Here is a 72,089-nt window from a genome sequence, read left to right on the forward strand (position 1 = left end):
ACCGCACACTGCCAATCCTCATCATCCAACTCAATCCCATCACGCACCCACTGATCTCTCACATTCAACAACAAATCAGTTCGAACATTTATCAATTTTTTATAGGTCAGGGAAATGGCACTGTCAGGCATATGGCCGTCCAGCACCCTATCTTCCAGCGGGGACGACTCGGGGACCTTCTCACCAACAGGCAGGGCAGACGTAAGGGCATGTCTCAATTGTGCGTATCTAAAGTACTCTGCGGCACCCAGTTGGAATTCAGTCTGCAGAGCCTCAAAAGACTTAATTTCCCCCCTGGCCGTCACATCAGCCACCTTGGAAATGCCAATGAGGTCCCACCGGTCAAACCCCTTCGAGTGCCACAACCTACCCAGCAAGTCGGAGTAATATAGGGGAGTGGCCATAGTAAGTCTACCCTTCCACCCCAATGCTTTCGTAATGGCCCTCCATATATGCACAGCGGTCTTAGTGGGACCAGTCATTTTTCCATCCAGAGATCTAGAGTACAGCGCTCTGTAGTACATCCCATGATTCAGGAGCCAACGGTCCATGGCGTATCCCGGACTCTCCGTCGGTCCATAAAAGCCGTGATTAAGAGCAGCCAATTGGGAGGCCCAATAGTACCGGCAGATGTCAGGCAAAGCAATACCGCCGTCGTACCATGGAATAGTCAGTTTAACTACAGCGATACGCGGTCTACCCTCCCACAAGAGGGTCCGCTGCAGACCTTCAATTTCCTTGAAGTATTTGGAAGGGACGGGGTCCTGCGTGTTCTGGAGCGCGTATAAGAATCTCGGCAAGGACATCATCTTGAACAATGCCGCTCGGCCCAACAGGGACAGCTGCAGCCTTTTCCATCCCTCCACATCGCGCCTGAGGCGCGCAAGAGGGGGAAGCAAGTTGTTGGTGTATCGTGCCCGGGCATCCGTTGATATATAGATACCCAGGTACCTAAATCCCTGCTGCGAGACCTGTATTGCGCAGCCCCTAGGAAGACGTGGGGTGTCTCCGCTAAGCACATAGAGATAGGACTTCGACCAGTTAATGACTAGGCCCGAATACCCACCAAAAGTGCTCAACACGTCAAACGCCACAATCAAGGACCGACAGGGGGAGGTAAGATAAAGCAGGATATCGTCCGCATACAACGAGACTCGATCCTCAAAGCCCGGTGACCACTTGATCCCACAAATGTCAGGGTGGGTGCGTATCCAGGCAGCGAGCGGCTCGAGCGCCAGAGCAAAAAGGAGCGGCGACAGCGGACAACCCTGTCTAGTACCCCTGCACAAGGCAAAGGAAGCCGACATCCGGCCGTTGACCGTTACATTGGCCAACGGGGAGGCATAGAGAAGCCTGACCCAACTAATGAAGTCGGGGCCAAACCCAAACTTAGACAACACCGCCCAAAGATAATTCCATTCGAGGAAATCAAACGCCATCGTCGCGTCCAGTGAAGCCAGGACAGTTGGCTCGCAGAGTTTGTGCACCCGCGCCATGACAGCGTAAAGCCTCCGAAGATTAAGAGCAGTGTTGCGGTGAGGTATAAAGCCCGACTGGTCCGGATGGACCAAGCCGGCGATCACACCCACCAGCCGGTTAGCCAGTAACTTAGCCAAAATCTTGGGTTCGGCATTCAGCAGGGAAATCGGGCGGTACGATCTGCAAAGGTCCCTGGGCTTCCCCTCCTTATGAATGACCACAATGGTGGCCAAAGGCTGGTGCAGCGGGAGTTCACCGGCCTCCCGGGCCTCCAAAAACATGCGCCGCAGGGGCACTGCGACGGTGTTGGCCTTAATCTTATAGAGTTCCACCGGAAGACCATTGGGACCGGGAGCCTTGCCAGATCGCAGGGATCGTATCGCGAGCGCCACCTCATCAGCCGTTATGCCCCTGTCCATGTCGTCACGCTCAGTGTCCGACAGGCAAGGGAGCTCAACTCCCTCCAGAAAAGAGGCTGAGTCCGACTCAGTCAAGGTGGAGACCGAGGTATAAACCGTCTCAAAGTAGTCGGCAAAAGCCGAGGCAATAGCACTGGGGTCAGTAACAACCACCCCGTCCTCTCCCAGAACTTCAGGCACCACACGGGAAGCCATCTCCCTCCTATCCAACCAGGCAAGGAGCTTGCCCGCCTTGTCACCCGCATCATAGATCCTCCCTTGCTGTTCCCTGCCCATCGCTTTGGCCGCGTCAGTGGCAGTGGCTCGATACTCCGACTGCTTTAGGGAGAGAGCGTGCAGCAATTCGGGTGTCGGGTCTATTTCCAATTGAGAGTCCAGGCCCTCAATTTCCGACTCCAACCGCACCATTTCCTCATCCCTGCGGCCTGCGCGCCTCGGCTATCAAGGAGAAGGCTTCTCCTCTCAGGACAGTTTTGAAGGCCTCCCAGAGGGACAAGGCCGATGATACCGAGCCCGTATTCTCAGTGAAGTACAGGTCGATAGCTTTAGCTAGAAGGTCCCGAGTTTTGGGGTTACGAAAGTACCAGGGGTTGACCGGTGCCACTCTGGACGTCGCCGCAATACCAAAGTCAAACGACACCCAGACCGGAGAGTGGTCCGATATACCCCTGGCCATTAGGCGGGCTCTAGAAACGGTCGATGCCTGGACCGCCGAAGTCAAAATGTAATCAATCCTGGAGAGGCTTCCGTGCGCGCCCGAGTGAAAGGAATACTGCCGCTGAGCAGGGTGTAAAAGTCGCCAACAATCAATAAGACCCATAGTGCTCAAGAAATTTGGGAGCCATGATTGCGCACTGCGAAGATCTCTGGATGGAAAACGGTCAAGGGTTCCCGACACCACCGCATTGAAATCCCCACCAAGAATTAGCAATCCCTCCGGGAGGCCCAAAATGGCGCCCCCGAGATCCTGGAAGGTAGTCGTCTGCAAACCTGGGGGGACATAAACTGAAACCAAAACCAGGGTACGCCCCTCCCATCTACCCACAACGGCAACATATCGGCCCCTGTCATCAATCACCTTAGTCTCCACCTCCAGTGGGAGAGACATGCGCACCATGATCCCAACCCCTCGGGACCCCGAAGAGAACCCGGAGTGAGCCACCATCTTAAACCCTTTCCTATAGAGTGCATGACACATATTGCCAATGAGATGCGTCTCCTGCAATAGAATAACATCGGGTACACAACGTTTAAACATCTGCAGTACAACCCCACGTTTAATGCGATCCCCCAGCCCGTTCACATTCCAACTCAACACATTTAATGTCTTATCCCCCATCATCAAAGGTGCACAGTCCCGACCACCACCCCATAAAACAGCTACCGCAACATAGTAAACAGAAGAATATTAACCTTGCCGTGAGAAAGGGGAAAAAGGAAAAGCAGAAGGAGAACACTCAAACCAACCACCCCCCACCCTGCTCCCCTGCATTAGACTAATAAACCCCCCCAACTAGCAGTGTGCCTGTCGCCCCCAAAAAACTAACCTACGGAAAGCCCCCAGAGGAGAAAGGAGACATCCTATCACCCCCCGTTATCCTCCAAAGTTGAAAAGCTGCATTAGAAAGAAAAGAAAACATAAGTCAGTGACTGATTGCACTTGCAGGGCCCTCCACCGAAAGAAGTCCGAAGAAACATTGTTCATTCCTGAAGGTCAGGACCACCTGACGCCCCTTCCGACTGATCCTCAGGGGCAGTCCGACGTTGAGGCAGGGTGTCCAGCCAGTCCCCAGCTGCCTCCGGCAAGTCAAAAAACACCGCTCGAGCACCATGTTCTATACGAAGCTTCGCCGGGAAAAGCATAGAGTACTTCAACCCCATCTCCCTCAGCCTACGCTTGACACCCATAAAGCTTTGTCGGCGTTTCTGTACCGCTTGAGTGAAATCAGGGAAGAAGTTCACGTCTGCATTCTGGAATTTTAACAGACCACCTCTCCTCGATGCCTGCAGGATCGCATCCCGGTCCCTGTAGTTGAAAAGTCTGGCAATGATGGGGCGTGGAGACGCTCCCAGTTTCGGATGGCCGCAGGGCAGTCTGTGCGCTCGCTCCACCGAAAAGAACTTGCTCAGTCCACCGGGAGCCAGGTGCTTCACCTCCAATTCCTCAACAAAGAGATCGGCAGTGTCCTCCTCCGCGCCCTCCGGAACACCTATAATGCGGACGTTCTGGCGCCATGCCCGTCCTTCAAAATCATCGAGCCTGCGGGCAAGCAGCGAGTTGGCGGCTTTCAGGTCCCAAACCTCCGATTGCACGTCGGACATGTCGGTGGTCAGGCTCGACGTCTTAATGTCGAGCGACTTGACTCTGTCGTTCGTCTTTCCGAGGTCGGCCCTGATAAGGTTGACCTCAATCGTCAACGTGTCGACCTTGTGCGACAACACTTCGTGCTGCTTGTGCATTTTGGCCTTAATGCCCGAAATGACTCCCATAACGTCCCGGAGGGTGGGTTCAACATCGTCCGGAGATACATCTCGCTGCGGATCCTTAGTGCGGCCTGAAGCACCAGGCGAACCCTTAGGAAGGGAGAAGCGTTCAGAAATGGTGGTCTGCGAGAGGGAAGGTTTCCTGCTGACTCTCGGGGGCTTCCCCTTGTCCAGGTCTCCTCTGCCCGCCATGATGGGCGACGGGGATAGCACGACCCAAAGCGAGGTCGAACCAAAACTACCACTTCCAGACGGCCGAAGTCAATAATCACCTCCACCGTCCCAGCAGAGCGTCAGGCCTCTGGAAAATCTGATCTGGCCACCAGCACAGAGCGGGGCAGCCCCAACCCTCTCGGATTGCCACCGTGTGGAAGCACCACCGTCCCCCTCGTAGTGCCAGACTATTATGGCGTCGTCGTCACCAATCTGCACGACGGTGTAACTCAGCTCAGGAAGCCCGGATCTTCAATCGGAGAACGGGCCCCGCCTCAGCAACAGCACCGCAACAGATTCCCACTGTTGTGGGACAGGATGGGTAGCAGGATCAATACGGAGGATCGGAGGGTCTTCGGAGCTCCGAGCTCACGCGGCCATCTTGGTTGCCCGCGAAGCTCCTCCCCCTCATATTACAATGTTAATTACAAATAACTAAAAGATACAAATATTATATATAATAAATTAATGAATACATTTATAAACAATATTTATTTAAGAGAAGCAATTATTAACAAACAAATTATTTAAAACATAAATGTATTTATTTTATTTCCTACCCTATAACACTACACCAATAAAAAAAAGACTTCACATTTTTTTTTGCAAGTAGCCATTTGCAGAGAGCATATACATAAAACCGAAGACCTAAGAAAAAAACAACAAACAGGAGAGTATACAGTATAATATAATTTGATCATTCTGAAGTAACAAACATATAGAGTACCACACCAGACAACTTAAACCATAAACACAGCACTTAAATAATACATTCCAAAAAGCGAATAGGAGGGGGATAACAGGAATAAGATTAATTTCAGATATTAACCTCTCGAGGATTGATTAATTTTCATATGTTGCAGGTGTTATATATTCTCTAAGAGCCCTCCAGATTTTAATGCCCAGTCTCCATTTCTGTAAACCTTTGAGGGCATAAAGGTTAGTTTCTAGTTTGCATATAGCGAATAGCCTTTCTTTCCACATTTCAAAAGTAAGGAGTTCTTTCTGACGCCACAATGATGCTATACATAATCTAGCCACATGGACAGCAATATATATCAAATACCTAAATGTGTACATTCCCTGTGCTAGCATAACATCTTCTAGGACCCCCAACATCATAGCTGCTGGGGTTATCACAATCTGCATCCCTGTAACTTCAGTCAGAAAGGTCTGCATCATATTGATTAGTTGTTTCAATTCTGGGCATGTTGCAAACATATGAACGATATCTGCTTAATCCATCCCACATTGCGTACACTCCCCCCCAGCGAGCAATTTTTGCTGGTGTATAATACAAATTAAACATGGTTTTATACTGTTGTGTTTCAAGATTGGAGGAGATTAAGAGTTTATCAGCTAATATGATAGACTCTTGCAGAATATTTCCTCCAAGAGACAGCCTGATATTCCATTTGGCATTTTGTGCCTCTACGTCATCCTTTTGTATTTCAATAAGTGTTTGGTATATGTTACCAATCTTTCCCAGTCCCTTCACCGCTTCTAGTAGGTTATTTTTCTGTGCTAAGCGTGAGGCATCACCTCTTTTCATCAAATAGTCTCAAAACTGTACATATTTAAAGAAGTCTGCTTTGGGGAGATCATATTTGGCCATTAAAGCATATGTCCTAACACCATTGCCATCTACTAGGTTTCCTAAAGTCTGAATTCCTTTACTTCTCCATCTATTCATGATGCCATTCGGAAAAAAAGCAGGAAGTAGACCTGGGGCGTCCGTTGGGGTATAATAATTAATCCTACCTATCTGCAGTTGTCGCCTAATTTAAAGCCAGGCCTTTTGAGCGGCATGGAGCACCTTAAAATGAGTTTTTTTGTAGTAGCTGGGCTCAAGGATCTTGCAAAAAGTTCTTTCTGAAAAATATTGGGTGAATCATCTATGCATTCCTCATTTGCTCCGACTAATAAAATTCCGATATATTGTTAAACATGCCCAGTAATGAAACTGGAAGTTGGGGACCGCCCAGCTCCCACGTTCTCGAGGAAGGGTCATGAATTCATAACTCGGCGGGATTTCCCCTGTGCCCAAAGGAAGCTGCTACATATAGATTGTAATTTCTGAAATCTGTTTCCTTGTAATTTCTAGTGGGACCGCCCTAATAAAATAAAGAACCTTTGGTAAAATGCTCATTTTTAGGACACTACATCTTTCCAGCATTGACAGATGTAGACCTTCCATCCTGCCTAATTCCTTTTTAACCCATTGCATGCTTATGACGGAACCATGCCGTCATGAGTCACGAGTGGAGTGTGTTCATGACTGTGTGGTTCCGTCATGCGGATACCGCCCGCCCACGCGGCATTAATTCCCCATCTGTGGGGGTGAGTTAATGAGCGGGCGGGCCGTGAAGGAACTGCGGCGTCATGTGCACACGCCACCCATGACTCATGACGGCGTGGTTCCGTCACGAGCACCGCAGCACCGCGCTCACCCTCTAGCCCCCCGCGCCGCTGTAAAATTTGCGCAGTGGCGTAGGGGTTAATCTTGCATAGCATAGGGTCCCAGTTAGACATAACCATTGTATTGAGACACGCATTCAACCGCACCCCCAAATATGTTGGCTCCTTCATGGCTCTAGGATCATTGAGATGTACTCGATCAGTACATATAAGCTGTGTCTTAGCTAGATTTAGTTTATAGCCTGAACTCCTCCCGTATAATAAAGCTAGTTGTTCCGTCTCTAACAATGTAATAGCGGAATCTGGCGAGACTATTGATATATCGTCTGCGTATGCTAATATTTTAACCCATTCCTGCACGGGACCTAATGGTTGTATGTTTAGCCTTTGTTCCAGTAGGTTTAGGAGCACGTTATTATATAGCACAAGTAGCAGGGGAGAGCAGGGGCAGCCCTGTCGGGTACCCCTTGATATGGAGGGGTTCAATTCTAGCCCCAGCGCGCAGACTCAAGCATTAGGTGATCTGTACATAGCTTTAATTGCCTGAATAAAACCGGTTCCAAAACCTTGCCACCTCATAGCAGCCCATAAAAATATCCAGGAGACACGGTCAAATGCTTTTTCAGCGTCCAATAGTTTCACCCCACATGGCAGTGTACATGTATTCGCGATATCCAGCAATGTTGTAACTCTGCTTATGTAGTTGACCATGACTCTCCCTGGTATAAATCCATGTTAATGGACCAAAACTAAAGGTGTAATCACTCGGGAAAGTCCCAATGCTAATATTTTTGCGTACATTTTCCCGTCACAGTTTATGAGCGAAATCGATCTGAACGACCCTGGAAGTGTGAGTGGCTTGTCTTTTTTAAGAAATATGGTAATACTACCTGCCTCCCATGATGCAGGGGCATTGCCCTTTTATGCCTCCCAGAATACAGTTAGCATATCTGATTGTATTTCTGGTAGGGGAAGTTTATAAAATTCTAGCGGGAGTCTATCAGGGCGAGCAGCTCTCCTTGTACTAGTGATCCCACAGCTTCTACAAGCTCTTCCATTGTAATTGGTTCCTCTACTGCTCTCTGGTCTTCTTCATTCAAAATTTTCCTATAAGGATCTTTATACGGATCGTCCCTTCCGCCCTGAGTGAAACTGTCCTCTGAATACAACCCCTCATAGAAAGCCCTGAAGACCTCTAATATCCCCTCTGGTGTTTCTACTATGTTCCCCATCGAGTCTTTAATTGCCGTAATAGTATTTTTAGCCTCCTTACATCTGATCTTCTTGGCCAAGCATCTACCTGTTGCCTCACCAAAATCATAACACTCTCTCCTAAAAAAGATGGTATTTCTTTGCAATATCTTTGGCCCATTCCTCGTTTATCCTGGTTTTACAACAAGCAACCTCAGTTTGTGCCTGTGCAGTGTCTAGCTTTCTCCGAACCGCCTCTACTAAAGTGCATTCAGCATGGCGCAGGTTCTCATATAGCGCCAGTTGATGCTGCCTAAGTTGTTTTTGCACATAAAGCCCAAAGCTCAGTATCTCTCCCCTTAGTCCTGCTTTCATAGCATCCCAAACGATGTCACATTTAGTGGAGCTTCGATTTATAGCCATGAATTGAGTTACCCATTTTCGTATATGCTGAATAAATTCTTCATTTAATAATAGCTTCCTATAGAAAGAAAATGCACTTCTGGGACGTGCCAAGCTGCGCATTACAAGTTTCAGCAAGACTGGGTTATGGTCCGAAGATATTCAGGGAAGATCTGTATATATATGCATCTGTTAAGTGGGTTTTAGTTACAAAGAAATAGTCTCACCTGGCTAGCTTTTGGTGAGGACGGGAATAGTGTGTGTATCCTGGTTCTGGATGTTTTAACCTAGGCCATACATCGACTAAGCCATGTTCATAAAGAAGTTGCTGTAGAGCTTTATACACCTTAGGTTTCTTGCAAAAGTATTTATCTCCCCCCAACCCATGAATCATTTCTCCCAATTCAATGTTAAAATCCCCCATAAATATCAGAGGGGTTGCCCAGGTGGCTAAATCTATATTTAAATATTTAATAACCTGAGTTTCATCATAATTAGAGCCATATACAGAGCATATTGTACATTTCACATTAGCTCCAATACACTCAATCATAGCCCAGCGACCATACTTGTCTGCTAAGCTTCTCGTTACTTTTAATAGATTCTTCTTGGCAAGGATAGGAACACCTCTATTGGTACTACCTTGAGAGGTACACACTAAAAGCTCATACCCTAGCTCCTTTAGTGCGTTGCGTTTACTCAGTGGAACATGCGTCTCTTGGAGACAGACCACATCAGGGGACATATTCCCGATTTCTCGAGCCACTCTTAGCCATTTACCCCTATCATTTAGACCTCGCACATCAAATGTACAGACAACTAATGATCCAATTTTTAACCAGGTTTAGTACAACAGACATCACTCCCTCTCTCTCTTAAAATCATCTCTCTCCCTTTTATAAGTCCTGCATTAGCTTCTGGATTTTTTATCGTTTTTATCCTGGACCCACCACCCTTGGTAGCCAACCCCCTCCCCACACCGACAGCCCCCCTATTCCCTTCTATTTCCTCCTCTACAAATGAAGCACCCCTCCTACCCTTCCCAACATGGAGGCTGGTAGACCCAACAGTCTACAGTGATGGAGAGCCTCGCACACACCCCTAACCCCTGTGTCCCCCCGATTTCCCAATACTCCTTAATCGTGTTTATAAAACAGAAAATACCACAAGAAGAATAGTTAACTGTAGGGGAGTGCCCTTGAGGAGAGCTCTAAACTACGAATCAGCATAGATCTAAAAGTGACGAGCATTGACCAGAATTTCCAACATTATATACTATCCTTCCTAGGGCTTTATCTTTTGTCAAAATTCTTTTGCTTTTAGCTCGGATGTGAAAAATCTCGTTTTTTCTTTATATATTATTTTCAGTTTAGCTGAAATTCTTGTACGTCCTAATCCTGAATAGAATTAATTAATTGCTGCAACTGCCATCGTTTCTCCATAGTAACTCTACTGCTGCCGCTCTTCTCTGTCTGTCTGGCCTAGTCAGATCATACAGAGCCTGCCTAGATAAATAGTTAGATAGACACATCAATATGGCTCGAGGCCTCGTATTAGATTGGTTCAGTCCCGCTTGATTCTTCACTCGGAAAGGAAAGCGGTGGGCTTGCAGAATTTCTGTGTCCCATGTCCACTTTACCAATTCCGGGAAAGATTCTGTGAAGAGTTTCACCACAAACCTCCGGGGGTCCGAGCCTTTGACTTCTTTTGGCATACCAAGAATTCGTAGGTTATTACGCCAAAGTCGATTTTCAATGTCCTCAAACTTCCAAGAGATATCATTCCTCTGTGTCATCACCGCATCGGTGGCTGTTTTCTGCACTGTCATCTCATCTTCAAGAATAGAGATTCGATTCTTAGCCTCGGATATCCTTTCAGCGATCTCTGAGCAGCATTTGGCAATCCGCCAGATTGAATTCTGTAATTTCCTGTAAGCGCCTTGAGTTTTTTGGCTCTCCGCCCGACTTTCTTCTCTGTGTGCCATCATTGTTTCATATATAACTGCCAGAGAAATATCACCTGAGCGTTCTGGTAAATTATCTTGGGCTTGTCTCAGACTGCCTCTATTGCCTATCATCTCCCCTGTGGATTGTCCCAGAACAGCAGATATGACAGCCTGCTGTGATGCAAGTGGCATGGCAGATGTTGTTTTTTTACATACAGTCCAAGAGCTAGACACCCTGTTATCCTTTTCAGGGGTCTCGCCTTCCTGGCATACGCTACAGGTTTCACTCCACCGCCTGCTTATTGAGCCAAGAGGGTCATCGGATGTCTGCAATGATTCATCACCTGACGAATTAGACTAATCCGACAGTGAGAAAAAAGGACCCTCAATGTCCGTCTCCATCGGGTTTACAACATTATTTAAACCATCCATACCATTTGTCAATAATAACCTAGCACCCTGTGAGTTCGAGACCTCTGCTTCTTTCCCTATGTCTACTGTAGCCAAGGCTGATAACACTGGTACCGCTACGACTGATAGAGCCTCATTCCTAGTATCAGGCTTTGAGTTCTGCTTTTCCAATAGGGGCTCCCTTGAGGCTCTAAGTCAGCCTCTCTCCCTGGCTCCATATTTGCAAAAACAAGTTCCAGAGCCCCTGTGTCTCCCATGCTCACCTCATTATTGTCCTTTCCATAATTCATCTTCTTGCCCTTTCTGGCTGCCATGAAGAGTACAGTAGTCACTCTCTTCCCGCTATCAGTGTTGTTTGCCGGGCTGTTACTGCGGCCGCACTCAGCCGCTCCACATCGTTGTTTGGTTTGGATGTTTTCCGGGGGCTTGCTCAGCGCCGCATTGCCTTCTACGCTGCAGGTCTTTCCGCTCCTAGCGTTCTTCGGCGGTATCCCGGCTCGCACAACAATCCAGTCCAGTCCCGCAGACACCCGCCACAGGGCTCCTCGAGCCGGACGCCAGCCCAGACAGCAGTAAAGATGAACAAAGTGAGGGCAGCCCACCGTAAAACACTGCAATGAAAGTAAGACCCACAGCATTTCGGGGCTCACTATTTTAATTTCGCCTGTTCTTCATGCCGATCCACAGTCTCTCATCGGCGGGTACAGGGAGGTCAGGTTACGAGCGCTCACTCGGCTGAGTGATCAGCCGCCATCTTGCCTCCGTCCAACATTTTTATTTAAATGAATTTCCATGAATTGAATACAAATTCTTTAACACTACAATATCCACAATAAACACCTAAAATGAATTACACAATTACCATAAATAATTATTTTATGTATTTATTTTATTTTTTTAAATTTGTAAGGCGCTACAGCTACCCAAAAAGGGTTTCCCGGCGCCGAGACACAGCATAAGGATGTCAGGAGAATTTACTGGCTATTCTTGTTATTGTTCGAATAGCCAGGTCTTGATGTGCCTTCTGAGCCTGACATGGTTTTCCTCCTTTCGAATGAAGGGAGGGAGTGCGTTCCAGAGGGATGGTCCAAGGTGGGCGAAAGATCTGCCTCCCATTCTTGCCAATTTAAATCTTGGTACACAGAAGTTGGCAGCTGATTGCAAGCGAAGATTACAGTATAGGAGTATAGGAGTATAGGGATGAGCCAGAGCTAGAAGGTATTTGGGTGCTGTACCTGCTTTGATTCTGAACATGTAGTTCAGGGCTTTAAAATGGATTCTGCTTTCTACCCTGAGCCAGTGGAGTTCCCAACGGTAGCTCGAGACTCCGGAATTTTTAGGGATTCTGCACAGTAGTCGGACTGCAGCGTTCTGGACAAGTTGTAGTCGACTGACTACCGCTTTCTTTGAGCCAAGGTACAGAATGTTGCCGTAGTCAAGCCGTGATGTTATGAGGGCATTAACTACGGTCTTTTGACTGGAAGAGGGCAGCATCCAAATGATTTTCCTTAGCCATTTGATGATGGTAAGGCATAGGCCGACAACTTTGTTGGCCTGTTGGCTCATGAAGAGGGAGCTATCGAAGATGACTCCCAAATTACGAACTTGAGTCACTGGGGTAGGAAAATTACCCATCTGGATTGGCCAGTGTGAAGGATTCCAAAGATCTTGACGTTTTCCTAAGAGAAGAATCTCATTCTTGTCTCCATTGAGCTTTAATTGGTTTCTTGTCATCCAATTTAGGATGTTTTGAAGCCCTGATTTGAGGAGAGATGGGGATGTCGGACAGTATTCAGATAGAGAGAATATAATTTGGGAATCGTCGGCGTAGGTCATGAGGGTAAGTCCAGATTTTTCGGCTAAGTCAGCTAGGGGTCTGAGGTAAAAATAAAAAAACAGGGGACTCAATATAGATCCCTGTGGCACGCCGTGAGGGGCATTGAAGGAGTGGGAAACGGCCAGTGAGGATGTTATTTGGAAGGTCCGTTCCGCCAAGAAAGATCGAATCCAGTTAAGCACTTTTCCACTGACACCATTTCTGTATAATGCCTTGATGAGAGTTTCGTGGGATATGGTGTCAAAGGCCGCGCTCACATCTAAAAGCACGAGCGCGACCGTCTGACCTTTATCGAGGAGATTCCGGATGTGTTCCGTAACTCCTAGAAGGGTGGTTTCTGGTGAGAAACCAGCCCGAAAACCCGATTGTGAGGGGTGCAAAAGCGAATTCTCTTCGGCAAAGGTGGATAGGGCCGAGTGGACGTGTCTCTCCAAACATTCGGAGAAGGCAGGGAGAAGGGATATGGGTCTGTAGTTGGCTGGACTATCCGGATTAGCATTGGGCTTTTTTAGCAATGGCGTTATCATGGCGTGTTTCCAGAGGGTCGGAACTGTAGAAAGTTCAAACGAGGAGTTAAGCGTATCTACGATGATTTCCAGGGAGCGATCGTCCAGTTGTTTAATTATTTTAATCGGGATCGGATCCCTGGGGGAGCCGGACTTGATGTTCTTAAAAATGGTTTTCAGTATCTCTACCGAGATGGGAGGCCAGGCTTCCAGGGTATTTTCACAGGAGGGAGCATGTTCCGAGTCAGAAAAAGGGGGTGGTTCATTATTGTTGGTATTAATGTCCCTGATGATTTTCTCGATTTTTTCAGTAAAGAAACATGCCAGATCTTGGCATTGTTGAGTGTTCAGTGGGGGAGCCGAGACTGTGGTTTGTGCGCCTGCTAGTTCTTTGACTACATTGAATAAAGTTCTCGGCTTATTTGTTGCTTCCATGATAGTATTAGAAACGAATGAGGCTCGTGCTTTTGCGCAGGCAGTATGATATAAATTCCTGGCTTCATGATAGGTCTTTTTTGTGTCAGGGGCGTAGTCTTTTCGCCATTGGCGCTCAAGTGCCTTGCATTTCGATTTTTCAGTTTTTAAAAAGTCATTGAACCATGGGGCAGGGTGGCGGTGTCTATTTCCTTTGATATGACCAGTGGGTAAACAGTGATCAGCGGCGTAGCTGAGCCATTTGTGAGTATCTACCGCTAGGCTGTCCATGTTATGACCGTTTCTAGGAGGGTTTTCATGGAGTGCTGAATTTAGTTTTGCCATGTCCAGTAGCTTCCAGTTTTTCCTGGACGTAGCTGGAAAGTCAGATTGCATATTGGAGGTAGGTGGGAGATTTATGCTGAATTTTATTAAATGATGGCCAGGCCAACAAATGGGAGTGGTGTACATTAATTACAAAATAATTAATGTAAACTAATTAACAACTAATTAATAATAAAAAATAAATTACTTCCGACCCTTCCAACCATTTACACCTATAAATACCAGAACACACACCTAACATTTATTACACAATTACCATAATTATTACGAACTAATTTAAATTAATTAACATCTAATTAATAAATAATTAATAATAAATGAATTAACACATTTAACACTATAACATCACACTTAAACAAATAGTAATAAATAAAAATTATTCAATAAATGTTATATAAACAAATTACTTCCCACCCTATTTCCCTATAAAACTATAAACCCCCAACCCGCTACGGAACTAAAAACGCAAATTTCAAATAAAAAAAAAATTAATAACTACTAAAATGTTAACACATATAATAGAAATACAAACAATTCTTATACAAAAAAACACATCACATACATATATATTATATTCTAAAATACATAACGTTAATAAAAAATCGATATTTATAATAATAATATTCTTGCAAACAATATTAATTAAACACTTCGAAATTTTAAACATCGATTTTACTTACCTAAAATTGATATTCTTGACCACGTTATTTTGTCTGTCGATATTTCTAACCCACGATATTTTTACCTTGATATTTGTGCAAGTCGATATTTTTGCATCGATATTCTGTCCCTGCACCGTTTCCTCCATTCTTAATTCTCACATTGTAATGGAGAATGCTGATGTTTCTTCCATTTCTAATGCTCCCCTTGTAATGGAGGAAAAGGGTAGGGTTGCAGCGATGAAGGGTGGCAGGTAGCTCTGGGAAAAGGGAAATGCGGAAGAGCCAGAGGGTCCCACTGATCCTGACTGAAAGTCTTAGCGTAGGTGACAAGTAACCTCACCAAGAAAGTCTTCATCTTAGCCCGAAACAAAATACTTGCAAACATGTCATTAAATGTACTATAATCGCAATCGCTCTTCCTTCTCTCAGCCTTCCTAGTGACCAGCTGAGAGTATGTGGAAAGATATCATCACAGTGCTATGATATGCTAGCAAGCTGGGTCTGGTGGCTCCGCAGAGTGATGCATCCAAATGGACAGAGGTTCAGAACCGGTGTAGTCTTTCATCCTTCTGAGGTAGATAAACTCGATACCATTGAGTTGAATAACAATACAACATTTGTTATTCAGTGCCAACAGGCACCATGTAGTGAACATACACCTCACAAATGTATACATTATTCTACCTTATTATACTGCCAGCACATCACAAGCAGACTCCCTATAGTAGATGTATGTCCGTGAATCTTATGCAACTATTGCATCTCTGTTGAAATGCTGTACAACAAAGAAACTTTGTCCCCCAGTCGCCAAAGTTTTTTTTTTCTAATAGTATAGTGATAAGTATAGCACAACCTTTCTAGCCGATCTGCTCAATATAACCCCACCATCTCGGCCAGGAATTAATTGTGCTGGGAGACATCGGCATTTGAATTAAAAATAAAGCTTATAGCAGCCTTTCCTTTGGGTAGGGTGGGTCTATCCCTCTTCTTAGGGGAGCTGTTCTGCCTCTTTCTCATGTCACCTCCACCATCTGTGGCACTTCTGCTGTCTCAGGTGGGGTGCTAATAAAGACCAGGGCAACTCAACATGCCTTAAAAGAACCTGGGCTAATGAGTATATTGAAAATTGCGGTTCATTAGGGACTCATTCTCTAGTATATAAAAAGAAATAACATATAGTTGAAAACATAATGAAAATTACATAAACAGCGTAACTATAAATACATAAAATGCTCATTTACTGCTAATAATTACAAAACATCATTCTTTATAGATCATTTTGTGGGAAAAACCTTCAAGGTCCTTTTGCTCACTACACTCGTGCAGCCTCAGCCCGTGCGGTGGGCCGGGTGGGGGGGATTTCGAGAGACGACAACGAGGGGAAATTATTTATTTATTTATTTAATTGTCCCTCACGGTCGTCTGTCGAATCCCCCCCACCCGGCCCCACCGCCCCATCGTTCTTACCTGCACGGGCTGTGGCTAAACTTGTTAACTGATAATACTGACAAAATCCTCCTACTTTTTAGGTCTTGTGGAATGAACCCTCAAGGTCCTTTTGTTCCTCACACTCACTCCTGTATCCACAAAATCTTGGAATACCACAAACCCTTTGCGAGCTTCTTTCTATGCTCTCTTCTCTTTCTCATTTCACACAATCACCTTCCACATGAACCGTTTTATCCCATCATCAAGTACTACACCGTGAGTTTTCACTTGCCTTTTTTTTTCCTTTGGATCTGACATTAGTTTCCCCTTTCTTGTGCAAGACTTCACTTGAACCATGTCACTCGCCTTGTATTGTCTCTCCTTCCTCTTGAACTTAATGTGTGTCTTGCAGGAGATACGATTTCAGGGTTCAAAGTTATGAAACCACTGTCCAGTCTTGAGGCAACCTAGTCTGTTTGCCAAAGTGCTGACGACATTTTGACCTCTTGGTATATAGTTATAAGGTCATCATCAAGAAAGAAAACTGTTGGAGGGCACCAGAATGATTCTGAAAGAAAAGGTTTTAAAAAGAAACTTGGTGATTTATTAGAATGTTATTAGGAACTGTAGATAGAGAGACAAGCTAAAAGCATTCTCATTGTTCCTGTCCCAGGGAGCCAATCACCAGAAAAATAATTTGCATCGGATAATTAAAAATAGTGCATACAGTGAGCGGCAGATAAGGGTGCAGAGCGTTTTTACTTAGTGGTACAGTCAGATTTTCACCTGGCTGAACGCCCTTCAGTGAAAATAAAATCAGAGGCAAAAGTGTGAATTGTATGTCCTCAGTTAGAAGGAAGTAAACACTTTAGAATCTTCTGAAGGTATGCAAGACAAGGCTCACTCAGTTCTAAGAAAAGTATTCCAACCAAGCCTTTTCACCAGGACTGGCAGAGGCAGGGGCCAATCTTCCAGCTGTTTCTCCAACCAGGCTCAATACAAAACACCTGGAATAATAATGAAATAAACACCACTTTCTTACCATGTTTTCCTTTAGTTTCAGAGCAAACGTCATAGCCAGGAGAGACTAATTTCTCTTGATCCTCATGATTTTTATGTACAGCTCATTGTTTATTGACCCTCAAACTTCGGACTCTCGGGTCTTGTAGTTTTTTCTGTATTTACTGGTATTTTTTTTTAACGGATACATTGTGTTAGGTTTATGCCCTAATACATGACTGCCGAGAATAAAAGGTGAAGAGAACACTGCACAATCTGGGCCTCTGTGTTCTTAATAGAATTGGAAATTCTTTTTCACGTATGTTATAAAACCTTCAATACTCACTGTTGAATAATGACTGCCACCAAGTTTCTGATTCCCAGTTTTCAAAGTTCGAGTGGGTGGCATATCTCCTACATTTGGAGATTAGGAACCTTAAAGGGCTCCCAAAGATGGCTTTATGAACTATTAGTAATATGAACATGACTCTTTTCTTCACTGAAATCCAGTGGAATGTTTGCAGTGTCATGGAGATTGTGTCATGTTTCCAAAGAACTCCTCCTAGCTTTGCAGCTGCATTCTGAACCAGCTGCATCAGAGACCTAGGTCCAAACATACTAACACTTTGCGCCGGGTTTGCAGAAACCGGGTGCAAAGCGTATTGATGATATATAATTTCCAAAGTAACTCAGGGTTTGCATTAGAAAGTAGGCTGAGGTCATGTAATTCGCTACTAATTCTACTTTACGCCAAGCGACGTTTCATGGGTGAAGCATGGGCATTTCAATGCAACCACCCGTGGGCTTTGATGCAGATTCCTATCCACTACCAGTGGTAGACAAGGATATATGCCACAACCTCACAGCTCCTCAAGGCAGATGTGACAGAGGGGAAATGTTTGAATTTCTACATACTTTTCCGACTTTGCAAGTGTGCTGCATTGTACAGCACTCATAGAAAGTGTTAAAGCAGAGTTTTTGGACTGGAAGGCTCCCCATACAGTGCAAAACCTATGCAAGACAGAACCCAGACAATCAATCAATCAATCAAATAGGGGTTTGTAAAGCACGGCTAGTCACCCGTGAGGGTCTCAAGCGCTGGGGAGAGGGGGAGCAGGGCTGGACTGGCAACCAAAACCGGCCTGGCAAAGTGCTTGGCTCTGGCAAAGTGCTCCCCACTCAGGGGGAAGGAGGTGCCGCTGAGCGCTTTGCTAGGGCCGGTTTTCGGCCGATTTTGTTGCAGGGCCGATTTTGCAGCTATGCTGCAAAATCGGCCCTGTAACAAAATCGGCTCCCAGGGGCTCAAAACCGGCCCCCACCCTAGCGGCGCACCGGGGGATTGCCCGGTGCCCGCTATGGCCAGTCCGGGCCTGAGGGGGAGGCTGCTGATACGCCTGGGTGTGGAGGTTCAGTCGAAGAGCCAGGTCTTGAGGTCCTTCCTGAACTGGGTCAGTGACGCGGATTGCCTGAGGTGCAATGGTGTGAGTGATGGCAAATGGCAACCTAAGGTGCACAAGTGCTGCGGGAGAGAAAAAGAGCCCTCTGAGTGCATATAGCTCTGTTTTTACTTTCCCTTTGACACAATGCAGCGCAGCAACTTTGGTTACTGTGCTGGTTTACATCACATTTTGGTGAATATCTGCCAAAGACTTTTCCAGTGCCAATAGATAAATATATTTTCCATATTCAAGTAGGGATAGTGTTTAGACATTTAAAGTCATTATATGGAGATGTGGATCTACATGCAACTATATCCTTCTCAGCATTTTAAAGTGGTAAAAACACTCACTTGAAACATTGGCCACCAGCTTGTCTAGGAACAGTGTTTGTTTAGTGGTAAGGAGCCAAAAGGCTATGGAAGCCATACTTGAATTAATCTCAGCTACTGGCAATCACTTGGGGCCATGAATCAGTCCAGGTGTGTCCGGGCCGACCTATGTCATCTTCCCACTCCACTCGAAGGCAATTTCTGAGGTGATTCCAATGCTGGAGATGCTCTCAATATAGCCAGCCGACTAAGGGGTCGATTATAATGGCAGTGAATCCGCATCCTCCGGGCCGGTGGAAGCCACCGCCGGACCGGAGGATGCGGATTCACCGCCGCGGTGACTGGAAACACCGACCGCCAGATTAGGATGGCGTTGGGATGGCTTTGGGAACAGGGGCGGATGACAGGTCTGTCCGCCGCTGATCCACGGGATGATGAGCGCTATTTGGTGGCGGTGTCTGCAAGACACCGTCAGCCAAATTAGGATGTGTGGTGAGACATGCTTTTCCGCTGTGACCTTTCTGCCGTGGAAAAGCATGTGGAGCTTTGCTTCTGGGGCCCCTTGCGGGCCCCCAGGGTGAAGGGTGGGGTGGGGGTGCACATGGACAAAGCAGCAGGCACCGCGCGGTCCCTGCCGCGTTGTGCATGTAAATGCAAATCATGCATTTTTAACCTTGCGGCGGGTGCTGCTTCAAGCAGCACCCGCCGCAAGGTTAAATATACGGGATGTGACCGCCAGGGTGGCGGTCAGATCCTAATTGCAACGGAGGGACCGCCGCTGCCCCTGCGGACGGTCCCTCCACCTCGGGGATGGCGGACGGACGCTGCTCCGTCCACCATCCTAATAGGCCCCTAAATGTGTACTGTCCTGGGGAATGTCAAGGGCTTGAATAACAGTGTTGACATAGGGTTCCGTGTCTCAGACCAGGAATGCTGTCCTCTGCGAGTGTTTAATTTGAGCATATGTGTAGAAGCGCCCGGAGGAAATCGTATAGTGTGTTCTAAGTTCAAACACTAGTAATTTACTGTCTGAAAAGAGATTGGCGAAAGTAACAATTTCCTGTTCAGCTCAAGGTTCTAAATGAGGTTGGGGGATACTGTTGTTGAGGGCAACAAAGCAAGCAGGTGTAATCTCTGGGGCTTATAGGGATCTATGTATATGGAGTGCTCTTGAGCCCCGGAGACAATATTACACCGTGGAGAGGAATGAGGAACACTACGGAGGGGGGTTTTCAATGAAAGGATTATGGAGTACATCAGACCTAGACTTTGTTGCTGAGCAGGAAGGCCCGTCTCTGTGAGGAAATGGCCTGCTAGCCAGCGATTCGACCACTGAAGTTGGGCTGCAAGATAATATTGTTTAAAATCTGGGAGTCCCAAGCCACCCACCTCAGTTGGGAGTTTAGGTTGGCCAACGCTACTGGCCTACAGCCCCTGTGCCAAATAAACTTGACGAGTGTAACATTCAATTCTTGAAAAATTGAAAAAGGGCGTGATAAGGGAAAATTTACCAAAAAGTAATATAGAGTGCGAAGCACTATCATTGCACTCACAGCTATCTGACACATGACAGATAAGGGCAGTGTTGCCCAAAAGGTGAATTACACCTTTAACGATTGGAGGGCTCCACTGAGGATCACCACCCATATGTTCTCCATTGTATATCTGGGTTGGTTAATAATACCTCAATCTTTGTTGGACTGACATCCACCAACTTATCAGCGAGCAATGACTGCGAACTCACACTCACTTCCAGTGATAGTATCTAAAGATCTAAAACCTGAAAACAAGTGGGGAAGATTAGAGTGAGATATTTACAGTACTTCACAAATGTTGAAACTTCAAAGTGGTTAAATACTGGAAGTGCTAAATACCCCCAACTGGAAATTTCCTCTGAAAAATAAGGAATTTGGAGCTTTCAATATCAAATTCTGCATACCTCTGAATTCAACACGTTTTCCTTAATAAAAATGACAGCACGTATAACAGGCAAGATTGTGTGGAGTGTAGTACTGAATGCAACTCTCGGATTGTATTGCAGTTTAAATTTTAAAACAACTTAGAATTGGTGCCTTATTTGTCAGCATAAACAAGAGCTTTGTGTTGTCTGCATAGATGTAAAATCTGGCCCCTACTTTATGAAGCAGTTTGCCCAGAGACCTCATATAAATTTACCATTACAAAGTACTCTGAGAAGTTCTAGAGAAAAGCGTGGTGCAACATAAAAATGACTCAAAAAAGTATTGAATGCAAAAACAGCCATTGATGGACAGAATGCAGAACAATGTCATACATTCACCCCAGTACAGCGATCTGGGCCTAAATCCATCGTTATTCTGCTCACCATGCCATTCCAGCTTGAAAAAAGGTATCATCAAGGTCATTAAGTGTCGAGTTCAGAAACCTGGATGAGGAACGAGCACTGAACAAGAAGCCAAGCAGTCATTCAAACATACCCATATGAGCTCAGGAAGCAGAGTACAAAGAAAAGAAAATGTAATGATTAACAAGTACATGGAATAATAGGAGCAGAGAAATGTAACTGTAGACAATAAAGATGGACCTCGATGTGTGCGCGTGCAGGTGGGCTCAAAGCGCGTCAGAAGAACACGAGAGCAGTATTTGTGACGCGAACAATGATCAGTCACATAATAGAGACAGAGGATTCAGTAAATATTTATCATTGGGAATTCAAATGCAATGGTTTAGCAAGAGAGCTGAATGAGAACATATGTAATGTTCCCTTTCAACAGAGACAAGAGAAGATGATTCATGTTTCAAAGAACTTCCACTCAATTCAATTCTGTTATTGGTGTGAGATCTACAACACAAATAAGTCAGATAGTACAATAATGTATAGGTAACATCACAACCAATGATTAGGAGATCATGTTTTTATTAAAGACACACTTAATATTATGTAGGTATTTATAATGCTACTCAAAACTCACTATCATCTACATAATTAACAACTCTTGACATCACAGAGATAAATATGCTATTGAGGAAATAATAATAAATAAATCTTAATTTGGGACAGCAGACATCTGTGTTATCAAGCTTAAAGCCGAGAAGTTAACACCCTTCAGACACATCCACAACATTTGAAACAATCAGAACTCCTTGGCTGAGCCAGTTGTGAATGGCAAAGGGGGCAAAGCAAGAAGGGTCCATCCTTTAAAGTGCACGGCTAGCGGAAGTGACATCAGGTGGTTTATGACAACACAGAATATCCCCACCAATAGCCTAACATCCTCTAATCTGTTTCTGATGAGGTGGTGGAATAACAAGGGGGCATATTATCATGGGGGTTTATCTCAGCTTTTTTGGCTTTAAAAGCCAAGAAAGCGGAGATAAAATTATCTCCCTATTACCTAGCTGTCGCTAACACCAGTTAGCGACAGCTAGTAGGAGATAGCGACCATCTTGGTCCCCACTTTGCATGTCAGTGATATTTATCACTAATGACATGCAAAGTGGGCGTGCCAAGATGTTAGCGACTGAAAACAGTCTCTAACATCGCTATCTCCTATTACCAACTTTTGGAGATATTCGCGCTAAGCGCGAATATCTCCAAAAGCTAACACCTGCCCTGAGCAGTTCTTAGCCATGTTATCCAATGAGAGGTGGATAACATGAGCATTAGCTCAGTAATGCATGAATATCGCTGACTTTTCAGCGATATTCATGCATTGCGGCGATTTTTATCGCATTTGCGATAAACCTTGGTAATACCAATATTTATTTGCGGTAAAATTCGCCGCGCTCAGCGGTAAATTTTTCCCGCTAACCAAGCAATAGTGATAATTATCGCTATTGCTTGGTAATATGCCCCTAGGAATGTTAACTACATGAATTAAATGTCTCTTGTGGTCCTGTTTACTTTCCGCTCCATAGCATTAATAAAATCACAAGTTCCTGTTCAAGTTGGGACATTTACATTTTTAGGCAAGCCAAGAAAATGTAAGTAGTGCAGGTTCCAAACCCCCAAACTGTTTTTTAATCTCAACTTTCGACTTGATGGAGGGAAAGGCATAGTCTGACAGTCTGAGAATGTTCTGCAGACTACTGGCTACGCAGAACTCCTTAAAAGCAGGAGCCACCTGAATGGAGCTAGATATACAAAAAGGGATGGCTGGAATATTTGAATGAGTCTCAGTCGCTGGTAATTACTTATGGCTGCTTTCCAGTCCATCATTTATTCTGCCCATGATACCACTCTACACAGAGCCACACCATAGGCTTGGTCCAATTGGAACAACCCAACCAAAACTGCCACGTCAAGTTCCCTCCAGATGGGCAAGCAAGCAAAATCAGACTAATTGCAACCAACCTAGACCTCATCAGTGAGATATAGCTTGCTTTTTATGGCACGGTGAGCACGTGACCCATATCTGGGCAAACGCTTTGGGTTTCATACTGAGGAAACAAAAATGTGATGGGTGGAATGCTTGGATTAATCACAACCAGTGGTAAAGGAGTGGGAGTCAAAAAGGTTTGTGTTAATGCACACTTATTTGGTGATAATGGCTACTCAACCAGTCATGGTGGGAGTCGAGAATGCTCCAAAAGGCATTTGAAACAAGACCGAGAACTGGGAGGAGGACCCAACAGAGGGTGTGCATTGGTTTCGGCAGTGTGGAGACAAGTGACCACACAAAGCACAGGATGATCTGCGAGGGCATCATTTGAAAAGATTGACTAGGAGAGGGTCTCAGTACACCCTTGCAAGGAGAATCCTAAGGGTGTGCTATCCAGGCCCTTAGCACACAAGAGTTTTCTGTAAAAATGTAGAAACAGCAGCATGATCATTTTGAATAAATTCCTCTTCTAATGCAATAATTCCTTTTGAGACCAACTTGTCAAAACGGAAAGAGCAGGAGTGTCAGCGATGTGGCAGGCCTCTGGAGTCAGATGCTTTTTAAGTAAACAATATATCAGGAGTATCTTCCACATCAAGACCTTCAATGGATAAAGACCTTCGTTAAATATAATTAAAATAACATGTTTTTAATATAGTACTTCATACCTCAATGTTACCATCACCACCCATATGTTCTCCATTGTATATCTGGGTTGGTTAATAATACCTCAATCTTTGTTGGACTGACATCCACCAACTTATCAGCGAGCAATGACTGCGAACTCACACTCACTTCCAGTGATAGTATCTAAAGATCTAAAACCTGAAAACAAGTGGGGAAGATTAGAGTGAGATATTTACAGTACTTCACAAATGTTGAAACTTCAAAGTGGTTAAATACTGGAAGTGCTAAATACCCCCAACTGGAAATTTCCTCTGAAAAATAAGGAATTTGGAGCTTTCAATATCAAATTCTGCATACCTCTGAATTCAACACGTTTTCCTTAATAAAAATGACAGCACGTATAACAGGCAAGATTGTGTGGAGTGTAGTACTGAATGCAACTCTCGGATTGTATTGCAGTTTAAATTTTAAAACAACTTAGAATTGGTGCCTTATTTGTCAGCATAAACAAGAGCTTTGTGTTGTCTGCATAGATGTAAAATCTGGCCCCTACTTTATGAAGCAGTTTGCCCAGAGACCTCATATAAATTTACCATTACAAAGTACTCTGAGAAGTTCTAGAGAAAAGCGTGGTGCAACATAAAAATGACTCAAAAAAGTATTGAATGCAAAAACAGCCATTGATGGACAGAATGCAGAACAATGTCATACATTCACCCCAGTACAGCGATCTGGGCCTAAATCCATCGTTATTCTGCTCACCATGCCATTCCAGCTTGAAAAAAGGTATCATCAAGGTCATTAAGTGTCGAGTTCAGAAACCTGGATGAGGAACGAGCACTGAACAAGAAGCCAAGCAGTCATTCAAACATACCCATATGAGCTCAGGAAGCAGAGTACAAAGAAAAGAAAATGTAATGATTAACAAGTACATGGAATAATAGGAGCAGAGAAATGTAACTGTAGACAATAAAGATGGACCTCGATGTGTGCGCGTGCAGGTGGGCTCAAAGCGCGTCAGAAGAACACGAGAGCAGTATTTGTGACGCGAACAATGATCAGTCACATAATAGAGACAGAGGATTCAGTAAATATTTATCATTGGGAATTCAAATGCAATGGTTTAGCAAGAGAGCTGAATGAGAACATATGTAATGTTCCCTTTCAACAGAGACAAGAGAAGATGATTCATGTTTCAAAGAACTTCCACTCAATTCAATTCTGTTATTGGTGTGAGATCTACAACACAAATAAGTCAGATAGTACAATAATGTATAGGTAACATCACAACCAATGATTAGGAGATCATGTTTTTATTAAAGACACACTTAATATTATGTAGGTATTTATAATGCTACTCAAAACTCACTATCATCTACATAATTAACAACTCTTGACATCACAGAGATAAATATGCTATTGAGGAAATAATAATAAATAAATCTTAATTTGGGACAGCAGACATCTGTGTTATCAAGCTTAAAGCCGAGAAGTTAACACCCTTCAGACACATCCACAACATTTGAAACAATCAGAACTCCTTGGCTGAGCCAGTTGTGAATGGCAAAGGGGGCAAAGCAAGAAGGGTCCATCCTTTAAAGTGCACGGCTAGCGGAAGTGACATCAGGTGGTTTATGACAACACAGAATATCCCCACCAATAGCCTAACATCCTCTAATCTGTTTCTGATGAGGTGGTGGAATAACAAGGGGGCATATTATCATGGGGGTTTATCTCAGCTTTTTTGGCTTTAAAAGCCAAGAAAGCGGAGATAAAATTATCTCCCTATTACCTAGCTGTCGCTAACACCAGTTAGCGACAGCTAGTAGGAGATAGCGACCATCTTGGTCCCCACTTTGCATGTCAGTGATATTTATCACTAATGACATGCAAAGTGGGCGTGCCAAGATGTTAGCGACTGAAAACAGTCTCTAACATCGCTATCTCCTATTACCAACTTTTGGAGATATTCGCGCTAAGCGCGAATATCTCCAAAAGCTAACACCTGCCCTGAGCAGTTCTTAGCCATGTTATCCAATGAGAGGTGGATAACATGAGCATTAGCTCAGTAATGCATGAATATCGCTGACTTTTCAGCGATATTCATGCATTGCGGCGATTTTTATCGCATTTGCGATAAACCTTGGTAATACCAATATTTATTTGCGGTAAAATTCGCCGCGCTCAGCGGTAAATTTTTCCCGCTAACCAAGCAATAGTGATAATTATCGCTATTGCTTGGTAATATGCCCCTAGGAATGTTAACTACATGAATTAAATGTCTCTTGTGGTCCTGTTTACTTTCCGCTCCATAGCATTAATAAAATCACAAGTTCCTGTTCAAGTTGGGACATTTACATTTTTAGGCAAGCCAAGAAAATGTAAGTAGTGCAGGTTCCAAACCCCCAAACTGTTTTTTAATCTCAACTTTCGACTTGATGGAGGGAAAGGCATAGTCTGACAGTCTGAGAATGTTCTGCAGACTACTGGCTACGCAGAACTCCTTAAAAGCAGGAGCCACCTGAATGGAGCTAGATATACAAAAAGGGATGGCTGGAATATTTGAATGAGTCTCAGTCGCTGGTAATTACTTATGGCTGCTTTCCAGTCCATCATTTATTCTGCCCATGATACCACTCTACACAGAGCCACACCATAGGCTTGGTCCAATTGGAACAACCCAACCAAAACTGCCACGTCAAGTTCCCTCCAGATGGGCAAGCAAGCAAAATCAGACTAATTGCAACCAACCTAGACCTCATCAGTGAGATATAGCTTGCTTTTTATGGCACGGTGAGCACGTGACCCATATCTGGGCAAACGCTTTGGGTTTCATACTGAGGAAACAAAAATGTGATGGGTGGAATGCTTGGATTAATCACAACCAGTGGTAAAGGAGTGGGAGTCAAAAAGGTTTGTGTTAATGCACACTTATTTGGTGATAATGGCTACTCAACCAGTCATGGTGGGAGTCGAGAATGCTCCAAAAGGCATTTGAAACAAGACCGAGAACTGGGAGGAGGACCCAACAGAGGGTGTGCATTGGTTTCGGCAGTGTGGAGACAAGTGACCACACAAAGCACAGGATGATCTGCGAGGGCATCATTTGAAAAGATTGACTAGGAGAGGGTCTCAGTACACCCTTGCAAGGAGAATCCTAAGGGTGTGCTATCCAGGCCCTTAGCACACAAGAGTTTTCTGTAAAAATGTAGAAACAGCAGCATGATCATTTTGAATAAATTCCTCTTCTAATGCAATAATTCCTTTTGAGACCAACTTGTCAAAACGGAAAGAGCAGGAGTGTCAGCGATGTGGCAGGCCTCTGGAGTCAGATGCTTTTTAAGTAAACAATATATCAGGAGTATCTTCCACATCAAGACCTTCAATGGATAAAGACCTTCGTTAAATATAATTAAAATAACATGTTTTTAATATAGTACTTCATACCTCAATGTTACCATCTCTAAGCACTGCAAACCACAGGGACCAGTTTTAATAATACTCATCCTCGAAGACTGGAGCCGTTCACCAAACTGAGTTAGCCTTGGGAACAGGCTTGTTCCAAGGGCCATAGAATTAAATATTTTCCTGTGCAGCATCCAATTGCTTTCTCTCATCCACTAGAAAACATGAGTGCTGAGCAACCTCATCAATCATTTTTCCCTCAAAATACAACTCGAGGCAGAATATCTCTCTGTTTATGCAAGTGTCAGAAGTCCTAGATAATGTCTGCAAGTACCTTGGAATGCTCTCCCTCATGCCCACAGTTGGGATGGGTCATGCAAGATATGGCTGAGTCATTGTCCATCTACAGAACAATGCAACAGTGGGACCTTCACAGTTACAAGTTCTTTTTAGCTAATTATCCTGCAAGCAGCTCTATGGAGTTAATATGGATTATCATGTGGGTGTGTTATACCCAAAGTTTCTTACACGCCCTAGAGGGACTTCAATAGCATGGCCACCAGTGGTAGATTGGGATTTGGTCAAACCTCAATTTCATGAGGCAATGAGTCTCAAGATAATATCCAAATTTAAAAAAACTGTTATTTAAGAAAGAACTGACTCAATAACTGACTTCTACAGCGGAATGAGAAATTAGAAAATATTTATTACAAAAATTCATAGGATGCAATATGGGATAATTAAAATGCAGATGAATAGAATTATTGCCATGAAGGCTCTCAGCAAATAGACAATACAGAATAATTGGCAAAATTAAAAATATTCTAAGTTCCAAATAAGCAGCAAAATCAGTATGAAATCGTACAACATCCCTAGTAGCATAGGATAATAACCTGACGCACATCCAAATTCGAGGGTTTATATTGGAAATCTTCTCAAAGACAATCATACAAAGTGCAGCTTCATCATGGTGCAAGCAAGGAAATACAAAGTCAGCACATCAGAACATTGGATTAATAAGTGCCATACAGCCTTACCACCTAAGCACTAAACCATTACATGAATATTGGTGGAGAAGTGTGGCTCAATGGTTAGAGCGGCAGACCCTGATGCAGAAGTCTAGCCCGGGACCAGGGCTCAATTCCCCGCCTCGGCTGGTCTTGGGCTCAAAATTCCACGGACCTGATAATTCTCGCCTCGGCGCCTATTCTAATCATTGAGTCCCACTCTGCAACTCTGGGCAATAGCTTGCTTAATCTCCACAACAGCCCCAACAACGCCAAGGATGCCTGGCCTCCACCATGAGGGTGCCCAGGAGTGGACGCCTCACAGGGAAAGCCAGGATGGGTTCCACAGCGGTATTCGTACAAGCGCCTTGAGACCCTTGCGGGTGAGTACTGCGCTATACAAGTATCAATTTACATTTTTATATTGATTCAGCCCCCTCTGAGTTAATGTCATCCAGAGATGTCAGAACAAACTAGTTACAAAAACAACAGTGAACTATTATGAATAAATGTCATACAACATCAAGCAGAAGGACCTTGAAGAAAGTTACAATACCGAGCCCATGCTAAGGAGTCTTCCCAGAGAACAGTGTTAATACCACATAAAAAAATATGACTTGCATGACTATATGCAGCAGAAATAATAAACAGAGGATGAACATGATGGGGCATCCATTTTGAACAACACGGCGTTAAAGCATAGCTGAAGCATAGTTAGCATAAGGCAGGCCTGTACACTTTAATACGTTGTGTCAAAATTGTTACAGCGGCATCGGCATGATGTCAGTGTAAACATGTGAATTTGAGTGTGAATCACCATTCTCACATTGTTAATAATGCACAATTCTAATAATCTCTCTGTTATGCAATAGTGTCAGACGTCCTGGGTAATGTATGTTAGTACCTTAGAATGCTAGCCCTCCTGCCCAGTTGGACGGTTCATGTAAGATACAGCTGAAGCATTGTGTATCTACAGAAGAATGCAGCAGTGGGACCTTCAGAGTTGCAAGTTCTTCTTAGTGAAGGATCCTGCTAGAAACTCTATTGAGTTAATATGGATGCTCATCTCCTTCACTGTCCACTACCCCCATAGGCCATTTCACTACTGCCCAATCCTTCTGGCAGCATCCACCTCTAGAGTTAAATTCAAAAATGTTTTCCTTTGCCTTACAGCTTACGAGAAGTGGCTGTTGTCCAAGCATTCCGACCGTAAGTTGATCTCTTAACTATATATTATGCTGCACCACCCACTGTCCCAGGAACACTCAGCTGGTCAGCGCCGCTGGGAAGCAGAACTAGGCCGAAGCCTCTCCCTGAAGGAATGGCAGCAAATCTACTATAGGGCTTACCTTACTGCGAGGAATGTAGGGAGTAGGGAAGCGGCAGTTAAAGTAGCCATTTACTGGTACCTGACCCCGGCTCGACTTCACAAAGTCCACCCAGACCTCAGTTCCAATTGCTGGAGAGGTTGTGGAGAAGTAGGCACATTGACGCACATACTCTGGGACTGTGGGGAGGTGACAGGGTTCTGGTCGGAAGTACTTAACGACGTAGACACCTACTTTGAAACTGAAATGCTCCTCTTTCCTGCATACGCCCTCTTGGGTCTGCCGAATGCCTTCACCTTCCCACTCAAATCTATACGAAGGGAGACAAATGGGGCTAGCGTTGGGGGCAGCAGTACGCCACATTCTATTGCTATAGGGCACAAAGACCCGCCCCACACATACAGGGTGACTTCACAGGCTGTGGTATATAATTGGCATGGAGAGAACACAAGCTAATCTCACGAATTTGGAGGCCTCTTTCCACACTATTTGGCGCCCCATCCTCTCGTTGTTGGCGCACGAATTCAATGAAGTCACCTGCCCCAAATACCTCCGCCTGCTCAGACTCACTGATACTCCGCTTCCTGCTGACTAGTCCTAGAGGGCACGACAACAATATTCTCACATAGCGCAGAGGCATACTGGTTCCGGGGTGGGTGGGAGGGGGAGTTGGGGTTGGGGGGAAGGGATGGGAGGGGGTGGTTGCGGCCGGATATAGCTGAGGATCAGATTTATACATTGCTCATCATCATATGTCATGGACTCATGGCCTTTGGCTGGATTTCTATTTTTCTCATGCAGACGTTGGTAGTGGCTTCGATCGGGCTAGCTCAGTTCCGGCGTTTATAGCAATGACTGCGCAAGCTGGGATTTGTCTAGGCAATTGTGTATTTCCTTCACTGTCATTATGCCTGTTTTAAAATCAATAAAATAAAGTTATTAAAAAAAATCCTTTGTCAGGCATCCATGTGAGAGAGTTACCAAAGAAGTTTGTTTGTTTACTTCCTCTGAGAGGGACATAAGGTTGCTTTCAGAGAGACATGATAAAGGAGAGACACCTTCAGATGCTGAAAGGCATCATAATGTTGAAGACTCAGGAAAACTACCTGGATTAAGGAAAAAAGAAGATGAAAAGTCCAGGCTATTTTCCCAACAAGTAATTGATCATGCTTTGAGAGCCAAAGTTAACACCCTTTGCGGCTTTATTAGCTTCCCTGGTAGGAGCCTGAGAAAACAAGACATACGTCTTACAAGAAAACCCATAAATAGTACCACATTGGAGGGAGTCATTGCTGATTTCTTAAATAGAATGACAAAATGACAAAATTGGTAAATGCTGTGGCTGCAATCATATTACAACGTAATAAAATGTTCTTCTAAACAGATTTCAAAATGAGCACTCAACATATGTAATCAATCTACAGTATAAGACATGATTATGGTAAAACATTGTAAATTACAGAAAAGTTTAAGGGAATACAAGTGACTTGTTATTTCTTAAATATTCAGAGGAAGGAGCGTCGTGTTTGTCACAAATTCTTATGTTCAAATGTTGATTTCCAAAGTTTTATTGTTCGCAAAGTTCATCCAATATCAGCGACAGCAATTCTGTTTCATCAATACAAATAGTTCTGAATCAATCCAAAGTAATGAAATATAAAGAACTCAATACAGCCAACGCGTTTCGTCCGGAATCGACATCATCAGGGCTGTAAAATAAATATTTAGAAAAAACGATATCAGTAGAGTGTTATAACATTAAAATTCAAACGGTATACAACAACTTTGCAAATCAATGATAATAATATCACAACCACTCACACCTGCCTATTTGCCATTCTAATTGTCGGGCGAATAACAAGCTCCAGGCAGAAACCAGCTTCCTCAGAAGTGTAGACAGTGTCCCTCTCTGTTTCAAACGACACCACACACCCAGCGAGTATATACACACACAGGTCTGAGTGGTTGCCAAAAAAGAGAGAGACCAAAACCCATAGGTCTCCTGAATAGAAGATAGGGCAATCAGGAGTGACAAGCGATTAGGACGCAGTATCCTGCAGAGGAGAAAAGAAAACAAAACACACAACAGGGACTTTAGTAGACTCAAAAAGGTAACAACAAGGAGCTTAACTATATTTCTGTACCGAGTGTGCTGCAATGCTCTTACCTGCCCAAAGATTGTAGCAAACCCAAAAGGTATCCAAGGAATAAAAGGAATATACGAACCAAAAGAAGGGTGTATACTTTGGTCTCTCCAAAACAAAGAGAAATAGTTCCACGTGAGAGTTGTATAGTCTTGAATCACCTCCCAATACGAAGAATCCAACAAATAGTATTGTAGGTAAATGATGATCCGCTCTGCGCAGGCAAAACAAAAACAAAGTTCGCCAACGAAAGTTTGTTCACAGACGTAGGCGTTTTTTCACCAAGGATAAGTAAACCGGCTATCTTCACCCGGCGTACCTTAGAACAAAAATAAATACTTGAAGAAAAGAAATATGTCGGCACTTGTCTTCAATCAAACAAAATGCAGCGAGTTAGCTGCAGACTTCCACAGCGTTCAAGTTCGAGGGAGCTGCAGGCTTCCACAGCGTTCAGGTTCGAGGGAGCAGGGGAGCCGAGGAGAGACTCACAGGACAAGGCAACGCTTCCAAGCGCCACACCTGTGAGCAGTTTAGAAGGCGGAGGAAATCCAGTCTCAATTCCGGTGATTGCAGAGGCAAGAGATTCGGACCAAAACACCGTAGAGAGAAAGTTCTTGGATTTGACCGCGTGAGCCCACGCGGTCTCGAGTAGCGCTAGCTCGGGGAGAAGGAGGAACACGAACACAGTTCACGGGAGCACAGGATAGTATCGAGGATACTCGGGTCGGGACCCAGGCAGGATTCCAAACGAGAAAACCAAGCACCGCCAGGAAGAGGGAGGAGGCATATGAACCTCCCAGTCTGCATTTGATTGGTGCAGAAAGGAGCATGGTTTCCTTAGAACGCCTCAAAGCATCCTGGGACTTGTAGTCCATGTTAGGCGGAAAAACACATTACAACACACTCTGAACAGACCCTAAAGACCTAGGCTTCCCCTAAGAGCTCCGGGTTCTAACACTAATGAATACAAAGAATATTTACAGTATAACAACATCATTGTTGAAACTAATAAAAAAGTCGACACAACATTATTTGAAAAGAGAGCTTACAATCCGCAGAAAAGTATATAAATGAATCGCCGCAGTGGCCTACCTCAAAAAAACTCTGTATATGGGCAAATAAAATGGTGACCTGTACTCTATGTTAAAATTCAGTCTATTGCGACCTCCCCGTTTAAATGTGAAATCTGAGACACAGATAGAAAAAGAAAAAAGTGTAAGATATCAAGTTAATTTCCATGATTATGTAGTAAACATATTACTATCTACATCTCTATTAATCGAATCACTGTCACAAAATGTGTGCAATGTCAGAAAAATTAAAAAAATTAAAAACCTGCCATTTCTTGTGTGCCTACCTCAAAAGGATTATATATGATCAAGCAATATGGAGGCCCGTACTCCGTTTCAAAATTCAAAGTGTTCAATCCTTACCACTAGGGTGTATATTTTGAGAAAAATAACACAAAGTGGGACAGTGAAATATAAGACTTGATACCAAACACAGAACTTTTTTATAACATAAGTTTACGCCTATCACCATATCTGTATTAGACAAATCCAACTCAAAAAAGTATACATGAGTTTTCGCAGTGAGAAAATATATAAGTATTGATAGATTCAATATCCACAATACCCCTAAGACAACATGCTCGTGTAGACCGCTGCAAATATAAATAATCATAGAGAGTCCAGGTCTCACCTCAAAGTAATAACACAAATGCCTATTTAGGCCTGGATATAACCACGAGTATATTCTTCCCAGTTTTAATCTGTAAACAATGAGATTGTCACTAACCATTTGAACTCATGCGTCTAGCTGTGGCCTCAAAACCACCCCTCAACAACCAATCCGTCTAGAAAATCAGGCTTACCTTCAAATTCAAAGTATGTAACATAGTACCCCATAAAGTTTTCAAGCAAAATTATTAGCGTTCATCTGTAAGTTAAAAAAGTCAATCAATACACCAGAGTCCCAAAACCCCCACACGGCTGTAACCTTAACTATCCCTCTCTTGTATTTACCTCGGTTAGAGCAAGCAATCCTCCATGCATGATCCAGTCCGGCGACATTGGGTATGTGAACATCCACTGCGCACCGGTCTGTATCTCACAGGTTCCTTATAAACAACACACTAACCAATCAGCGGTTACATCAAAACAGAACCAAGGCTTTTATATTCAATACGAATCAGAGATACGTCATCAAAGAATTTATCAATTATAAAAGCGTAGGAGTGGTATCTGTAGTGATTTGTGACTGCAACAAGGTTTATATAGGCAGCACCAAACGTATGTTGAAATTGTGAATTCAAGAACACAACAGATCAATCATCAATCATGATGAACGATCACCTTTGTAATGTATTAGCACATTAAGGAACATCATAATTTGCAAACTAGGATCAAATTTCATGGCATCCAGAAAGTCAAACCACAGAAAAGGGGTGGTAACTGGGAATTGGGGGGCATATTACCAAGGGCCTTATCGCCGCTTTAGCGGGAATTTTTCCCGCTAAAGCGGCGATAATTTAATCGCCCTATTACCTAGCTGTCGCTAACACCAGTAAGCGACAGCTAATAGGCGATAGTGGGCATTTAGGGGCCCACTTTTCATGTCAGCGATAATTATCGCTAATGACATGCAAAGTGGGTGTGCCAAGATGTTAGCGACTGGAAACAGTCGCTAACATTGCTATCCCCTATTACCAACTTTTGGAAATAATCGCGCTTCACAGCCACCAGATCCCTCCGCTCCAACGCAGAAAATCTTATCAACACCCCAAGATTTAGGAAAGTCCGTTCAGGAGGAAGACGTTTCTCGGTACAAGCGGCCCGTCTCTGGAACTCTCTTCCTCGTGACCTACGTCTTGAACCTCAATATCTGCGTTTCAGGAAGTTGTTAAAGGCACATCTTTTTCCCTAGTTCCTATGCCCTCCCCATGAACTCAGCCTCGGTCCTCAGATTTTCTGTTTTAGGGTTCTCTAGCGCTGGGATACTTCCGGGTGACTATGCGCTTTATAAAAATAAATAATAATATTAATAATAATAATAATAATTAAGTGCCTCACGGGAGGGTGTACCTTAGCGCGTACATACCAACGGAGTGCCATTTAGTTGTGGTCCTGACGAATGCTGTGCGATCCCGCTTTTTGACAGCAGAAACATGTTGACCAGATATTGTAATTAAGGACACAGGTCTCCTAATATAGAACCTTTGGTTGTCCAGCTTTCACGTTTTTAACCCTAATACAGGTTGGCCCGCATTAAATATTTTGTTTGGGTTCCAACCGAGAATTTTTTAACCTTGCACTCACATTTTGCACATCCTTTTGAGTTTAATCACTATTACACTCACCATCAACCCGCTCCGCTGTAACTCAGGCGTTGTAGCACGCTGGGGGGGCATTCGGCCACCCCAGCGGGGACCCGATGATGAAGCATGTCACCAACTAGTGGTGAGTGAGGGTCCTTCTAAACAAGAGGTTACTTGTCTTTCCCTGTTGGATGCAGTCATTCCGGTCCACTGGGTTTTTGCCTCCAGGTTATTAGGATTGGACATGCCAAATCCTAGATTTGCATTATCCAGGTAGGGGTCTTTGAATAACCTGTCACTTTTATTTTGTTTTTCACGTATGTTACGTTTCACAGAGTCACTCCTTAGTTGTTTCTGACTTCCTTTGCAACCCCTGGCCTCAGAGAGGGCAAGCTAGACGTCACAGCTGCGACCCTTGACTACCTCCGAATGATATCCATGAGGTTGATCTAATTTTGATTTGTGAAATGGGGCTTGTATGTGTCCTATGGTTAAGTATTCTGTTTAACATCTAGTAGCTAATAGTTTCCAGTAATGATCCATATTGCCCTCTTGATGTTGGTCATAATCAGGGTCGCTAGAAATATGCAATTCTGCGGCTGCAGCTTTTTTTTGTGCAAATTTATGGATTAACTGCATTTGCCACATAATCCATCATCTGCTGCGTAATCTGCAGATTTGAACAAAAAACTAATTCTGTTGCTAGCTCAAGCAGATCAAAAGTTACTAAAAATGTGGTGGTGTGGGTATGCACGCAGTGAAAGGCCCTTTGCAACAGTTAACTAGTCATCCTTTATTTGCTTTTTTCTCTATTTAGTTATTAAACCGGTGCTAATGAGGTGAAATCCTTGCCCAGACAGTATTACCATGTGTAATAATTGCAAATACAATGAAGAAATATTGTCACAGAAAGTGCTGCATAATTTGCCTCTTCTTGCCGCATAATGTAGTCAAGCTTGCTGCATTATTTAGTGCTCCTCTGTCACATAGTTATAGTGGCCCTGGTAGTAGTAGTAGAAGTAGTTGCAAACTTTATTCAATAGAGAGGCCCTGGTCATAAGTTCAAAATTGTCAATATGATGGTTCACAAGCATTTTTGCTTTTATACCTCACCACTCTATGAATGTTCCAGATACGGCCATCTTGGATTACTATCCTGGAATGGCTAACCTTTACATTTTTTATGGGTTTTTTAAAATTGGAACTGCCCTTAGTTAACATCTGGCTTACAGCATTTAACCCATTCCCCAATAATAAACTTGGGGATCCAAATATTCTTTTTTTACTGGTAACTTCCTTAAGAGCCAGAGATTCTCCCATGACTTGGGTGGAGCAGGTGTGTTTGCTTGCATCCAGCCATGGATTTTGGAGCATTCCTAGATTTACTACAGCTAGTGAACCTGGGAGTGCATCAAAATTCTTTTTCTTCCCCAGTGAGGTGTAACAATGAGAAATATGTTTATTTCTGCAGCACACATACAAAGAGGAAAATGTGTATAAGGTTTGTTTTTGTGCAGGTGGGTGTCCCTTCTTGCTCAAAAATAATCCTAGCCATAACATAAGAACCTTTGCACTAAGGGTGCCTGCGTTGGCACTAGGTTGCTCACAGCGCGCCAGCACAAGAATAGAGGAGCAATGCTCCATATCTTTGTAAATATGGAGCACTGCGGCTCTCTCCCATTCATGCAACAAGCACAGCAACATTACTTGCTACCCTGCGTTTTGTGAAAGATGAGTAAATATGCAACTCTGAATTTTTCACACTCCTTATTTTCAGCCACCAGGGCAGCATACTACGGACACACGTTTTCTGCCTCTCAGAAGTTTAATAGTACATTCTTCAATAGTAGAGTGAGGTGTACTTCTTCAGTACCACAATTTGTGACATAAACAAATCCTTTCAGCATATCCCTTCAGCAAAAACACCATGAATAATTTTCTTAAGAACTCCATTGAATCCCTCTGCTTGATCATTACATTCAGGGTCATAAAGAGCAGACGTCATGTGTTTGAAACCATGTTCTAATAAACATTTGAATTACATTGCCAATGACTAATGTTTCTGGGAGACATTCTCAACAGTATACATCTTTAGGTTTTTGAAAAATTAAACGACCTCTTCTATAGTTCTCTTACACGCCTAACTTCAGAGCACTAAGAAGGACAGTTTACTATCCCTAAATCATAGTGGTAATATTGTGGCAAGATTGAAAATTTACCTGAAGTATGAAAAACACACCATTGTCCATGTACATTTAGATCACCTGTAAGAAGACACTGGCTTCAACATTCTACCATTGTCACCACATCCATTGCAATCTCTGGCCCATCGGACAGTCTGGATGCCATATCATGCCGCAAAAACAGTTTTTTTTCTAAGGTTGACTACCCCATATTTCTCTGATGGGCATTGTTGATAGTTTTTCAAAGAATCCCCTTCTGTTGGAGAACACTTCCCAACCCTATGAAATCACCTTCGTATGTCCTTGGCAACCTGTGGAAGCTCTTCAGGCAGCACTTTATGTATGGCCACCAATGTATCACTCAATCCACAACTAATCTGAGATTCTGATGCACATTCCTCTACTTCCATCCACATTTTTCTTTTACCTTTCCAAACTTCCTCCTCAAAACATCAGTTAGAAGGGCCACAGTATCTATCATTTTCATCAGTGTCTGAAAGCCCATTGTAATCAATAGCAAAATATAGTCGCCTGGATAAACAATCTACAATGAACTTTTTCCTGCTAATATAAAACTAACTTTGAAGTTTTTTTCGTGTAGTCTTGAGCAGAGCCTTGCAATAACTGTAGTGGTGTTTATCTTCCTCCTAAGGAAAGAAAGCTCACGAGAGGTTGACAATTCTACCACTGCACCCCACCCATAGTGCTGGAAACGCTCTATCCCTGACACTGATGCAAGGATTTATTTGCCCTTTATCGCTTATTTTATTTCCATAGTTAAAATGTGGGACAAGCAAGAGAGGTTCATTTCTATATTTCCAGTATCTGAGATAACACAGCGCCCACCCCATACGTGTTGGCATCAACTGTCACAATGCATTGCTTGCCAACGTAAAAATATGTTAAAATCAGAGCATTTATGTTATCAGTTTTGATTCTGTTTAATACAGTTATTGTTCTCCTCCCAAAAAATGATTATCTTCCATAGAAATTTGCGCTTAAGGACCATCAGCTCAGTAAAGTTCTTTATGGGTTTGGTGTAGTATTCTAGCACTGTAGCCAATGAAAGCAGCTCTTCTTTTGGATCCAGTGGGGATGCAACTTATACCAACCTGGAAACAACACAATCTTTCAGCAGAGCGCCCCTCAAACAACCTAGCTGTTTTTTTCATGTCACTCCCATATCACTAACGAAATGGTGCATGGCTTGTTGGAAAATGGATGCCACTGAGGCCAGCCTGTTCTCTGTCTCTTTGTAAGGGTATAAGCCATATGGTACAATTAAGACGATGATTGACCTTGATTCAGTCAATAGACCAATTGTTGATCCAACGATCTCAAGTTCAAAGTGGGGAATATTGATGTTCCCTCTAGGGAGGACCCCAACTAGTGGAGGTTTGGTATGTGCTGAGAATCCACTACAAGATTTGCATTCAATAAAGAAATAAATGCATAAGTATAAATTGTGGGTGACACTCACTTAGAAGATTCAACTTACTCTTGTATATCTTATTTTCCTAAATAATTCAATACATCACACAAATCATTCTGTATATTGATGGGTACACCCTTTAATTTTTGCTTATTAGGAACAGAACCCCCTTAAATTTAATTTGAGAGCATAATCATTGAAGTTTCCTAAAGTATCAGAAGGCAAACTAGACAACACGTGGACAATGTGTTTAGCCTCATCAGTGTTAGAAATGAAATAGGTAACACTTGATAAAACATGGGTCTAATAAAATGTTCAACATTCTTTGTGCTTTGCAGACTAAGATGCAAATTCCTCTGACTGCTACTTCGGTTTCCCTCATATTAAAGATTAAACAGGCTCTAAAGAAATTTATGAGGTCTATTGTGTGCCTTCAATTGCTTCCAGAGTGATATCTGGTTCCTCTAAGTCCCCAACAATAATATGTGAGGTATGCGGTTGGATGGAGATCAAAGAGATCCTCGTCACCACTTTTATGAGGACATTAGCTTCAACTCAGAAGGTAAGAACATTACTTTAATATATGTCTAATAAAAGTAGGTGCAGTTTAACAACTCAATTCCAGTGGTCACCGATAAAATTGAGTGACCACAGCACTCTTGTGGCAAGATTTTAAATGGTAAGCGTGGAGGAGTTCATCTAAATAAAGAGAACATATTGCAACAATATGTACCAAGCGTGGTTCGGGGGTTACTCGGTCCCACAACATCCCAGTGAGACTTAGCAGCTCCTTTGGAGTAGACAGAAAAGGTTTAGCCACAGGAAAATAGATCTTTCAGTCATGTGGAAGTCTAAGTCTAAGAAGCAGTAACAAAGCCGGTATAAAGGAGGAGGAGGCTTGCGTAGGAGAAATGCAAGCTAATGCAAGCTGTTACACCATGTGAATCTGTGCAGAATAATATGGCTAAGAGGAAAGAAATCACCCAAGAACAACAAGGCGAGTAAGTTAGCTTTATCCAGATGAAATAAGTAAAGGATAACATACACTGACATATAAATGTTGCATAAAATGTGTAAGAATATCAGACATAATAGCAAATAGGTACCTAACATGTCAGCTAAACAACAAAAGTATGTTGGTCTACCTCAAGCTGGATATATACTGTGTTCCTTTTAGGACATCTTTGTTCCTGTCATGTTAGAAATTATGTATTAAGTATAGTATGTGCTGCTGAGTGTAGCATCGTATTAATACACCAGTATTATAATAACGATGTTGTAAATAGAAGTCCAGAGCCGGATGTATTATTATGGTTTCTTTATTAAACATAGTTGCAGGTCAAGTCTTCAAGATGCTAATAATAAAAGACCCACCAGTAGTGACCTCCTTGTCACTCAGCCTGCCTGGTGCCAACTGTCAGTAGAGACCAGGCAAGCCCCCAACACTCCATGATGTCACCAAAGGTTCTAGTGGTGACATCATGTGGGTGGCAATGAAAACCCACAGACAGAAAAGAGACAGGCTAAATATAACAAACCTCTCTGCCTAAGAAGGAGTTTGCAGCTATATTTCTTTTGCTAAATCACTGACTTACTACCTTCCATTTTTAAAGATTCTTGGTGTACTTCTATACATGGGATTGGCTCTCTCCATAGTAAGGACACCAAAGTCAGTTCTTCAAATGAAGAATTTCAGTTACCTGGTCCCTCCCTGCATGGATAGGGATTCACTCTTTGAAAATGCATGAGTTTGGGGATTTGTTGAAAGCTGACATGCTAATTGTTTCCTTCCAATGGGTAGGGGTATTCCAGAGCTGTGGGCCTTGACATTTGAAGATTCTTCCTGTCTGTATCTTGATTGAATGTGACCTGGAGTTTCAGGTTTGAATTTACTGACCTTGGGGTAGGATCGTCAATTCAGAGTAGTGCTGTTTTACGTGCTGATTTCCTTTGAAGAACTTTTAGACCATATTCAGTATATTGTTTTCCTTGAGATTCACTGAAGATTTTTCAAGACATGGTAATGTGGCCAGATTTTGGTTCTCACAGATCCTCTGTGCTTTTGGACTTCATTCTTTGTTGCTCCAGCGTAGATTTTGCTACCGGGGCTCAGCTAAGGCTAGCGATTTCAATACATTGGCTCATTTGGAGAGATGGAGTGCCCTTTTTAGCACCATCAGTTGTAAACTGATGCTACTTGAGTTAGCTGTGATTCTCATGTTGAATGGAAGTTCATCCTCAAGTAGACCTCAATATATTAGCTTTCCTCTTTTAGAGTTGTGTCTGACTAGGCAGCACCTGAAAATATTAGTTCTTCTGTTTTAGGCATGGGCCAGTTTCTATGGCCATGAGAAGGAGAGGCCATGAATTACAATCATCTGGGTTTTAGTGACCTTCGCTGTGAGCAGCTTTCCTTTACTTTTGTTATCCAGTAGTAAATGTCACTCAAGTACCTTGTGATCTTGTTGTGTTGTCTCATTCAGTGTTGTGTGATTACCAGTGTTAGAGGTTGATCTTTCCCCTTCTTACAATATGATCAATCACAAAAACACAAAATACTTCTGCAGCTATTGGGAAACAGGGCAGGAATCAAAGCGGCAGCTCTAACATGGCATTCATAGATTCTTATTCATTTGCTTCAGATTGTTATTGCTTCCTGGTGTACTTAATGGATTTTTAACATATTTTAATTGTATTTGTTAAAGCTCCCCAGCGAGAGTCTCATTACAATTAAAATTATAGTCATCAACATTTCTGGTCACCAATAACATTAATTTGTCATTATTGTCTATAAGTAAGTTTACCATTTTTCTCTACAGTAACACTAAACATCCTATATATTGTTTATGAAACTTGGAGAGTCTTCTTAGGGATTTGGGGTCATCTATGGAAACCAGCATTTAATTTCCATAGGTGACCCCAAATTTCGCTACCCAGCATAATTTGCTATCTGTTCTACTAGGGGGAATCTCCCAATTCCACTCTGGCTAAGTAGGCCATTATTTCTTCCCAGGCTCTAGCAAAGACTATTTTTCTCTTTCCTTTTTTCGCCTTTCTGTAGCGTAGGGTCCCCTCCTCGCAGCCCATTTTATCAGTTCTCCATGCCAATGATGCTTCACTGGGTCAAGTGCAGAGGCGGCTCCTCACTAAAGCGGATGAGCAACGCCCCACTGCTCTTGGAGCAGGAAAAATAAAATAACAGTAATGTTTTTATTATCATTTTATTTTTTGTAGGTTTGGGGCAGGGCTAGGGCGGGGTGGGGCTGGTGGCACAAGGGGTGGAGTGGTTTGCACACTCCAAGTGTGCATGACTTTTGGTCGGCCGTCTTGGGCCAGCCAAGTAGTCATGCGCACTTTGCATGTTCCCCACCAAGCTGTAATGCGCAGCCTGGTGGGAAACATGCACAGGCTCTATGTCCCCGTCTGAGCACAGAACCATATCACTCAGACCAATGCAGCGTTGTGATTGGCTTAGGGAAGCCTGTGTGCTTCCTGCTTCTGGGACTCACTGTAGAAGAAGACACAACGTTGGAGAGATGGTCACGACGTCCGTGAGGCGGTAAGTGTTTTTTTTGTATATCCCGCCTCGCCACCCCTGTTTCCTACCAGCCGCTACTTGTCAAGTGTGGCTATTTTCCTATATTTCTCATTCATAGGTTTATGCACTGCATGTTTCCACTGCCTAATATTCTGTCTGCCTCAAGTCTGAGGTTAAATACCTGTTTGCAGTTAGTACAAACGTAGTTTAATGAGTCATATTTTCAGTTTTTTCTTTGAAGCATATACTAATGTGAAATGCAAATGAGAGCTAATCTATTTACACATATGTATGACATATGTGTGACCTATGTGTGTGGAATATTAAGAACATAATTTTTTGTGAATACCAAAAAGTCGTAATGCAACATGTGTCTTAGACGTTCTTCTACTCACATAGGAGTATGATTAGACTTTTCTCTTTGTGAATCGTCCAGATCCCTCCGTTTGATTAAAAGATTGTGCTAGATGTTGCCTGTACAAATCATTGTTATCAAAAATATTGGTTAATTGATGCAAATGAAGGCTCCAGGCTTCCAAAATGCACAGATTTGTTAAACTTATTGTTTTAGCCTTGGTCATTTCCCGCCTTGACCATGGCAACGTTTTGTACACTGGTGTCCCTGCCTATGATCTCCGGCGACTGCAGCTGTTTCAAAAGCAGGCCGCCCGACATGTTTATAATCTCCCTAAGTCTCATCACGTCACCCCTTTACTTAAAACCTTGCACTGGCTTCCTATCCGGGAACGCGCCCTCTTCAAGATGGGTTGCATAACGTTCCAGGCCCGGGCAGGGACGGCCTCTGCCTTCATTAATTCTGAAATTAATGCCTACATTCCCTGCAGAGAGCTGCGCTCCTCCTCCCAATCTCTTCTTTCTGTTCCTCGTTTTAGGAAGAAGAAATCGGGAAGTATGAAATACTCCACCTTGGCCCCTGCCTTTTGGAACACTCTTCCCCTTTCCCTCAGGTCCTCCCCCCACTACTTAGAGTTCCGAAAAGCTCTCAAGACATTTCTCTTCTCTCAAGCTTTTCCACATTAGCGGCCTGCTTCCCGCCCGGCCCACGGGACTGCATCCCTAGCGCCAAGAAACCGCTTGGTAGTCGTGCGCTTTATAAATATTTCAAATTCAATTCATGAAAGTCTAGGATCATAACCATGGTCCCCTGCATACCTGGCCAGGTTGCATTTAACATACTAACTTTGTTTTGAAAATGGGTAAACAAGTATGTGACTCAGTAGGAGCAGGCTGTTTTATGTGTCCCACAGGGCTCTTGTCTGAACCCATTTTTCTTTAATACCTACCAGCAACTGCTACATCATGCTGTCTGACATGGGGGTCATCTTTCAGAACTATGTTGATGACACCCAAGTGTAAATCCGTATTTGTAAAGAGCAAACTACTCACCCTTACCAGTATCAAGGCGCTGGGGCCTTCGGGGAAATTAAGTGAGCTATTGCCCATAGTCACATTGTGCTGAGCTGAGCTGCAGCCGGGAATCGAACCGTGAACCTTGTGCTCCGAAGTCAGCTGCCCTGGCCGCTGCACCACATCTCTCCAAGTGGTATTTAGCTTACCCAAAGATCCTCTTGCAGACAGTGAGAAGGCTCTGGAGATATATGGACTGGATGAAGAAAAACATGCTGAGACTAGGGCCCATATGTAGCAAGCCAAGTTGCATTCGCAAACTCCGAAATTCGCAGAATTTCAGCGTTTGCGAATGCAATTTGGCCAAATGGTATGTATTAAGCAAATCTGCGTGCAAAATAAGGAATCGCAAAATTTGCGATTCCTTATTTTGCGATCGCATTTAAGGAATCGCAAATTTTGCGATTCCTTAAATGCAATGTAAGAAGCATTAAAAAAATGCAAATTGGCCTTAAGGAATCGCAAATTGCCACCAACTTCAAGTTGGTGGTAATTTGCGAATTCCTTGAAAAATGCACTTTTTTGCATTTTTCAAAGTGCACTGTGAAGCACATACATGCCCTTAGGGCATGCATGTGCACCACATGTGCACCCATGCTAATTTCAGGGGTGCAACAGGGTGTCCTTTGGACACCCCTGCACCCTTGAAATTATTCTCAATTTGCGATTCTCAAATTGCGAATCGCAAATTGAGAATAACTTTCCATTCATTCCCATGGGCCTCCTGGCCCATAGAAATTAATGGAAAAGTATACCATAATCGCAATTTGCAATTTGCTAATCGCAATTATGGAATTTTAAGTAATCGCAAAAAAATGCAATTTTCTACATACATACCAATTTGCAAATCTAAAATAGCGATTTCTTAAAAATCGCTATTTGAGATTCACAAATGGGTACCTTCATACATATGGCCCTAAATGATATCAAGTCTGCATTTTTATAAGTCGTCACTGATCATTGGTTGAGAAATAGCATGTCAATTTCCAGGCTGGCCTAGATGAAGTGGAGGTTAACGATAAGGTTTAGTCCTATCCGCGGATTGTCAAACTGAAAAGATGCTGTTGTAGTCAGCAATGCACATCATTAGCCTTATGGCTAGAGCGGTCTACCTTGAAGCTGGGGAACCGGGTTCGAGTCTCGGCAATGACACACAACATCCTGTGATTCTGGGCAAATCACTTGATCTTCCCATGCCTAAGAAAAATGAACTTGTCCATCTGCAACGAAACTGGTGCTCATGTTAAGCGCTCTGATTCCTATCTTCTGGTCTTTATAAAACTCTAAATGAACCGCCTGCACGGGTGGAAACCACACTTCTTCACTACAATAACCATTATGTGAAAGTTTCCTCCATCAGAAAAAGCATAGAAAGAGATCAATTCAAAACCAATTGATGTCATTAATCAATACAATTACATTTATCGACGCCCCTACAACCAATACAGAGCATCGCTGAACTGAAAAGAGAATTGAGCAACATTAAGGAAGATAAAAATAGGAACTAGAATAATATACTATCCTCTTGCACATAACCCAAACTGATGGTCATACTGGGCCCGATTCACAGAACTAACTTAAGACAAAATCCTAAACTTACTACGTTTGGTATTCACAGAAGTTAGGATTTGGTCTTGAGTTTGTCTTAAGACAAACTTACGACAGACTTAAGACAATCTTAAGGCAAAATCCTAACTTCTGTGAATACCAAAAGTAGTAAGTTAGTTCTGTGAATAGGGCTCACTTTCCTTTCGAATGCTGTTTTCATGCCTGTCTTCATATTAACGCTGTCTGCAAAACTTATTATTAGCAATTCTTTAACTATACGTATAGATGGGTTAAGGTCCCCAAAGGAATATAAAACTTTCTCACCTAATGCTATTGCCTGATTGGTGTATCCCTCCACCTCCTAAGGGATGGTTACATTGCAACGGATGAGGAACTATTTTACATCTGAAAACCAGACAGCTAAGACACCTAACCTACCCTGCACTGAAGCGGAAAGCTCCACTCTAGCGGACAAACAGCGTATCACCCTCCCAGCCCACCTCTCGCCGCACCCGCTCCGCGGGTGCCGCTTCGTCGGTGGGTGTTGGTAGAGGCAGCATCCAGAGGACCAGAGGCGAGGAATCCAGGACAAAGGCAGCAAGGCGGTAAGGGGCGCGAGGGACCAGCGGGGCTGCGAGCGTGCGGGGACTTCATTTCCCAGAAGTCCCTGCAAGACCACGGAAGAGCTTCCGGTCCGCTCTCCCTGCTGGCCCCGCCCCCCGCCCATCTGAACCTGCTAAAAGCGTCCCTTTCCTTCCACCTTGTGGGACACCTAACCTACCCTGCACTGAAGCGGAAAGCTCCACTCTAGCGGACAAACAGCGTATCACCCTCCCAGCCCACCTCTCGCCGCACCCGCTCCGCGGGTGCCGCTTCGTCGGTGGGTGTTGGTAGAGGCAGCATCCAGAGGACCAGAGGCGAGGAATCCAGGACAAAGGCAGCAAGGCGGTAAGGGGCGCGAGGGACCAGCGGGGCTGCGAGCGTGCGGGGACTTCATTTCCCAGAAGTCCCTGCAAGACCACGGAAGAGCTTCCGGTCCGCTCTCCCTGCTGGCCCCGCCCCCCGCCCATCTGAACCTGCTAAAAGCGTCCCTTTCCTTCCACCTTGTGGGACACCTAACCTACCCTGCACTGAAGCGGAAAGCTCCACTCTAGCGGACAAACAGCGTATCACCCTCCCAGCCCACCTCTCGCCGCACCCGCTCCGCGGGTGCCGCTTCGTCGGTGGGTGTTGGTAGAGGCAGCATCCAGAGGACCAGAGGCGAGGAATCCAGGACAAAGGCAGCAAGGCGGTAAGGGGCGCGAGGGACCAGCGGGGCTGCGAGCGTGCGGGGACTTCATTTCCCAGAAGTCCCTGCAAGACCACGGAAGAGCTTCCGGTCCGCTCTCCCTGCTGGCCCCGCCCCCCGCCCTTTAAGCCTCCTACATAACAACATCCCTCTCCCGCAGCGCGGGACGCAGCTCGGGCGAAGACAGGGCAAAGACAGGGCCGTTTGAGGCCGTTCGAGGACGGCAGAGGACGGCCCCGGCCCTGTCACCCTGAGCTCTACGACGATCCCCCTAGCCCCTCTCGAAGCCAAACGCACATTTTTGGGACTTAAGATGCGTCCCAAAACAAGAAGCGCAACTAAGAAAGTGGCTCTGGTGACACAAGTAACCGGCCCAATAGATCTCTTTATATCCAGGGTCAATGATACCATTGACAAAAGCATCATCTTACTGGAGAAAAGAGTTTCCTTGGACCTCATGCAGGCAAAACGATCTTCGCTCGGTTCACTTGCTACTGCAAATTCTCCCGTTCACCCGGTAGCTAATAATTGCTCCCTGCCACTACCAACAAATACTGCTCCTACGCTGACCGTTCCAAACTCTGTCGATCTGTCCGTAACCCAATCGGACTCTGATCCATCATACGTCGATCTCGACGCAACCCCAGACCTAGAAGCCTGCCAATCACCGGTCGAGAAATTAGACCAGAGTGACGACAATAATCTTGTACCACCCGACCCAGAAACGATCCGAGACACAACAAAAATAAGGGAAATTGTCTCCACCAATCTCAAGGCAATGCCAATCAGCAAGGAAAAACCAAAGACAAAAAGTAAGAACCATAATTTGACTACACCCACCCCTAATTCCTCGGCAGGTATCCCCTGCTGGGTGGAAAATATGGTTATGGACTTAAAATCCGACCTTGAGGCAAAAATTACAGCGCAGATTAAACCACTCATATCAAAATTGGACAGACTTACGTCATTAATCAACACCAAATGTAGTTGTAAACCAAGCAGGAATGGTTCCGCCCCAATGCAGGGCGCACAGGAAATACCCCCAAAAAAACCCTCCAATACCAAACAAATAACCAGCACAATAAATAAGACTAATTTATCATCAACCAAAAAAGCGGCAGTAACACATCCATTAGTCAAAAAAGCGACCAATCTGGATGCTCCCAAAAACACCCCGGAAGCGGTAGATCTTTCGTCCACTACCCAAATAGATCCAGAAGGTCAATCAAAATCAAAAACAAATAACAGGCAAATGAAAGGAAATCTCACCATTCCAGCAGAGACCCCCTCCCAAGAAAATCCACCAGATCTGAAGACCAAGCAACCTCGGCCCAAAATAATCAACTTACCCCCGGAAGCTTCTCCCTTCGTGGTGGTGTTAACAGCAGTTCCCCCACTGAAGGAGGGCGTAAGAGAAACCTTTGCAGAGCTGAGGAATAAATGTGCCCAGTGGCTCCATATCCACAGACCACTACCCGCCCACATTAGGGGCGACATCTTCTCTGCACGTAGAGGAGATTGGGTTGGTAGAAGCACGAAGACAATAGCGGGGGACGTCATCAGTATCAAATTCAGGGAAATAGGGGCAGCAAACTACATTTGTAATTCGTCCAACAGAGGACCTGCCACACAAATAAACCCCCTTCCCTTGTCTTACTTCCTACCTCCATCCACAAGGCAAAATTTCTCCTCGTTAGCACACCCAATAAACCACAACTTTATAAATCCCTCCGACTACAATATGTACCACCACCAATACCATTCAGAGAGGCCTAGATCCCTGCAAAACTTACAGTATCCGGCCTTTCAGTGGCATCCACCTGTTTCATTTCCCCAATCCACTCCCTTTGTTACCCCACCTTCGGTAAACCCACCTCCATGGTCACATCACAATACCCAACAATGGTGGCAACCTCAGCAATCTACGCACTATAATACCCACTTATGGCAACAGCCGCGGCAAGGATGGCTTCCCCCATTCAAACCATTAGGCCCAAATCACCAAGACAGAGACATGAATGAATGGAATGGACTGGACCACCGGACAAAGAACAACGACCCCACATGCTGGGACAGTTGGAACGGTCCCCACTTAACAAACAGATATAGTCCCCTGGACGGCGTCGATTGACCACCACAATTTCAGGCATATTCCCAAAACCATACAGATCGTATGGAACTCATTGAACTCCCATCAGTCTCTCCAGACCGAGAGATCCCACCTGCTCCCGTGAAACTAAAAAGAACACAAAGCCCAGATGACAGCTCAACAAACTTGAGCCTGATTTCATGGAACATCGCTGGTCTAAGGACAAAAATAGAGGATGGGACAATCCTGTATCATACGCTTAATCACCAAGTATTATGCATACAGGAGACATGGTCACTACAAGAATATCACCTGCAGGGGTACAAGACGTACTCGTCTCTCGCGCAGTCAGGACATCTAGGCAGACCAAAGGGAGGTCTGTGTATTTACCTAGCTAACACTATTCAAAATGTTAGAACAAAGGTTATTGAACTGACAACAAACCTGCAGATCCTAGGTCTTTATTTCCGGAAAAGAGAGTCGATGATCATTATTAACTTTTATAATAATCTGGAGGAACTGGACTTAGAGAGAGTTTTGGCCCATCTCCATGGAACATTAACCACCCTTATAATGCAGCAAGGAGTAGGAGGCCCGGCAACAATAGTATGGGCAGGCGACTTTAATCTTCACGCCTGCACCCAACTAAAAAGAAAATGCCCTGGCATGGTGACAGAAGATGGCCTCTTACTTACACATTTTTCGCACACCAAAATGGGAAGGCAAATGAACGATCTCCTATCCGATCTGGATCTCCAGATAGTAAACACCTCGGAATATGGGGAAAACTCACTTGCACCTACCTACATAGGACGAGGTCATCAAACCACGGTAGACTTTATTATTATATCAGCCTCTCTGCAAACAAGAGTAAAGAACTTCGAAGTGCTACCGAATTCTCAGAGTGATCATGCAATACTAACTCTAAAAGTCCGATTAATTCATCAAAAATGTTCCCCAGCAATAATAGCAAATGCCCTGACTCAGGAAAACATCAATTTGGATAAAGCAAATGGGTATACCATAAAGTGGGAGAGGATCAATCCTGATGAACTCACCAAAGAACTAATAAGGTCAGTTTACCCCCAAATTGAAACCTGTTTGGACATAGCTACTAATGACATGGAGCTTTTAACTAACTTCGCCCAAATCATGGAAAAAACAAAGACGCTACTTACAAGAAAACAAAAAACTGACTCATCGCGGACCACTGGTTGGTTCAATCAAGAGTGCACTAAGGCACATACAAGACTAAAGTTAGCCTTAAACAAAAATGATAGGGACTTCAGTACAATAGCCACTCTCAGGAGCGAATACCTAAAAACAAGGAAAAAGAGGAAAGAGGAACTGAAGCAAGCGCTGTGGCACGAACTCCATACTAGCGCTCAAGAAAAAAATTCAACAGCATTCTGGAGAATTATTAGAACTCCTTTCCTGGCGGACGACTCGGGCCCAAAAATCGAAGTCGCCATAGATGCTGCAACTTGGGTATCACATTTCACTAGCATCTTTCAAAAACCAACTTACGACCCAGAGCTAGAAGAAGGAGAAAAAACACTCCCACCATACCCAATAGACATTAAATTCGAAATTTTTGAAATTCTTGTGGCACTGAACTCCACCAAAAAAGGTAAGGCTCCAGGGCCGGATGGCGTCCCAGCTGACCTTTTTAAACACCAGACAGACCTCTGGGCACCAATTTTAACAAGGGTTTGTAGCGCTACGGCGAAAGTAGGAATTTTAGAGTCCTGGACCAAATCCATAATGGTCCCGATTTTTAAAAAAGGTAATCGTATGGACCCCGCCTGCTATCGCCCAATCTCCCTGTTGGACTCGCTGGGGAAAATAGCAGGAAGAGTGTTACTAGAAAGATTACAGGACTGGGCGGAAGAAAAAGGTGTCCTATCCGATCTCCAATTCCGATTCAGAAAAGGATTAGGCACTGTTGAGCAAGCCTTAAATCTATCAATAATTGTCGGAAAATATGTGCATGCAAAGAAGGCAAAACTTTATATGACTTACGTAGATCTGTCCGCGGCTTTTGACTGCGTCTCCCACACAAAATTGTGGTCCCTTCTAGCACAGATGGGGGTAGACCAACCGCTCCTGAACTTTTTAAGGGAACTCTACTCCAACCCATCCGCAAGAGTTCGCTTCGGGACAAAGGGAGAACTGACGGAGACCTTCACAGTAGAGCGGGGGGTCAGACAGGGATGCGTCCTGGCACCCTTTCTTTTCTCCCTCTACACCAACAACTTGGAGGGTGAGCTACTAAAGGGTGCCTGTGACCTCCCAAGGGCCAAACATCGCCCGATCCCCGCTCTGCTGTATGCGGATGACGCTGTTCTCCTTGCACAAACTCCCCGTGAACTGCAAAGGTCCCTAAATAGATATTCCCAGTATATGAAAACTCTTGACCTCCACATAAATGTGAAAAAAACTTTCGTAATGAAGGCTGGGGTCGGGAAAAATCAGCAAACATCCATCTACCTCGACAGCCAAAAAATTGCCTCAACAAACGATTATTGTTATCTGGGGGTCACGATAGACAATAAACTTTCCTGGAAACCAGCAATAGAAGCTAGAAAGCATTGTTTTAAAAGAGCACTAGCAGCTTTGGTGTCGTTTTCCCAAAAATTAGGAAAACGTCCCCCCAGAGAACTGCTAACCATATATAGAGCCAAGTGCCAATCTACAGCCCTATATGGAGCAGGACTATGGGGATACACGGACGTCACTTCTCTGCAAACCGCAGAAAATAAGTTTTTTAGATTTATCCTATCTGCCCCCAAAACATCTTCCGTTTACGCCTGCCACTTAGAATTAGGGGCACCATATATTGAAGATCTTGCCAAAATCCAACCACTTCTACTCTGGCGACGTATTTGGGTATCAGACACAAACGATATCACAAAAACAATATTGACGGATGCAATGTCTCTGCACTATGCTTTTAAAATCAAATGGCTGGCCTATATCCGGACCTTTCTTGGCGACCTTGGATTGGAAAAATATTATCGTAATCCCGAAAAAATCGGAGAACTCGCAAACGACAATTTAAAGAAGCGAGCGTTGGATCATTTGACAAACATGAGACTTCAGGCAGAAGCTGGAAAACAGTCGGTGCAGCATGCTACGCTGGTCCAATCTACCCTTTCAATGCAGCCGTACTTAAAACTTGACATTGGTACCTTTGAACGCTTTCTCCTGATAAGATTTAGATTGAACATATTTCATAAACTGGTGGCCTTTCCAACGCCAAACGTGTGGGACTCAAATCCTCCCCCATGCCCATGTGATGGGACATCAAGTCAATCTTCTATTCACACAGTCCTATTTTGCAAATTTTATCAGGAACACCGCAAACTCTGGCTACTGACCCTTTTAAAATCTTGGGGTCTTAGACAATGCAGAGCAGCCATGTTAAGTTTGCAGCTTTTGGACACCGAAGCCACATGTTACCATGTCCTTAATTTTCTGAAATGTATTTATAGACATCGGAAAAACCTTTAAACAGTACTGTAATTCATTTTCTGCTTTTTTAACTTGTAAACTAGACCTCTTTTGAATGACTTTTTAATTATAATTGTAATGCTTTTATATTTGATTTGATTTGATCTGAAAACCACATTCAGTCATCACACATTCAATTCTTTATCTCATGTATCCATTGTATACAGAAATGAATGTGTTTTGTATATGATTTACTTCTGTAGCTTTTTTATTTTGTTTCAAAAAATTTTATTAAGATTTTAATATTGACAGAAACACAATACTAAATGGAACATAAAAAATAGGTATAATCATAATGGGTTGTCCAGAATGCATTTAAGAACAGAATTGTATTGAATAAGCAATTTAACTTTGGAGGTACACATAAACACATGGTATGGGTGTGTGCAGTTAGGTATAAGACAAGTGAATCGAAGGTTTTTACATTGAGGGGAACTGGAGGATGTGTACTGGTGATTTAGCATGGACAGGGTAGTGTGTGGCAACCCTGCCCTTAGCATGGAGGTAGGAAAAAGAGAGAGACAGAGAGCAGAGAAGAAGGGAGATTAGTGGTGGAGGAGGTGATGGGGTGAGGGAGTGGTTGAGGAGCGAGAGGGTGGATGGGGGAATGGTGGGGGAGGCCACTGCTGTAGCTTTTTAAATGTTTTTGTCAGGACACTTATGAGAGCCATCATTGCCATCATCACTACAACAACCTAACCACTTTACCACTTCCACCAACACAACCACCATTCTCATCACTGCCACCTCCACCACCATTAACTTCACAGCAACATTTGCGCACGCCTGTGCTTGTCTGCTTTACCACATGAAAGTCAGACCCACTGTTTTTGCCAATGCTTTGTTTACTGTAATATTCCTTAGCTGGGAGTGATCTTGTTTTATGGAGGTGACAACAAGACGTGTGTAGCACTTTCTAAGCTTTCGCTCCAAGAATATGATTATGTCTTTTATTGGTGAGGCGCGCTGAACAGATGCCTTCCATTTTCATGTTTTATTGTGCTTGCTTGAAAATGATTTTCCACAGCTGAATGCCTCGCTGTACCGAGTCGCCTATTATCACTCAGAGCGGGCCTTTTAATCTGGATAACATGTTGGCACCTCAGTGTGAATGAGTTTCCACTGATGATAGGGCACATGGCAGGTGTGAGGACCGGAGAAGCGGAAAAACAATTCGAAAGCACAGGAACGAAAAAGGTCAGCGCCAGCAAGGGATTATTAAAGACATCAACGGTGCATAACAACAATAAGCACTCCTCTTTCGGACCGGGGGGACATTTCAGTGTGGATTTTTGAATGCTGTGTGATGCATTTTCTCTCGCTCCCCACCCCACAGGCAGGCAAACAACGGGGTAAGTGAGCGCCAGTGACAATTCCCGCCAAATCCTGCCATCGACAGAACTCCAACGACTTTCAATCCCTTCTCCCCCTTCTTGTAATGGAAAAGCGCGGTTTAAAAAACACACGCCCTACAAATAGTCATGAAATTAACTAAGCGCTTCATAAACTGTTAAAGACGTGAACAGCGAAAGCAGTAAAAGGCTATAATTTGGCATACATATTAAACCAAATCATTCTTATAATAGGCGTATTCAGTAGTGGAAATGGAAAAAATACTTTGGGAACCTATACATTGGGGTCAAGGGGTGAAAGAGGAAGAAGGTTAGAGCCACAAGGGGAAGATTCATGAGGAGACAACTCTAATAGTTAATTCATAATTTATATGTTTTTTTTAAACTCTGCCGCAAAGAAACTGCCAACAAGGGCAAGTGGTACAGTAGATGTGTTCTGGTTTACTTAATTGGTAACAAAAAGAGACTGCATTTTGAAATACATTATTACAGGTTTAAGGCACCTGCTGCAGAGATCTTTGCGTGCTGAGCAATTTTCCTGGTGATAATAATAACAGTGAAATAACTCTGGTGGTTAAGGCACTTGCTGGAAAGCTCAGTGAGTTGCATCATAAAGTAGCACAAATGGACTAATATGCTTGCATTAAAAAACACTGTGTACCATGCAGACCACATGTTTGTATTTTATGTAGATAGGTAAGTGGGCTACTGCTTTTGACACAGAGATCATTTTAGTACTTGCAGTTCATAAACTGCAGTCCCTCTAACATAGCACAGTGAGCTATGCACCACGTCAATGAGATGGAAGCAAACTGAAAGGCTTGAGTTTCGAACATTATTTTTATCTCAATCTGTCATTATTTTAACGTTGCTAGGAAGGAATCCTTAAAGTAGAAATAAAGTTTTATTAGTATAGAAAACCCCAACCACTGCTTTATGTTTTAAATCCTGACATTGTGTTTCTTCAAACATCACTCTTAACAGCCCAGTATGGATGATATATCATTCGTACACCCTTTAACCCTCAGGGTCCTAGTACATTTCTTACATGTTGATTTACATACTTGTCTAAATATTTTATCAGTAATAATGTGTGTATATGGTTGTGATGTAAGTATTCTGAGACCCTAGATTAATTAGGATGACTGGTACTATAAAAAATGAAAACATAACTGAGTATATGCTGTTGAAATGGTTATTTGTGTGAATTCTTGTACAGGCATTCTTATATTGGATGCATACTTTGTTTCCCTTCCTGGCATTGACATCTAGGTGTGAGGCTCCAGATAGCTCCAAGCCCAGATGAAGGTCAGCTGATGGCCTTTTAAATCAGGCCTTTGTTTGGGCCCAGCTAAAAGGGAAAATAGGAAATACCCCTCATTGCCTGCAAGTTGCTGCTCCCAATGGGCGGCACTGCTGAGGTCAGAAAATTACACAGGGACCAATTCAGCTTATTTCCCTAGGGCCGGCCTGAATCGGGTCCCGGATCCACCAGGATCCTCCTCATTTCATGTATTGTAAATATTTTAACTTTGCCTAACGAAAAAGCATGATTGACTGCAATGGAGACATTAAAATATTAGTAAACGGATAATTTAAACTCTAGCGTATGTGCATATTGCCATTGTTTGGGTTTTACATGTATCTTATGTGGATCAGTTTCAAAGCCATCAAAGTTACCAACCAGGACTTCCTGTGATATTCCATATGGTAAATTGATCAGATTCAACAGAAAAATAAATACTGCCAACCTATATGAAAAATCTAAAGAGGAAGCCATTACGAGATTTCGCATAAGGGGATATTTAAAGAAACTACTTGACATTTCTGTTTATTCAAACCAGACAAAGCAGAAGAAGTTGTTGTACCACCTGTAGCCAAAAATATGAATAACATCAGAATGATTGTCACTTTCTAGGATCAATCATGGTTTATTTAACAAAAGTATGCAGAAACTTTGTGGCATATTTAGAAATGACAAAATAGTGAGATCAGCCATGCAGGATTCCTCCCTATAACAAATGGTAAAAAGAAGACTATATCAAATAGCCTTGTTTCCAGCCATTTATACTCTATATAATTAATATCCAGTAACAGTGTGTGTGGTCAGTACAAAACTGGTATATATAGTAGTAATGCACCTTCTTACAATCTTCCATTCAAATCAAGAAAACACAAAAATTGACACATTAATTACACATAAGTCAGATTTGACTATTTATTGTATTATATGCCCCTGTAGAAAGTGACGTAAAGACCATAAGACATGACTCCATGTTGAGCAGGCCAAAATGCAATTTTCTCTATTTTTTGCAGAATCATCTACATGTCTTTTTTGACACAGGTGCTGTCAGTGCTCTTTCTAGGAACCCATGAAAATGTCAAGTCACTCAGACAATGAGGTTGATAAGACACCGGATGCAACACCAGTCTGGTTGGAAAAAGTGTCTATTTCAAGGTCAAACAAGAGCAATAGCAAAAACAGTCAGTGGCGTAACGAAACTTGAGGGGGCCCCCTGCAAAATACATGGAGGGCCCCCCCCACCCCATCCTCGGTGCCAGTCTAGAGCTCTCAGGCCAGCGATCCGCCATACTGCAGTGGATGCGGGCGATTGTTACGCCACTGTCACCAATACAGCCATGATAAGTAACACTGGATGGTGGAGTTAAAGATTCGGCTTAGTCTGCCCGCAGGCTATCATAGGTGGTTGTCCATTCATTACAGGGTCCCTGCCATCAGTAGGCTGGGAAGTTTGCCAAATTTTAGGTGGGTTTCCTGATGCAGACTCCTGTCATGATATACAACATTGGGCACACTCTTCGTTCAGTTTTGACAAAAGTGCATCCACTGCTCCTTCTCGTTTCCGTTTTAAAACATTAGGCGATGCGACACTGCAGTATTTCAAAAGCAGATGTAACCACAAAGAGCAAATTTTGATAATAAATTTTTATTAGTAGACTATAGTAATCTTAAGAGGTATTGCATAGCTCCATACACACTGTGACCCCAATTCCATCACAGTCTCTCTGTCTCTGTCTCTCTCTCTGTCTCTCTCTCTCTCTCTCTCTCATTGAGTCAGTCTCTCTCTCTCAGTCAGTCAGTCTCTCTCTGTGTCTTTCAGTCTCTCTGTCAGTCAGTCTCTCTCTGTCAGTTAGTCAGTCTGTCAGTCTCTCTCTCTCTCTCTGTCAGTCGGTCAGTCTCCCTTGCTCTCTGTCAGTCTCTCTCTCTCTCTCTCTCTCTCTCTTTCAGTCAGTTTCTCTTTCAGTCAGTCTCTCGGTCAGTCAGTATTCAGTCTCTGAGTCAGTCAGTCTCTCCACTCTCTCCACTCTATCTCTCTCTCTCTCCATTCTCTCTCTCAACTCTGTCCACTCTCTCTCCACTCTCTATCCACTGTCTCTCTCTCCACTTTCTCTCTCTCTATTCTCTCTCTCTCTCTCTCTCTCTCTCTCTCTCTCTCTCTCTCTCTCTCTCCACTCTCTCCACTGTCTCCCTCTACTCTCTCTCTCCCTTCCCTCTCTACTCTCTCTCCACTCTCTCTCTCTCCCTTCTATCTCTACTCTCTCTCCACTCTATCCACTCTCTCTCTCCACTCTCTCTCTCTCTCCACTCTCTCTCTCTCCACTCTCTCTCTCCACTCTCTCTCTCCACTCTCTCTCTTCTCTCTCTCTACTCTCTCCACTCCCTCTCTCTCTAATCTCTCCACTCTCTCTCTCTCCACTCTCTCTCTCCCCACTCTCTCTCTCTCCACTTTCTCTCTCTCCACTCTCTCTCTCCACTCTCTCCACTGTCTCCCTCCACTCTCTTTCTCTTCACTCTCCACTCTCTTCACTGTCGCTCTCTCCACTCTCTTTCTCCACCCTCTCTCTCTACTCTCTCTCTCTACTCTCTCTCTCTCTCCACTGTCTCTCTCCACAGTCTCTCTACTCTCTCTCTCCACTCTCTCTCTCTCCTCTCTCTCTCTCACTCCACTCTCTCTCCACTCTTGCCAACTCTCTCTCACAAAGTAGTGTGCGTTGCCATGGTCGTCCGCAGAAATGTTTCTGGGGGGGGGGGCACATTTTTAACTTCATCACCATCTCCCTTGTACCCTTCTGCCCTCTGTCTTGCACCCTTCTCGCCCTCCCCCTTGCACCCTTCTCCCCCTTGTACCCTTCCCCCCTCCGCCTTGCACCCTTTTCTACCTTGCACCATTCTCCCCTCTGCCTTGAACCATTCTCCCCTCTGCCTTGCACCATTCTCCCCTCTGCCTTTCACCCTTCTCCACTCTGCCTTGCACCCTTCTCCTCTCTGCCTTGCACCCTTCTCCTCTCTGCCTTGCACCCTTCTCCTCTCTGCCTTGCACCCCTTTCCCCTCTGCCTTGCACCCTTCTCCCCTCTGCCTTGCATCCTTCTCCTCTTTGCCTTGCACCCTTCTCTCCTCTACCTTGCACCCTTCTCCCCTCCGCCATGCACTCTTCTCCCCTCCGCCTTGCACCCATCTCCTTTCTGCCTTGCACCCATCTCCTCTCTACCTCTTGCACCCATCTCCTTTCTACCTTGCACCCTTCTCCTCTCAGCCTTGCACCCTTCTCGGCCCCCTTGCCTCCCCCCCACCTCCCCTGCGGACGCCCACATGGTGTGTTCTAACAAGAGTGGTTAACTGAGGGCACCATTTTGCTGCCTCATCCCTTCTCATATGAGCTTTGCCCTGGAGAATGCTCTGTCTGGGGGCCCCCACTCCCACCCTTGTCTTGAAGGACTGGGTTTTTCTGAGACCCAGCGGTGCCAGGGATAACACCTGAAACCTTCGTGGGTTACCTGTTCCGGCGTACAAATGACAGAGACACGGGACACTTCCTTCGGCGTCAAAGATTCGAGGTTTATTTACTGCAGGGAACACAGAAGTCACGAGAAGTACATAGCATGTAGGTTCACGGAGCCTGATTCGAATTGTATCTGTAGATCGCTCCTTTTATACAGTTTTTCATCATAGGATAACATGACAGACAAAAGGTTACAACCCGGTTCCCACAGTAAATTTCATAGGGGGTCGCCTTCATGTATTCAGGGCCCGGAACATAATTACAGTAGCATTTGCCAGTTCCCAACTGTAAAAGTACATCTTCCCACCATTAGTGCATTCCGTTCGGCTGTAAACGAATCAAGGAAGAATCAGAAACAGGTGCAGAGAAAGACGAAGATAGCGAACAGATTGAAAAGTGTGTAAAGGGGGTGGTGTCAGGAAACACGATTGCAGGATCAAAGGAGACGTGCCTAATGAATGCACAACTGAGACAATAGACCGGGACGGCAAGATGAGCCTTGAGCGGGGCCATCTGCCCTACAGTATCATCCCCCTCGTCATAAAGACACCCTCGAAGGAACACGTGTCTTCCGCAAGAGTTTGGGAATCCCAGGGTCACGAAGCGGACAGTGTCCGTTCGCTGGCTACTTGAGGGCAAGAAACAAAATGGATGCCGTATCTAAAATGGTTATTGGGAAAGAACAAGGGGAACCCATTAGATCGCTCGGGACCATGGGTAGCAAGTATTCATCAAAACAACAAGTGGTCCTGAGCATACGGGAATAGGGAAAACCATAGATATATATAGATCACAATGGGGTTCTATATAGTTCAAAATTCCTTGACCAGCCGGCCAAAGAATATTTATTGGTTCAATAAATTTATAATCTCATAGATACAACAAATAACCCGAGAGTTACGGGTTACATTGGGGCACAGTCCTGTGCCATGCAAGAAGGGAAAAAGGTGAAAAAGTAGAGGTAAGTGAAGAAAATTTGTCAGGCAAACAGTGTGAGCTTGCAGGTCACTGATATAAGTTATATAATTAACAGTGTATCCTGGAGTCATTCATACAACCAATAGTATCAGGGAAGTACATGTATGAACTACTCTAAGGTCGACGTTTCGATCCCCAGCTCGGGTATCACGGGATCATCATCAGGACAAGTGAAATAATATTGCCTGAACACAGTTATGTAACACACCTGTTTAGAGAAAAATCAGAAAAGGGGAGAGCAAAAAGATATATGTACAGTCAATACTTATGCAGTCAGGGCTCACATTATTGCTACAGACTTTGCATTCGGAAACGCGGTGGTAGGTGTTGCCGTGAGGCGTGACTATTCCATGCCCAGACTTTGATAGTCATGCAATTTAAAAAAAGTTTTTTAAAAAAAAGAGAAGTCATCCATTCTGGTGTGGGGGGTACTGACTGGACTTGTGAGTGAAGGTGCTTTTTGAATCTGTCAGTGAGTCGTGCAATTGGTGACACTTGTGACGGTGAGAATTAAGGTGTGTTTGTAGGGGCCGCGGGTTTGGGGGGGGTTCATGATACTTATCAGAGTGGACCTACCAAAGTGGTGGCTTGAAAGCGGACCTGTCTTCAGATGAGGGAGTTCTTAATAGGTCAGCCAAGTTGTTCTGTTGGCAATAAATGGGATTAGAAAACGCCAACAACCAGACTGGGAAGAATTATATCATTTAGGCCAATATTTACCTTAAGGGGTAGAGAGTTCCATAGGTAGTTATGGATTCTGCGTTGGTGTTGGGATTAATGAAGCCCAATCTAAACTGCCCAGCTACTCCGAGGTGATGGTAACTCGATTCTTGATTGGCGCTGGGGTTGAGGAAGCCCGATCTAAAATAGACGTTACTGTTACTGATTATATTCTTTATCCGTGCTATTGATGTTGTCAAGATGGGGAGCTGCAAGCAATTACCTGGAAGGTATGCACGGTGATCAACAACCGCATCGGCTGGTCTTGTGAATAATCGATCTGGGACATCTGGTCCTATGACATTATTTTACTTTGTGGTAAAAAAGGGGCTAATTTCAATTCAGTGTTATAGTCAATTCAGGGAGTGTACGGTATCATTAGGCTGTGGGGTTTTAGGTTTAAACCTATAATAACTGATAAAACCCCACTGAATGAAAAATAGCCCTCACCGGTGAAAACATATAAACACTGAAAAAACACCTGCACAACCACTAACTAAATGCCATTCAAAGAAAGGAAAAAGAGAGTGTATGAGTCATTTTTTTCTTCCTGAAGGGGTCTATACAATTTAACTTTGTTATACATGCTAGCAGTAAAAAAGACTGGCTAACATTATTCTGCGTGAGTTTTGTTCTTTAGGGATTCCTCTAAAATATTTCTTCTTCCTTTTACTTTTTTCAGTTTTGTGGCCTTTGGTCTAAAGATGCAGGGTTTAGTTTTATGTTTTAGGTCTAGTTTAATTATGTTATAAACTGTAGAGAATCAGGAAATATAAAATTCATATTTGATATTTTGGCTGCATTTGATTCTTTCACTGATAGGTAAAATGTCTGGTTTCATAAAAATCTTTCCTAATATGTGTCATCACATTTATCCACAGAGAATGGGTAAAAACCCTTAATACATCAGATCATAGTTTCTAGTGGGTCAGTATTGATATTGGGTGAATTTCCAACACCTCAGGCTTTAAACATTCAATGCAAGGTATAGTGACAAGTATATATATCACCAAGCATCTGGGATAGTGGTGAAAACATGACACCAGACTTTAGGAAAACATTAAACGCAGTGCCACTTGTAATGCTCTGCAAAAAAGGTTCTTTCCAAGTTCTACAAAGATTGGAGTAATATTGTTTGTATTTGCAGTCAAGTCAAGTCAAAAGATCTTTATTCGGAATAAAAAACATCCATAAAAGTACAAACAAAAACACAATACATTTTTAAAAACATTCAATCGACTCAATTCAAAAGTTACAATTGGAGAATTATCCGGGAGCAAACGAGCAAAATCAAAATCCATTTACAATATCCCAGTTGTTCAGTATATGTCCCTTCGTAATAATAAATCATTCTGTTTTTAAAAAGAAGAGAATATCATACAATATTATTTAAAAACACTGTTTAAAAGCACTATTAAAAACACAATATTAAGACCATTATTAAACCATTATAAAAGAATATCAAAAATAGAAAGTGCAGTGTGCAATAATTTATACATCAATATTAAGGGTGGTTCTCGATCTGACAGCAGCTTTGAGAAAACAACTTATCCTAAAAATGACTTCGTCTGATCCCAATACCAAAAAGGCCCGAAATGCCAATTTAAAATTAGTTAATCCGTTTTTCTTACAATAGGGCATAAGAAAATGTGCAGTGTATTTTTTATAGAAACCACAAAAGAACAAGAAATGCATAAGACTTTGCTTCATGTCAGGGTTACAGGGGCAATTTAAGGTTTCGAGATGTTTGTTATATCCCATCGGGAAGTTCAATAGGTTAACTATGCTCCCGTCTCGGAAACGAAACAGTAGACCCCTTGACCATCTTCCAAGATGCAAGCGCAAATATCTATACGGTGGGCCAGGTTTTTTGACGTGTGGATCAGAATGGGCCAAATATTTTACAACCGTGCATTTAGTCAGGTTCTTTCTGTCACGCTCATCTCTATATAGATCATACAATGCCCTTAAGATGATGGTCTTATGGGAGCGATTTATTAGGTTTGGTGATGTGAACAGAGAAGCCAACCCCACACTTTCAAGACACTCTTTAACTGCTTTCAGCCATGGTATATAATGCCCCCTGTCACACTTTAGACAATCCAGAATAATTTCGCGGGTCAATGTAGCAGCCGTGTTATTCCAGATCTTTAACCAGAATAGTACTGGTCTCGATCTCACAAAATCCTCTATGTAAGGGATATTTAATTCGTTATGGCATACATAGTTTGAGGAACAGATAACCCCCCCCAATACCTTACGACAGAATCTATTCTCTTCTATTTGAATAGGGGAGCAGTTGGTATAACCCCAAACCTCAGCGCCGTAAGTGCCAGTTGGCATACATTGGGTTTGGTATATCTTAACCAGGGGAGTTATTACATCAGCTTGGTTGGGCTGTCTCAAGGAGGTTACACAGTTGATAGCCTTGCCCAACTTGTTCCTGGCATAAGAAACATGTGCATGCCACGTTCCACTATTTGAGAATAGCAGCCCTAAATAGGGAAAAGTGCTGGTGCTTTTTAGAACATTTGGCCCTGAAATGATCTGGGGGATTTTGTGATTTTTTGGACCACAGCTCATGATTAATGATTTTTTAAAATTAGTTGTTAGGCCTAAATCGGCCATAAAAAGGACAAAACCTGAAATTAAAATACGGAGTGCCTTGGGAGTGCGGCCCATCAGGACCGCATCATCCGCATAAAGAAGTGTGGGTATAGGGGCTCCATTAATGTAAGGCACATCACTAGTTAAGGTGCTCAAAGTGCTGCTTAGCTTGTTGATATACAGAATAAACAGGAGAGGGGCCAGCACACACCCTTGTCTGACCCCCCTACCAATACTAATGTCATCAGAAACTTCACCCATTTGATTCACACGTACACAAGCTTTAAGATCACGATGTAAAAAAGCTAAAAAATGTACCAGATGGTCATCTAAACCATATTCAAGAAGGGTAGACCAAAGCCGGGAACGGTTAACGAAATCAAAAGCCGAGCTCAGATCCATGAAACCAAAGTATAAAGGGGATTTCTTTGCGATGTTATATTTTGCCATGATCAGGTTCAGGTTCAGGCATTGTTCCACTGTTCCGACGCTGCTACGGAACCCGAACTGGCTCGGATGTAGGATGTTGTTCTCATCAGTCCATGTTCTTATCCTTTTAAATAAGATCCGTCCCAGGACTTTTAAAGTATTATCTATTAAAGAAATTGGGCGGTAACACCCAGGATCCAGCCTGTCGCCCTTTTTAAAAATAGGGACAATAATACTACGTGACCATGTTTCCGGGATCTCCCCTTCGGTTAAATTATTAAAAACATTGCACAACAATGGGGCCCAAAAATCTGGCTCACATTTTAGCTGGTCTATAGAGAGCCCATCAGATCCGGGCGCCTTATTCCCGGCACTTTCAAGAATGGCATCAAATACCTCAGATATGGAAATAGACAATGGGTGTGGAGGGGGTAACTGTAAAGGAAGATTGTCTGGTGTTGCATAGATTTTACCAAAATGAGCAACCCAGGTGGGACCAGTAATATTACAATTAATTTCGGTCAGGATCGAACCGATAGATCTTATTTCCTTTACCTCCTTCCAGAACCCAGTGGTATCTTTTAGGTCAGCAGATCGTGCCAGGGAATCCCAGTGGATTTTCAGTAAATCATTTGATCTAGTGCGTAAAGCACGCTTGTACTCTGCTCTGAGCAACCTTACCCGCGGTATATCCCTAGGTTCAGCTTTTAAGGCAGCTCTAAGCATCCTGTTTGCTTTTGAGCATGGGGCATCAAACCATCTTGGCGATTCCACAGCCTTACTAGAGGCTGGTCTGGAAATTTCGCCTTTAATTGTGGTGCAGAGTTCAGAGAACGCTTTAACCACGTTGATCCCAGGGTCCTCTGTGCTTAAGCAATCTTTGATCAAACTTGGGTGTTTTTTGCATACTTCTGCCAGGATTCCCTTATTATCTACTCCCTTCCAGATTACCCTTAACTTATCTGTTGAAACTTTCAGACCCATTGCACCTATTTCACGTCTTGAACATTTACCCTTCGGCAATGATAAATGAATGGCAATTGGATAGTGATCGCTGTGAATTTCACACACTACTTCTGCCCTTATTAATGCATTTGCAATTGCATGTGAAACGAAAACATAATCAATTGTTGTACCACCCCCATGTCCGATAAAAGTAGGGAATGGGGATGCATAGTCTTCCATACCTGCATGTTCCATGCAATTAACAAATTCACTGGTAGCAAGAAGATCTGACAGTTCTTTCCCTCTTTTACATGGGGGATTTCTCGAGTGAACATGTGCATTAAAATCCCCCCCTAAACAAATGCCATCAAATTTCCCAAATGCCTGTCCATCCATGATTTCATTAATAAAATCAAATAAGAGAATAACATTTTTGTTAGGTTGGGACAGAAAATCATTATTATAGAAATTGATTAAACACAGTTTTATCCGCTCGGTATACGAGAGTGCCATGAAACTAGGACAATTTGTCTGTAGTTCGTCAATTTTAGTCCCAGCACAAATTTTTATCCAAATGGACAATCCACCACTGGGACGGCCAGCCAAAGGGACCGGGACAGTCCTGTTATGGCAGCTGTACCCCTCAAACAATAGGTCCTCCACACACCAAGTTTCTTGAAACATCAATATGTCATAACAATTGACACAGTCCTTCCATGGAAGAATTCCCAACTTGGACTTCAAGCCCGCAATGTTCCAACTAAGGATGCTTAAGTTATTGCCATTATTGTTCCTTAGACAGGAACCCTGACTAATACTTGAAGCGGATTTAGGTATGACATGTCCCTGTTGAACACTAAATGGACCAGATGGAAAAGTCTCCTGTGTTAACGGGTCCGCCTCTGGAGATGGTTCCATTAACTGAACTACCTCAGGGCACACGGGAAGTAGTTTGGTGTTTTCAGTGGGCAGTCAGTCCAATGAATCCAGGTCCTGGAAAATTCCGAACCTATTCTGCAATGGGAAGACTGGGGGGGGTTGCATCATCTTATGTGGAGGACGGTAGAAATATTTTAATGGTAGTGGGGTCACCACAGTGGATGGGCCATGTCGACCAGAATTATAGTTCAACAGGAATTTTGCAGTGCCCGGTTTTCTAAAGTTGATTACAATACAGTCCCCGTTGATATTTTTGTAGAGGGGACCAACCCAGGTTACACGCCGTGTGGTTATGATTTCTTTTGAAATATCATACCCCACTCCCTTATGCTTCGTTAACCAGTCTATACACTTATTATGGAGTTGAACCCATGATTCTCCTTGGCCTTCCTTAAGCGGTGGGATACCAGCCAGCACTAGGACATAAGGACAGGCCTCAGGTGGAAGATGTAGGGCCGGACCTTGATGTTTATTAGGTCTATTGTCCTCCTGCGTGATCTTTGTATCGCGCTGGCTGGGGTTGGCAGAACCCTTCTGTACTAATGTGGTCTGTTTCGCTGTAGTACCCTTTTTTGTAGAATTCATGGATGCCCCGCTTGTGTCATTAGTGGAGACAGAAGGTTTAGATGAAGTGACTTTCCCATGTATAGGGTTACATGGTAATGAGGGAGTGTTGGTTTGACAGTCAGGCAGATTACTGCCAGTTATGCCCTTATTTTTAGTCACCTTAGGTGTTATAGACTGTGTTGGGTTAGAATTGGTTTGTTGTTCCGCTGTCCTGATGTTACCAGTAGTGGTGGTGACACGAGTAGTGGATTCAAGGTCTTTTAACAGACGTTCTACTCTCATTTTGTCCAAGTTCGCCATGCCTTTTCTCTTTGCATCCTCGTTTTTGATTAAATTCTCCAATTTATCAAGTCTTTTAAAAATATTATTAAATTGTTTGATCATTTGACCTTCCAAATTTTTAAAAATTGTCTCTGCAATAGTCTCAATAAGGTTTCCCTCTGACTTAGCGTAATGGCTAGGTTTGACATTTTCGTGGGGGGACTCAGTCTGGGTGGAGATAGATATATAATTTAGCCCCTCATTATTTATAACGACTACGTCACCCAGATGCGGTTGATCCTGTATAGGTGCTGCTTGTTGGACCAGCTTCTGTGTCTTCCCCTTATTCCACATACTTTGTGGAGTTGGTTGGTTGACAGTCCTTAGGGGTTGCTTCCGTTTATTGTGCGTTATTTTCGCAGGGCCCCTCTTTCTCTTTGCTACGACTTTATCAGATACATTATTAGCTGCCTCGATGGATGTTGTTTCTAAGGTATTGCCAAGAATCACTTCTGGTGCTGTGTACGTGACGGTGTCCTCATCGTCTAAGACAATTGGTACTTCAACAATAGGATGTGAGGGTTTGACAACAATTATTTCAGGATTTATATGAGTATGGGTGTTAGCATTGAGACTGCTCGTGGCATGTGATTGATTTATACTCAATGGACCCATAGAAAATCTCCTTTCAGTCTCAACAATCTCGTTGAAAGCAGTGTCTATCAATGCCTCAAACGACGTTAGCAACGTTACAGGGGACTCTGCGTCCTGAGTAAGGATGTCAACATTAATACATGTAGCGTTACTATCAGCCATTATGGGAGACCTATTTAGAGACTAACCTTCTTCGGAAGTGTTGGTGGGGTGGCCCGCCCGACCGCTGTTGACCTCTGAGGGCCTCAGAGGGCCCGCCCTTTGCCCGGGCTTCGCCCCGGGCGCTCCCGCGCGCGACTCGCGGGGCGAGAGGCACTCCGCTGTTAAATCGCGCCTCCGGGCGCTGGTGATGACGCTCCAGGTGCGCCGCTTGCCTCCGGGGCACCTGGGAAGTGTAGTCCCGCTAGTGGGAGAGCCTCGCTATCCCGGCCGTTGCCCTCACGGCGCTGGAAGGGTGGAAATGGCGCCACAAACTGCCGTTTTCCGCTCGGCGTGCGTCTCTGTTGAAAGGTAAGCCCCCACTGAGCGCTCGGCGCTCCGCTGTTAAATCGCGCCTCCGGGCGCTGGTGATGACGCTCCAGGTGCGCCGCTTGCCTCCGGGGCACCTGGGAAGTGTAGTCCCGCTAGTGGGAGAGCCTCGCTATCCCGGCCGTTGCCCTCACGGCGCTGGAAGGGTGGAAATGGCGCCACAAACTGCCGTTTTCCGCTCGGCGTGCGTCTCTGTTGAAAGGTAAGCAGTGATTCAGCTACGTATATAAAAAAGTTTTGCGATGACCCGTCAAAATTGATACCCGAGTTGAAATGATTCCCTGTAGGAGATCCTTGTCACTTGTTAGATGGTATGCTGAAAGCATCTTTACAATCTTTAGAGTTAATGAGGGATGCCGTTGACTTTTTAGTCCATTCTGGTGCACTGTTTCCTTACGCACAGGAACTAAAATGCAAATATTTATCATTTTGTGCTTTATGTGGCATCAAAGAAAAAATCATCCCAACTGTGTCAATTAGCTGATGGTTCTCGGCCCAAGGGGCTATGAATGCTGAGAGGGCATTTTCACAGAAGTTTACATGGGAAGGAAAGAGCGAGAGCACATGACCCAAAGACTCACGGAAAATGTATTGTATGGTGTACTGCAATAAAATTATTTTGCAAAAATCTATTTGGACCTAATATACACTATAAGTACACTATCTATATACCATGTTCTTTCAGTGCAGAAAGCAAGCAATAATAAAAGCAAAAAGTTCCATAAACACTGGAAAAACACTTTTTCTGTTGTTTTTAGTGGCGCGAAAATGTGTAACCACTGATAACAACAGTTTTTTAAGATATTGAAAACACTGAAAAAACCCCACCAGAATTTACTAAAAATAGAAACTGAAAACAGGAAAGCCTAGGTATCATACAGCAAAAATTACCGTGGTATGTTGCTGACTATAAGGGGTTTGAAAGAGGTCAGTTTCTGAAGATGGTATCTAAAATGGAACCCGTGGGTTCAGATAAAGAAACCCACGTAACAGACGAACAGTTTAGGTTAGCACAGCGAAAACGCGTACACCCACTAAACTCGTCATTTGCGGTTTATAGATACCAGACTCGACCATATTCGGGCAAGTCGAAAACACCACTTACAATTGTCTCGGAACCTCAGATGCTCCTTTTGCCCTCATGTAGGCAAGCACTAGTCATAATCGGAATCGATCTCGATATTCATCAGACCATCCAGATGTTGCTGCAACATTATCCTATCCATCAGTGCTTCCTTGGTAACAGGTGGCCGTCTTATACACGTCGTAGCACAGAGGCCACATAAGGCAGGACCACACTGCACACAAAGACAACACGTGAACAGAAATGCTACAACAACCCCAATGATCATCAGAATCTTCCAACCCCACGTCGACATCAGGTCCCAGAACCACCCTAGTAGCGTCCAATCCCCTACGTCCACGTGTATGGACTCGGAGATCTTATGCAACTTCGAGATGGCTTGATAGACAGTTGGAGCGTTGTCAGGAATGAAAATGCAGCAACTCGAATGGATCACCTTACATACTCCACCTCTATCTGCAAGGACAACGTCTAAAACCATACGATTATGTAACGTCATAAGCCTGTCCGCCTGAAGCTCTGCTGTGATATTGCCAAGGGCGCTCGCAGTGATATTAGCGGTCGATTCCACCACTCGAGTCAACTGTCTCAGGTTCCTACTATTGATCATAGGTCCCCAAAACGGCAAGAAACCCTTAAAGAAGTCTCCTGCCTCTCGACCGGCAGTGTCCTCTTCGCTAATTACGCCTCTCACAACTCTGGTCTTGTGATAATCCGACCCAACAGTAAAGGTCGGCGGCAACAAATTCGCAATATAACATGTGCCTGAGAAGTCACGAGGCAGCCATGTATATGCGCGGTCGTAACAAACAAAGTAAGTACCCTTGGCAGTCAGAAAAATCGGGGAAGAGAGCATTGGCATAACATAAGTGTCAGTTCAAACACTCCTCCCAAGCTGAGCTCGCGGGCTTCGGCCTATGCCTTTCAGACAAAAATTACCGAGTTGGGGTACGATCCAGATCGGAGACGAGCTTTTAAGCTGCCGATCACCCACTGACATGCTATACTCAGCCTCACTTAGGTCTCGGTATGCTCGCACCTCTTCCTCTGGGATAAGCGATGCGTCAAAGATATCCCTATCTAAATCGGCAATCGCTCTTGCCAAAGGCTTGTGGTACGGACCAGGACCATGATCTGCAGTGCGTGGCTCTCGATGGGGGTAAGAATCTAGTGCGCTACGAAACATTGTTTGGAATGCTCGAGCTGAACCCTGGGAACTGTAAGGAAGGACCAAGTACGGAATTCCCCTATCAGTGGTATGCGGCATTAACCCACACAGCCAACAATTGGTAGTGTTCATCACCAACTGATGCTGATGAAGGAGCTGAATGAAGGAATTGTTCATAAATTCCGCACGTCTAACCTGCTCGTGTTGGGGTAAGATGTGGAAGGAATGAGGAGAAACAGTGGAAGTAGGTTTAGATTCAGAAGAAAGGGTAGGTGAAGCAGAAGGCAATAATGACTGTATCATATAATACACTCCACCCACCAATAACGAGGAAACAGTTAGGAACAGAAGGAACACCTGAAACATGAAGCATTTAGTACGTGCAATCCTATGCAGTTCGAATCTTTGAGATTGAGTCTTTTCCAATTCCGACAGCTTCGAGAAAGCCATCCTCTAAAACCGTCCGCAACGTTCTTGACGCACTTCGTTCTGTGTAGCAATAGTCAATCCCCAGGAGTTCCTAGGAATCGATGGTCTCCAACCTAGTGTCAGGACCTACTAAACAGAAGGAAGTACCCACACAACCATACGGTCCACCCGGATGTAAGGTTCTTTTTTAATTAAACAATATATATATATATACAAAATCTCCTAACTGTGGAAACAAAACGCACATATGTGGAAAAGAACTCAGAATTCATACAAAATTACAGCTATTCAAAAATATTCAGAGTGATAATGGGGTAACGTAATTGTCAGGGGAGAAAGCAGAAATAATTTTTATTAGTCTCTAGTGTTGGAACGGAGAAAATATCTGCTTCTTCCAGGATGAGTCTGATCCTCAAACAGTTGATCGGATGATGAAACAGAATCCTGTCGGTCAGACAATAGTTCAGATCTTGAGTTTTCCAATGACAAGGGTTCAACAGTATCATCCGGCTGCACTGAAGTCTCTCCCACAGGCTGAGCGTCACTGAATGGCACAAAGTTCGGCATAACCTCCGTTTCAGATGAGGTGAACGGAGGTTTTGCCGAACTTCACCCCCGAGTCCGCTGGCAAAGGTATTGGTACCTTCTTGGTGTGGGTGGCATGCACCCAATGTTTGCGGCCTTCCAAACGAACAGCAGTTCTCGTGGCAAGGAGCACTTGATAGGGCCCGATAAACCTCGGCTCAAGATTTCGTTTTCGGCCAAAGTTCCTCGTAACCACCCAGTCTCCGGGCTGGAGCTGGTGGCCTGGACCCTCTGTTTGCGCCGGTAGTGCTTCAAAGACCTGTTGGTGAATTAAACTCAGTTTAGCAGTCAGATCATGAAGATAATCAATCAGCATTGGATACTCAAGATCAGCAAACGTACTGGGTCTAGGAACCCCCCAAATATTTGCAGGATGGCCGAACACAATCTCATATGGGCTGAGCCCTACTCGAGAGTGTACAGTCGCCCTAGTTGACAGAAGAGCCAAGGGCAAAGCGTCAGGCCACGAGAGACCAGTCGTAGCCTGAATCTTCACGAGTTTTAGTTTGAGAGTACCATTGTACCCCTCAACCAAACCTGCTGACTGGGGATGGTTGGCACTGTGGAATTTTTGTGTAATTCCAAGGCCCTTACACACACTCTTCATCACACTCCCCACAAACTCACTTCCGTTATCAGACCATACAATCCGTGGCATTCCATACCGAGGAAAGTATTCCTTCAGTAGGACTTTCGCTGTGGACAGGGCAGTATTGTCTTTGAGAGGGTAGGCTTCGATCCATCGGGAGAATGCGCAAACCACAACCAAAACATATTTTAGGTTATTGCATCGCTCCATATGGATGAAGTCCAACTGAATCACCTCAAAGGGACATGAAGGAGGAGCAAAATTGCCAGAGGGTGTAGGAGTTCCCTTGCCAGGATTGTACATCACACATATCATGCAATTCTTGACCAATCTCTCAGCACACTAAGCAATACCATCATTCTTCCATACAGGGGACAACAACTTACAAATACCTTTCGCACTGATATGTGACAAACCGTGTGCCATAGTCACAACAGCTAGCACATATGCATCCGGCAACCTCCACCTTTTATTCTCCGACAAATCAATCCAACAACCATTCGCATCCAGCTTTCCCGTACTCTCTTTCCACTTGGTCTTTTCAGTCTCGGTGGCCTCATTCTGAATCGCTTTCACACTTTCAATAGTATCCTCACACATACCAGTTTCTGCAGGCCACCTTACCGAACTCGTCACATACATTCTAGTTGTAAGGTTTCGCGCAGTCTCCCTAGCAATCTCATCAGCAAACGCGTTGCCCCGACCAACATCATCCATTACCTTACGGTGTGCACTACATTTAATAATCGCCACCTGCTTGGGCAATGTAAGTGCATCCAAAAGATCATTCACAAGCTGTCCATGCTGAATCTTCGTACCATGCGATGTCATAAAACCTCTCTCTCTCCACAATCGTCCAAAACTATGCGCAACACCAAACGCATACTGACTGTCAGTAAACACATTCACCCGTTTCCCTTTCGACAACACACACGCTCTGGTTAAAGCAATCAGCTCCGCCGCCTGTGCAGAGTTCTGGTTTAATCTTGCAGTCTCCACAACCGTACTCAACGTTACCACAGCATAAGCAGTCGTCACATCACCATTTGGCAACTTAAAACACGAACCATCCACATACAAAGTACCATCGGGTTCTTCCAATGGAGTGTTTTTTAGGTCAACACAACCCTTTGTTTCCTCCTCAGTTCGTAAGTAACAATCGTGTGGTGATACCTCATCTGATTCCATATTTGTTGGCAACAAAGTCGCCGGGTTTAGGACATTGCAGCGCTTTATTTGAATATGACTTGCCAGAAGCGTCAACTCATAACCAGACAACCTTGCACTCGTCAAGTGTTGGGTTTTCGTACAATTCAAGAGAGT

This window comes from Lissotriton vulgaris, chromosome 6 (genome assembly GCF_964263255.1).
Source record: "Lissotriton vulgaris chromosome 6, aLisVul1.2, whole genome shotgun sequence".
In the NCBI taxonomy this organism is placed as follows: Eukaryota; Metazoa; Chordata; class Amphibia; order Caudata; family Salamandridae; genus Lissotriton; species Lissotriton vulgaris.